The 72,089-nt window shown below is 35.6% G+C and overlaps 2 protein-coding genes across 2 annotated transcripts in view; both read right to left on the bottom strand.

Annotated features, from left to right (window-relative positions):
• The window catches only part of ASPN (asporin), an 11,148-nt gene extending 398 nt beyond the window's left edge, over positions 1-10,750 (bottom strand). The window contains exons 1-7 of the mRNA XM_010286192.1: positions 10,504-10,750; positions 8,389-8,501; positions 5,960-6,173; positions 5,509-5,619; positions 3,080-3,173; positions 1,306-1,444; positions 1-76 (exon numbers count right to left, since the gene is read on the bottom strand). The exon at positions 1-76 is cut by the window's left edge and continues 398 nt beyond it. Of these exons, the coding sequence (XP_010284494.1) occupies positions 1-76; positions 1,306-1,444; positions 3,080-3,173; positions 5,509-5,619; positions 5,960-6,173; positions 8,389-8,501; positions 10,504-10,750 (994 nt within the window). The remainder of the gene's footprint in view (positions 77-1,305; positions 1,445-3,079; positions 3,174-5,508; positions 5,620-5,959; positions 6,174-8,388; positions 8,502-10,503) is intronic.
• Positions 10,751-30,900: 20,150 nt separating this feature from the next.
• ECM2 (extracellular matrix protein 2, female organ and adipocyte specific) lies at positions 30,901-49,767 on the bottom strand. Its single transcript, XM_010286191.1, has 11 exons — positions 49,735-49,767; positions 48,909-48,988; positions 45,070-45,389; positions 39,870-40,058; positions 38,489-38,959; positions 38,051-38,166; positions 36,278-36,413; positions 34,860-35,017; positions 33,309-33,448; positions 31,846-32,172; positions 30,901-31,108 (listed from the first exon to the last, which is right to left on the bottom strand). The coding sequence occupies exons 3-11, from the start codon at positions 45,362-45,364 to the stop codon at positions 30,901-30,903; spliced, it is 2,040 nt and encodes a 679-aa protein (XP_010284493.1). The 5' UTR covers positions 45,365-45,389; positions 48,909-48,988; positions 49,735-49,767.
• Positions 49,768-72,089: the final 22,322 nt, after the last annotated feature.

Below are 72,089 nucleotides of genomic sequence, written 5' to 3'. Positions count from 1 at the left end.
TCTTCTTTCTTCCTCCTGTTGGACAGAAATCATTCACTCCCAGTTTTGCAATATGATTAGAATGAAGGAAGACTACCTGGAAAAATAAGAAAGAATAAAATACAATAGTTAGTATGTAGATGGCAAAAATATCTAAACATTCATTGGTGTAGAAATAATTGAGGTTTGCTATAGGAATAGTCGGATGCAGACCTTAATAGTAACAGGAATTAAAAAATTCTGTTAAATCTTTTAAAAATGTCTCCCTCCTGCCATAGTCTCTCCCACATAAAGATGTTATATGGTATTTTATCACTGTGTTGTCAGAACAATTTGACTCAATTCTCATGGAACATTCTCCTAAAATGCAATTTTATATTTTCTTATAGTACAGATTATAATAATACAGTGTTATATTCTCCCATAATGCAAATTTCAGTGATTTAATACTTTTTTAAAAGTAGTCTCTAGAAAAGTTGATATTAGGAGAGATTTGTTGGTATGCTTATAGGAACAGATCAGTCTAATGCTTATGTAGCTTAAATTAGTTTTTAAAAAAAGGGCTTGTGATAGTAGAGTTTAGAATTTGTTAAGTAAAATAATATACACTGATGAAAGAATTCTTTTGTTTGTATATCTAATTTTACATTATATTGTAAGTTGATGTTTGAATTTTAAAAAAACAACATCTCAGAAGATTTTCTTTCAACTGGAAGTTAAATGAGAAGTGGAAAGAAATGAAATTCAGAGATAAAAGCTTTTGCCCAATAGCATATCATGTGCTCTGTCATCTATGCATTTCTTTGTTTCCCCACGCTTTGTTCTGCTCTGTATCCTAAGGTATATGTCATCTTCTAAAACATATTTGATTTTAATTTCTATTTCAGAATTCAGGAAATGTGTTTTGAAAGCATTTTATTGCACAATTTATCTATTTCTAAATACAAATTTTTAAATCTTATCTCATCATTTCAGCTTGGTAAATAATTTTCTTTGGATTTAAGGCTTTTCAGCGTGGGAATGACAAAATTACTACTCTGGTTTACTAATACGGAAACGATAATAAATTTGTAACAAACTTCCTGAAAACATTTTCTGGGTATAGCATGTTGTTTTCCTTTTTTTTTCCTAGGAAGTAGTTCCTGCTGTTTAATCTTGTTTTATTTCTTTAAGTATATATATGATTTCAGGCTTTCCTAGTATGGCAGTCATGTTAAAATATGTGACAGTTAATTATGCTTTTTAATTATATCCTAATCACTGTGACAGTGTGAAACTCAACCAACTCGTAACTACCAGAGCTTTCTATTAAATTTATTATATGACCTGCAGATATTTCAGTTCGGGTAATCCAGGTGGAACTTTCTTGAGTTTATTTTTTTCAAGATGGATTTCACGTATACTTGGTATGTTGGCAAAGCTTCCGTTTTCCACATCTTTGATTTTATTATTCCCAAGGCCTAGCCTAGAAATAGTACAAGGAACATTTAATTAAATACTAATTGAGATTCACAACAGCATTGAAGAGCATGCTTTAATTTTTCAAGATTGAAATACAGAGGAGTAGACATAGGGGAAAAAAAGAACTGCGGAAAGGTGATGAAACCTTACCTCTGATAGAAAAAAAACACCATCAATCTAACAAATATTTTTTCTTCTTAAATTAATCTCCACTTAAAGGACAGCAGCTAGCCTCATGTAAGCAATTGTCCAGTTTTGCAAGCAGTTTTTCTACTTTCAGTGTCAAGATTTAAAATTATAATCATCAAACAATCTGCTTGTAAAATAAATTATGTGCTTTTATCAAGTATTATAGCTACTAAGTATACTCATAGTAATAAAAAGTCTTGGTCTAATAAATAGCCAAAGAGCAGCAAGTCTTGCAAAGAAACAGTCATATATATAGCTTAGTCAAAAACTTTAGATTTTAAAATTACTTCCACATTTTCCTTAATTTAAGCCTTAGATCTGTTGCTATAAGACTTCAGCCTGCGTTGCTAGGAAGATGATTCAGAATGTAGTGGCACAGGGCAGTTTGGAATTGCTCTTTCCACACATCCTGCAATCACCTTTTTCTCCTTTCTGTCCTAATTTCTTCAGAAAGTTGGTATCTACATGCAGTTCAAGTAGTTCCTCGTTGATAGTACTTTCTATTGCCAAATCAAAAATTCAGTGCTGCTTAGCCATATTTTCAGAGTACTTAACTGAGCTTTGCAGAAAGAACTTCCTTCTTTTGTCCTGCATTGGTGATCCATTCCTCAGAAACATGTGGGGTTTTTTGTTTTTCTTAAAACCCATCATGTTTGGAAACAGTTATCAAGTTGTTCCTTTTACCAGCTACTGTATTTCTCTCAGGCTAGTTTTCAGAAGGTGAGTTTATCTTCTCTTATAACTTACCAGGTTTCCCATGTGTTTGTATAAACAAGTTTCAAATTTCCCTTTTCATGCCATGCTTTTATATTTTTCTCTAGAGTTAAAAAGCTATTATGGGTCTTAAATCCTATAAATTTAGTTGCAAGAAAGGCATTCTGTTCCGAAAAGCAAAAATCAGTTGGTGTTGCTGTATACCTTGTTTTGGGGGATGATTTGTGAGATGAAAGACCAAGGACTTAAAGTGCCTGGGCCTGTTAGGGAACAGGCTAGAGAAAGATACTGAATACTGTTGATAAATAATGTGACCACAAAGGCTCATATATTGCAAGTGTGAGAAATACATGTAATGCTTAATTGAGGCATATAACTACTAGCACATTAAGAGATATTATATAAAAGCCACGCTATACTATACAACACCCAGGCGCCATGAGATAAGAATTTATGATGATTACATTTTGTAATCAGATGCTGTTCGTAACATACACTTCTATCATGAACTGTAGGCAAGACATGTAATAACCACGCTAATGCTTGGGAGGTTTTGGGGGGGGTTATTTTGTGGTGTTTGTTTTTTTTTAAAGTTTGGTCTTATTTACAGCAGTTCTTACTAAAATACTTGAAATTTTTAATTCCTTTTCTCCCATTAACAAGAGAAGTATCAAATAAGAGATTGTGCCAAGTCTGACTTCATATTGAATAAAAGCATTCAACATGGGAATTTTACCTTTGAAGATCTTTATACCGGTTAAAATCTTCGACTTCAATTGCTGTGATCTTATTGTCATCTAAATGAAGTTCTAGTAGACTGGAGGGCAATTCTGATGGAAAACAAATGCACAGTGTGAGAAAAACAAGCCAACTTATTTTGCTGGGGTGATTATTATGTTCCAAACAGCTTCTTTCCTTAATGTTTAGGATTGGGTGAAGAATCTTGGGGGGGGGGTTGTCTGCATCAAAGAAATCAGCATTAGATACAATTATGTTAATTTATAAAAAAAATCATCAACATAATTTGGTTTAAAATAGTAACTTTAAAAAAAAATTAAGACGTGAAAGTGCATATGCTAATGTTAAGATTTCAGAGTTCCAAAATGTTGTATAGCTTTCTTTGTAACGGCTTTCATGTACTTTTGGTTAACCTGTCAAAGGTGTAAATTGTATGTTATGTGTAATTACCTAACAGTTGGTAGTCAAAATCCTACTCCTTCCACATGATGTAACAGTTGCACTATTACAGCTCCTGAGATGTGATCTGGGAGGAAAGCTTTCAGAATTCTCTAAGCAAAATAAGATATTTGGTATGCTCTATCCCGTGCTGGTACACACAACGTTTTCTCATGTAGTACCAAATAGTCCCAATTCAGAACTATCAGAATTATCATCTCCACCAGGAGGTGGAGAATCTTTTTTCCTAAATCCTTTTAGTGAAGGCAGAGGAAGATAGTCACAAGTTTGAATTTCTATTTGCTGATCTTATGTTCAGTTTTACTAGCATCTGTCTAGATGGCAGCCTGACACAAGCAAGACAAACCACATGTTTCTGTTACTAAGATGGCTTAGGAGAGCACCGCTCCCATTGCCAGGGCTATTTGTTGTGGCATTTACAATACTGAAGAAAATTAGTATGCTTTATGGTCTGTCTTTATGCCAGTTGACATGCTTTGCTGTTTGTTTGAGCTTTTTTCCAGTTTACAATTCCACCAGGTGCTGCTTCTGTCTGAGTTACAATATTAAGAGGGAAGACTACCCATCTGTCCACTTTAGATTTTAAGTGCATTTTGTAAGTTACCTTTTCTTAATCCTTTTGTGTCCTTATAACATTCACAGATAGAGGGATCTACCTATAAACTTAGTTTCCATTTGTGTAGAATGTGTTCACTTTGAAATCCTATTTGTTGATGGGGTTTTTATCTATTTGACACCACATATTGGACCTCATGCTGTGTTTCCTTGTAGAAGATTTCTCTATAATAAAGACAGAATCGGAATCATTTTATGTATTTTTTTTCTGATAAGTGATATGAGATGGTATTATGATGATACTAGAAGAATGTCTTGTGTGTGTGTGTTGTGGAGTGTTACCGTAGGCAGCCAGATAGCTTCTTAAAATTACCTTAACAATTGGTGTGAGTTGGTTTTGTTTGTTGTTGGCAGGTTTTTTTAGTGTTCTCTTCTACAGGGATGCTTTTGCATATGTATTTGTCTACAGGAAGAGATTAATAAGGTGCAAGTTCTTTATCTGAATGATCCAGAAATAAATATCTTACGGGGCAACATTTAGTTTTCCTGTAAATTAATGAATGATGAAATATGGTATTATGCTTTGTTTCTTCCCTTTTTCTCTAAACTAATAGTTTTAAGCAGTTGAAACTCATGAGAATTTGGTTTAATACTATGGTGACCTACAAAAAATGCAGGTAGGCTGTTGTACCAAGTTCCTTCACGCTACTTTTTTGTGTGTGGAGGTTGGTGATTTGTAAAGTAGTGTTTTAATTTATTACTACCGTCAAATCACAAGTTAATTGTTTTATACGAAGGAGTGATTTAATATTGTAGTATGTTATGTTGAACTTAAGTGAAGTGTTAATATTAAATTTCACTTAGGAAAAGCCCATCAAAAGATGTATAAAATGCTGTATTGGGTTTTGCATCAAGGTGTTTATATTGCAGAGCATATTTGAGCTAGAGTTGCTTGAAACATTCAAAATTCAAGTTAGAAATTTTGGAGTTTCATCTTAAATGCATAAAGGAAGTGGGAATTCTGTATCCTTTATGACCCAGATCAAATATCAGGGGATTTATCCTTTCTTTGTAAGGATTTTTGAGAGGCTGATGTGAAAGATGAGAAGTGACATCTTGTTATCATTTCTTCACATTGTTTCTCCTGAGAAGAGTCTCTGGATGACTCTGAGAGAGGAGTGGACTACCTGATGGGGAGAAGGCAGGAAAGCGAGCGTGTGTCCACGCACATGCACACTTTTGAGATGTAGAATTGAGTACAAAGTGCAAAAAAAAAAAATAAGGTAGGAGGTGGTTTGGTAGTAATGAACAATACAAAACAGAATTTATGAACATTTTAATAATCATATAGATGTTAAAGCTTTTAATTTAAGAGTATAGTGGTATAGGTAAAATAGAAAAGATAAAGCATACCTTTAGGAATTGAAGTTAGTTTAGCTTCTGCAATTCTTATATGATAGATATTTACTCCTTCAAAAGCGCCTGGCTCTATTCCATCATTGTTAAGAGGATTTGCACTCATTTCTGTCCAAGGGGGGGAAAAAAAGTATTTATGGCCTAGGAATTTTGTGTATGTTAGACTGTTATACACAGCTGATTTAATTTTATTTATGATTTCTGATGTTCTAAGTATTTTAGCTTTGATTACATATTCTGAGGGGTGGAAGTCACAGCTTTTAGTGAATAAAGGCTGTCTAACCTGGCTTGCAGGCTTACTAGAAACTTGACCTATGTAGCAACTTCACATAGAAATTAAGTTGTGAAAGAGAGTTTCCACAGCATGGGTATCTCCCTAAGAAGAAATTGCTCATTGGGGAAATGTTTGAATGGAGATTGTTTATAGTATGTTGCATTTTGGACTTACCTAAAACATGTAGAGACTTCATTCCCTTAAATACATCCTTGTGGATTTTCTTAACCTTATTAGCATGAATTCTGAGCTCTGCTAAAGTTTTTGGTAGATTTGTTGGAATCTCAGTTAGCTGGTTATGGGACAAATACAGTCGTCGTAGCTTCTTTGTTGGTTGAAAGGCTTTTGGATGGATCTTGGATATTTTATTGTTGTTCAAAGCCAGTGCCTATGAGAGATGGGAAGAGCAATACAAAGAAAATTTCTTTACACAGGAGTGTTGCGATTATGAATTTGAAGTCATGAATTTGTTACATAATTTAACAATTAAGTATTTAAAATAGTTTATTTTTCCATCATACCAAACTTTAGCACTTTGTATGTACTCTGAGCATTTCAATTGATTGTGAAAAACAAAAAAGAACCTGGAAGCTGGAGCATCAACTAAAACGTAGAGAAAAACTACTCGGAGCTTGACAAGGTGCCAGTGGGTAATGAGAAGGATTGACAAAACTATATGTTTGTCTCATATATTTTGTGGGATTGTATGGGGGTTGTATTATTTTGTTCTTTATATTTCTTTATTGTGGGGGTTATATTGGTTTGTTCTTTAATGCAGACAAATTCTCAAAACTCAGAATTTCATCTTTTATTTCAGCATAATGCTGCAAAATAAAAGTCAGGGTTTTTTCTGGATTTTTTAAAAGTGAATGTTTCTCTATGACTGATAGACACACATGAATTTGTATCTTATTTGCCATAATTTTTCCATTCCTGTGAATTTAAGTCTCTTCTGTACAGTACACTAATCCTTTTTTGGGACAATTTTTTTGTTCTTGGTTGCTATGCATTATCAGGGAACTTGTAATGAGTTACTACAGAAAAAATATGAGTTATCTGAAATTATTTTGCATGTCAAATCACATATCTGCATTTCCGTATATAGACTATTCATTTTTGTTCTTCTTTTACTTTTTTTTAGCTGTTGGTAAGTCCTCTGCTGTCTGGAATTGTGGGGGGAAAAAAAAATATAGCAAAACAAAATTAATATTTATTTATTTATCTCCACCCCCACCCCGGGATAGTTTAAGGAATAAACAGGAAATGCTCCATCCTAATCCAAGTTGCCATCTATGCCTTTGCTAAGTAGACTAGTACTCAGCAAGCTGAACAAAGTAAACTTTGCTTTCAGTAAAAACTTAGTTAGGCCTTGCCACAAATTAACTGATGAGAAAAATCAAAACAGCTCAGAGTTTTCAGCTGTCACATAATTAAGTGACAACTCTAATATATAATGTGGTGATTGCTGATGTATTCCAGTGACTTTCTCAGTCACTGGAGGTTAGTTGCTATAGGATCTTTTACACTGAATATAAACCACAGTTAGTGTGTTTACCCCTAACTTGCTGGTAAGACCATTCTGTACCCAGACACGAGACACTTAAGGAGACCTGGAAGCACTTTGTTGCAAACAATGAATTTCCATGGTTCCTATTTTTCCTATATTAGCTTAACTCATAATAATTAACAAGCTCATTCATAAACACTTAGATATGGTAAATTTTCAGTTTTTGCTCAGAAACCAAATATGACTGAAAAGGTTTTGTTTTATGTTACTTTAATGTGTGTTTCATGTCTTTCTAATGTGGAATAAAATGTCATTAATTTGCTATAACTTGTGGAACAGATTTGTCATTTTTACAATGAAAATTTTAAAATTGTCAGTATTCTTCGGTATTGGCTCTAGAGTGACATCTTATGGAAACAAATACTCCAAAACAGATTTAATGTACCTTTCCAGGTCTCTGAGACTCTCTTATTTTCTTTCATTATAAAAAGGGTTTATTGTGTACTGTAAATATCTAGATTTATCGGTTGCCAGTGATATTTATTTTAAAGCCTGTCTCTTTGTGGATAGTTGAGTGTGTTAAAAAATAGTAATAAAGCACCTGACTTTTTCAGTAATTCAGTGTTGGTCTGTTTTCTGTTCAGATCAGCTGGATTTGTAACATTCGTTTCAGTGGTGTATGTGTGAGTTGTATGCTGTGTGCTTTTGAAAATACCCTCAGAAAATACCGTTCTAGTTCTCCTGTGAGCTTAAGTTCTTTCTGGTATTTTACAGCAAAGCAGATAAAAAGGAGCGCTTGTCTTGCAGCCTTCAAAATGTAGGGAGTGTTTCTGTGCATGCTAAGGACTGACTAAGTCCTCAGGATCTTTTTGGCGAGAGACATATGGTACAGTTTCTGGATGTTGTAGAAAGTAGCATAGTTCTTACAGTGCAAAGAAATTTGCTTTTTACTATGTGGGAGCAGTCAAGTATGCAGGTGTTAGTCTGTATTTTTATGGATACTATTGGAAAAGAAAAATGCCATTTGTATTTTAAAAGTATCAAAATATTTCAGATTGCTAAAGAAGATTTCAAACTTGGAAAATAGCAAGCTTACATAAAGTGACGTGAGTCCTTGGAGATCGTTTTCCTTGACCTCTTTAATTTTGTTGTTTTGAAGGTCAATCATACGAGTATCTGGTGGAATGTTGCGAGGTATTGATGTCAAACCTATTTAAGTATGTGAGATAAACAGAAGCATTACATGCCTGTATGTAAGTCCAAAGAAATTAACTGTTAAACAGCAAAACGCAGTAGGAGTGTTGATGATTATGAGGGGAAAGAATATATGGACAGCCATAAAAGCAAAGGATGGAAGGTAATATTCAATAATGAGAGGAGCTAGGCATGTAAGAATGTATGACAAAAATGTGTGGATTGTTTCAGGAGGAATTCCGTCTACCCTTGACCATGAAAAGCTTGAATGGGGTGCTCATTACAGACTCTTTGCATCTGTAAGACAAGCAGCCTCAGAGCACTGCTTGTTCTACGGGGAAACTGCTGAAGTCCCTGGAGAAAGCAGTCCTCGGAGGACCTGGGGCTGTGGTTCTGTATTTAGGAACAGGGCTGGTGCAGTGGCTTTAAGGGATTTCTGCTCAGCGCTTCAATGCTCCTTTCTACCTCTGCACTGCTCTATCCATTGTGCTGGCACGGGTGCTTATAAGCCATACAGTTAGTATGTATTCTTGGTAAAAGTGGACAAAAGATGGTCTTACAGCTGCCAGTACTTATTACCAGTTGCATAAATTCCCCAATCCAGTTAATTGCTCAGTTACAAAACCACTCAGTTCATGCTGTGTGAGGTCCTGGATCAGCAGAAGAGACTAGCAAGGGATGGTAACTTCCTTTTCAGTGGAAATGCTGATGCATCAAATGCGAAATGCTGGTCCAGTTTATAAACAATTATTCCATAATTGATAGGTTATGGGTATTTAAAGATGAAGTCTATTAATAGGGGTGTTTTTTCTATGTGAGAACTCAAACAAAATAATTTGCAATCTCTAAACCAGATGCAATAACCACAGCTTATTGCTGTCAGCATAAGTTTATTTTGATTCCTTAATAATGACACATTTATTAAAAACCAGCAATTTATGTATTGACTCAAATGTTTCTAAGATATGAAGAGTCTAGGATTAAGTTTAGGGTGGTGGCAGAGCTGTGATGAGAGCGAATGTAATTGTCCCTGTGCTAGCGACAGGCACATAACCTTCTGATTACCTAATTGGCACGATTAATAATGAATTAAAATTTAGGGACTAGGATGTATCTGCAACAGTGACAGTAGCAGATTTGCCTTTGGTTGAAACGTTAGTGGCATGGTGGTGTTGGGCTGATGGTTGGGCTCGATAATCTTCAAGGTCTTTTCCAACCTTAATGATTCTGTGTTACCAGTGATGTGCACTTTAATGGACGATAAGCCGAGCAATGGGTTTGTATCCCATTTATGTGCTGATGTTAAACTTCCTTGTGCTTTGTTTATGGGCTCTTTTTCCTTTGTTATGTTTTCTTGTCATTTCGCCTGTTTCTTTGTAGTTGTGACTGAAGTAATTCTTTAGCCATAGCCTTTTTTTGAGAGAGGGGACTAACAGCTTGCCTAATGCAAACAGAAGATACAGCAAATTTTTGTGCCTCTCTGTTTGGGTAGAACTTTATGAAAGTAAATGAAACAGGAGAGGGGGTAATCTAAAATGTAAATATAAGCATTTTCACATTCTGTGATTGTTCCTTTAGTGGATAAAAAGCTGTGATTAGATGTACTATTAACCCCAATAAGTTGTTGTTGTTGTTGTTATTATTATTATTATTATTATTCTGTTAAATAATTTTACAGTTGTTTGTTACATATTCTGAATGCCTTCCCATTCTGTGCTGTTATCAGTAGAACTCATTGCTAATGGAAGGTGGCTATAGCAGTTTATTAATTTTCTGAACTGATGCACAGAAGCTGGGAAAACATTTCTGTTGTAAAAAGTGCAGGACACAAATTAGTTGCTTGACATAATTAGATACGGTTTGCAAGCCAAACTGAAAAATTGCAAACTCCTTTTGAAAATGACTTGTAAAAGAATATGTGAATGTGTGCAACTTATGGAGCTGCAGAATTAATCTTTTAAAAGGCAAATCCTCCAAAGGAAAGGCCAGCGGAGAACAGACACAGATTCATTCTTACCTAGATCAGAGCAATGGACAACTCTCACATAGCACTGGCATCCAAAGGGACATATTGGGAAGAGATCAAAAGGAATTAGTGGCATAATTGGTTCAGTGGTTGGAAATAGAGAATTGTCATCGTCGTAGTCATCGTCATCTTCTTCCATATCTTGGAGCATCATATTCTTTAGGGTAAAATATGAAGGACTGATGGGAGGTTTGGCAGAGCACAAAGCCAAGAAGAGAAGGAGCATGTATTCTTTCATATCTTCTTAATCACGATAACCAATCTCGAAGAGGAAAGTAAACAAACAAAAAAACCCTCAAACACAAGAATCAGTGAATGTGAAACAGCAAATAAAGGTATTGAACTATTTACTTCGCTCACTGCTACAGTCTCTGGTCCTGAAAAATGGTCTGTTATGAATATTAAGGTTTAATTAGTACGTGAAGGATGAAGAATATTAAAAGCCTTATTTTAAACATAATGTTTATATTATTAAAATTATGTGGTTTAATATTTTAATAGTAATTATTATTTTATCAGACATTAATGCCATATCAAATTTTTTTTTAGTTGAGTTTAAAAAATAGTATCATTTGCTTCAAGTTTTGAAGTGTAATTTGTGTAGCAAATTTTACCAGAACTTGGAATTGTATTTATTTTATTGTTTCTTAATGAAAATATGGTTTTAATAGGATACATTGGCATAAGTGCATTGCTTGTATCTAGAAAATTGAGAAATACTCAATTAGCAATACATAAAATGCACGCATCGGGATACTCCCTAAACACTTTTTATTCTATTCCCTAAGCACTTAATTAAACAATTCTTACTTTAATCTGGAAAAACAGACAGAGTTTTCAGTCCTGACACAGCTTTTCCCAAATTCCAGTCATTCGTATATTATTGCTCTTGAGAGAAGTTCACCTCTGTATTTTAATGCAAGCACACTTGTATATGTCTTTTATTTGATGTCTTTTCTCTGACAAGGGCCTGCAGGTTATGTATCTGTATCACCTGAAATCAGTAACTGAAATTTCATCCAAAAAAAGAGCTGGAAACCAATACTTCTATGTGCATATTTTTTCAATAAACATTTTTTTTCCAACCTAGCTTTGTTGTCCTAGCGCCTGTACATGATAGCAAGGCAGCCAGCTGAAAGGAGCTCAGTATGGGCTGTGCTTGAACTTAATGCAATAAAACCCATCAGCTCTCTAGATTACCTGTAACTTGAAAGTGTCTTTCCTGTGTAATCAAAGGTCCTTCAGCCTGGAAGACAGAAAGATATTGGATCAGTTAGGATACCTTCAAAGCAGAAAACCCTGTGTCAGATAGTTACAATTATTTTTTTTCTGATGTTAGCGAGAAGAATACACAAGTTATGAAGGACTTCAAAAGTAGATTTGTCTTCAGAAAAATATGGCAGAGTCTCTCTCATTACAGCTGTTCATTCCATTTCGTTCTGCTTCTCAGAGTTCTGATTTTACCAGATTTTTTTTAGCCGCACCTGACTGGGAAAACCAGGAGTCCGGTCCTAGGGTATACTGCGTTACCTGAGTAATGATGATCCATAGGTCAAAACACTAAATATCTTCTCCATACTCTGGTTTTATTCTTAAGATTATTTTATTGACCAAGTACTTCTATAAAACTATACACAAGGGAAAACCGAGATAGCAAGAATTGCCACAGGGTGTTTTGCAACTCTGTGAGAAAAGACTGCAAATTCAGCACTCAGCGCGAGATTGTTCCCTTCTGAAACCCAACTCTGGAAGTCGTTTGGATCCTACAGCACACTGTGCAAACCAAGAGGGGCTGTTGTAAATTTTGTTATGCGTATCCTGTTTATAAAAATGTTTCTATTTAGACTATTATAGACCTCTTTAGGGAAGTACTAAACTGATGTCAGTTCTGGTTTGATCACCTAATTAAATGCTTGCTGATCTGTTTATAGCTGAAAAATGTCTTTATGTAGGCATTTTGTCACTGGGCTTCAGTCACAGGAAAAGAAGTGCTCTGGTTTGTACAAGGGTGTTGACTTGGCTTATTCAGAATTCTGAGGTTTTGTTTGTATTGCTTTTTTCTGTACAAGGTCATTTTTATGTTTCTTGTATATGGTTCTTAATGGCATTAAAATGCTGTGTATTGCATACATTGCCACTACTGTAACTGTATATGTTATATATAAGCTAACAGTATTTAGGTTATATAAAACTCACCCTTTCACAAAGAATGAGGTGACTTCTTCCCCCCACATATGTGTCTGAATACAGAAGCACAATATACTTTGTATCTTGCAGGTATGCAGCGTATAATTGTAAGTTTAATATTTATTGTAATCTTCCAGTTGCATACTCATTTGAGTAGCTTTTACCGATATACCAATCTCTTAAAAGAACCTTCACATATATTTTTCCCATGTATTTTCCTTTATATTCAAAATAATGTTCTCCTTCAGTGCTCCTAGAAAGAATTTTGTAGTTGTACTTGTAATCCTATACAATGTGTTTTCTTGAAAGAGTCTTTGAATATCAATAGTGCTGGGAACAACGTGTGGAACCTACAGTTGTTTGTTTAGAGAGAATTGAGGTCATGTCTGGCTGTACACCCTTGGAATGTTTGGCCCTTTCAATCTTGTATTTCAGCTTCAGCAAAACAGTAAAAATGTTCAATACCTAAGTCATACCATTAATCAGGATATGAGGAGTTTGAGGCCTTTCACATTTCTGAGTTCTCCTTGTTCTCGGACCAAGTGCTTTAATGGATGGGTTTTCACAGGCGGGAACTCAAGCTGATCTTCTTCCCCTGGCTGCTTAGGTATTAAGCAACACAATGCTCTGTGCTTTATTCAATGGTGTTGTACGATTTCTGCGTGTAGAATATCAAGCATCATAGCATGTGTCATGTCTTGGGATGTCTAGTTTCTAAGCCCCTGCTGACTTCTATTTGTGATAGGCACTGGATGTATAGTTTTACTGCATCTAAAAGATAAGCTTTCACGTACATTCCTGAAATGCTCTTCTGGATCTGGTGCTAGGAAGTTTTCCTAGGAAACAATATAAAAATATGTTTCGTTACTTGCACCTGTAGCAAATGGACCGCATACTTCCTTTCAGATATTTAAAAAACCCCAAAACTAATTATGATTTCAAACTGTGAAAAGGTTGAGACTGTGATTGAAGTTGTGGACAATTTGAACTCTAGAAAAAACATGTTTTCACAAACAGTTCTAGAAAAGTAGTGTGGAAATATGGTGTGTTTTTTATTTGGAAAGAGAAAAAGCCCTTGCTTCATCTTCCCATTTTGCCATCAGGAAATCCTTATTGCTAATTGGCTTTGTAGTTAGGGGTGGTAATCAGGTTTGACTCCAGATTTGCATTGGCTAAAGAACTGCCAAAGAATGGATTCCAAAGAACTGGATTTTATGGAGGTTTTAATTTTTTTTTTTTCCTGGCTGAGGTTTTGAGTTTCCCAGTATATAGATGTTGATATGTCTCTGTAGAAATGCTCTGACTGCAGCTCATCTCAAAGAACTTGTACAAACTTTCCCTGTGCTTAAACTTCAAAAGTGAGAGAACTGAAAGAAAACGAAAGCCTAAAATCCAAGATCCTAATGATCTTTCTGGAAATACTTCAATTATTTTGTAATGAGAATTTTATCAAATATTTAATTAGTTGTTTCAGAAAGTACAGTTCATGAATACAGATGTACTAACAGTCCACTGCTGCCACTTGAGGCTGGTTCTGCTCCCAGGTGCATACTTTCAGTTATCTCATACCAGTTCTTCCACTCAGGCTGTTCACTGAGCTGACTGAACTCACTAAACCAGCATGAAACGAATGTAAGCAAGAAAAAAAGCCCAGCGCATTTTTTCTGGGTGAACAAACTGAATCAGTCTGAGTATCAGAGCCAGCACAAAGGAATGGGTGGAATAGCCTGGTTTAGGGGGGTGGAACATTAAACGGAAGGAGAGGGAAGGAGAAGAGGTGGGACAACCATTCTTGACTTATGCAAGCTGTTAGACAGGCTCAGGTGTTCCCTTGAATGATACCCTGAACAGATGATTGTTGCTTGGACAAAGTCTGGCCTTGTCCATTCTCGTTTGTACAGACTGGAACATTGAAGATGAGTTTGAGAAAGAGTATAACAAATTCAAGGAGGGCTCATGGACTTCTTCATTACACATTCTTTATGGCAATCCTACTTTTCCTTCAGTACGAAAAGCTTCTGAATAGCACCTTTTCACTGGAACACTAGCCACCCCAAAGTGAGGTAACTGAATGTGGAGAGTACACGTTACATCTAGAGATGCTATAAGGCTGACTGACTTTCCTGAAGCATGTAACAATCCTAAAATCATGGTACTAATTGTTTGGGACATACTGACCCTCACTAATGTGGTGATCTTTACCAAAACTCATCTTGCTGAACAGCATGTGGAAGGTATGAACTTTTTATGTGATTAGGATAATATTTATCATTTATAACTAGCTAAATGCAGATGATGTAATAATATCTTAATATTGTTAAAACCTTTTAGAGACTGTGTGGGAAATTCCCACATAAGTGTACAATAGTTCTGTGACATGAAAATTCTGAACATGAATTATGGGAAAAAAAACACTTTCTGTGAGGATAGAACTGATATTGTTAGTATGGGATGTGTGCATTATTTAAAAGAAAAAAAAAAAAAAGTCTGGATTCCTTGGCAGTTGCATGCCAGTCCTGCAGCATGTGGTCTTTGTTGTCTTACCAGTTAGGACACTGAAGGAGTTAATAGGTAAAGTTTTAAGACTTAACAAGACTCTAAATTATCTTTAGAAATCACTTCTGTTACCGGTGTACAGAGGTGAATTTCCTATGGCATTGTTTCTGAAAAGGAAATGTTTAAATGACACAGTGGTGGTCTTTACAGAGGCAAAGAAAAATCCCTGTGTTGATTAGTAACACAAATCATTGCACTGTGCACAGATTTTGTCCAAAGAAAGGCAAGACCATAGCTGTTTTGAAAGCTATATTTAAAAATAGTTCTGGTTCTATTAGTCATTGTTCCATTCCAGAAATAAAAAGAATTTATGTTTAACTCTTTGCCTGCTCTACTGATTTACTTAAATTGCTTAAGAAAAACAGGAGGAAACGTTCTGGCCAGTAAGATTACTGAAGAAATTATTCTGCCTTGAGAAATAGTCCAATATTAAAGTTATACGGTATAATAATGAACAGCATGTTTACAAAATGTTACATATAGAGAGTATTTACTTTGTATGGAAAACACTGCTTGACTCTTGTGTGTTACTGAATATGATCTATCAACATTTTTAGGTTGTAGCTCATCTACAGTTCACTCTGTCATGTGTCATTTTTAATTACTTTGCTGATATGTACTTTAAAAAAACCTCAACTTCAATACCAAGTTACAGAAAGTTAACACTGAGTTGTAACTCTAAGAAGTGCTATAATTGTAGGATAGATTTTCATAGGTTGTAATAACTGAGGGAAAAAATGGTTTTGTCAGTTGTTAAGTCTTTCTTTAATAGTTAAATATTTCACTGTAGCTTTTTTTTTTGCTTTGCAGCTCAGATGTAGTAAATACAGAATTATTTCAGCTGTAATGTAGACTTTCAAATGTTCCATTAAAAAAAGTGGTACTTCTAACTCTAAAGTACCTGGCATGATTAGTCTGCACAGAGTAACTGACAACCTGTTGCTTAATTCTTTATTGTTATTTATATAGAATAGGTATTCAAACTGGACATACCTTGAAAGTTTGATAGTTCTTCCGGAAGCACTGTGATAATCCACCTGAGATGTTTATGTCCAGTTACTTCGTATTAAAAAACTCCTGCCGAGTCATGCCTGTGATCTGATTTAAAAAAAAAAAAAAAAGGAGAGAGAGAGAGAAAAAGGAAGTTAGGCTGAGTTCTGTGAAATGGAAAGTAAATATAAAGAAAAATTCCACTCCCAAACTTCTTGATCCTCCTGGCACCGTGGGTGATACCAGAGTAAAGTGCTGCTTCAGATTAGCCCATCTTAGTACTGAAGAATGATATTAAGATGACTTGTTACCACTCATATGTTTTTCATCACTGCCTGTATTACAGCCAAAACTTCTGGCTTAACTCTAGACGTCTAGTGGAAGACTCTGTAAAACCTGTCATTTAATAATAGCTCACATCAGGCCATTGGAAGTACAGTGAGGTCCATTCCTTTTTTTGCTATGGAAGCACTCTTATTTATGATTTCATTAGTCATTATTCTTTAAAAAGTGTGAATTGGTTAAAAGTATAAATCCTTAGCCAGTGGCAGAGTAAACCAATAGCCTATAGTGATCAGCATGTTGCCAAACCTTTCTGAAGTTAGAAAATTAGGACTTTGTTGTGTGGTTATATATAAATTCTACCTCTTGCTTTCAGTAGACAACCATATAGCTGGAGAAGATAATACAAGAATGTAAAATGTAGATCAGATTGTATTAGTCTATATAGCTAGTTTATATCTCTTGTGTATGAGAAATAAACCGTATTGTTTATTTAAAACAGAGACAATATTTGCAATATTCTGTGATAAGGATTGAAGTTGTGAGCTTAAAACAAAGTCTTTGAGAATTTGCCCTGTTAGATCGTTTGTATTAACATGCACATCACAATATTTAGAAACTGTGTTATTCTTTGTTTGCCTTTCGTAGACTGCCTGTTTATGTATACTTCAGAAATGTAGGACTAATTGACTTAAAGCGAGTTTCATAGTTGATGTAACAGATTGTGTCTTTACTTTTGCAATACATTATATCTATCCATTTCCATGCACATCTGACTTCATCTGTTTCTTTAATTAGCTTCTTTCCATGTTAAGAGGTCTTGCTGTGAAAAAATAGCCTGGAAATTATTATTTTTTTTTATATATACATGTGATGTGTTGCTGTTTGCAAAATGACAGTTTAGGTTGCATTAGTTACTTTGTCTACTGTTACTTTGTTAAGGAAGAAAAAGATACTATGCCAAAAACTAAAACTTTGGTGCTGTCATATCAAACGAGGTAAGGCTTGTGTTACCTGCTGCATTGTTTTTGCATGTGTTCCAGTAGCATAGATGAATGATGATAATATTCTCCCTATCACTTTTCCCAAGGAATGAAATTACAGTTTCAAAAGCAATCATATTCCCACATAAAAATCTGAAGGATGATCTTAAACTCTTTTGAAATCTCAAATTGCATATATCTGCATTCTCTTGCCTGCATTTAGAAACTGAAGCTTCCTAAACAAACACTCCCCTGCATTTTGAATAGCTTGGTTTGGACACGTTTACTTGAGCAAATTAGTATTAAAGCGCTGTTTAAAAAAACCCTCCAACACTTTCTTGGATCCTTAATAGAAGAGAGCAGGGCCTGAGGGTTGCGGTATAAATGTAGTAGTTTCTTCTTTTTCACCTCTTCCAATAGTTAAGTGTTGAATCAGCAATTTCAGCTGATCCTAGTTTTGCAGCAATGCTCCCTGTTCCTGATGTTTAGCAACATCTGAATTTTGGATAAATACTTCTTTTTAATTCTTATTTTCTCTCTTTTTTTTTTGTTTGGTTTGGTTTGGTTATTCTGGTGGTAGGAACATAGTCCTAAGTGTATAAAGTTTGTCACAGCCTTACTACATAATGAAGCTGACACATAGAGTGGCAGGTAGTATCTGGAAAAAATGTAACCATCTTACTTTATAATGAATTATCCATATATTTTGTACAGCGTATAGTATCAGTATGGTAGAAATAAATATTGCTAATGTTGACATGCCATTCTTGTAATGAAACTGTTTAACATCTCAAGACGCGAATTTAGTATTTTGATTGTGAATGTAATTGCATTCTAAAATAAAATACCCAGAAGTCACCTTTTTTAGGTCTCTTGACTATCAGATTCTGTACTTTAGATGTTAGCTGTTGATAGCAATACTAAAACCTAAAACAGGCCAGTGATTCTCAATCTAGTTTATAAACCTGTTCTTTTAAACATTTGCAGCATATTTCCAATTTACTAAAAACTAACTACTATTGCAGAATTCCTCTCCAGAATCACTGTTTCCAGTATACTTTAATTCTTGGACCCAAAGTCATTACATGAGCCAGCACAGTAGGGCAGCTGTGGAATTCTGAATGAAAGTTGGAGTGTGCAACCAAATGAATTGATGCTAGGCACTGGGGTCAGTGTTCCCCGCACTTTTTAGGGTAAGGCTATAGTAGCAGCCGTTCAAAGGCTGTAGCTGCAGCCTTCTGAGATAGCATCAAATGCTGCTTTCTTCGCTGTGTTGTAAAGCAGTTGATTTGTGGTGATATACTTGAAGACACTGTTAAAAGAAAAAAAGATGTCTTATTGCATCTGCTGTTTCATAAATAGTGAGATTTTGTTTTTAAATAGCCTGAGAGAAAAATGTGTCTGTCACAGTTGTTTAATCCATGATGTTGGGGTCTTAATGAAGAGACATACTCTCAAATAGAAAGTAGTCTAAGGGTATTTTCCTTGCAAGTAAATATACATATATATTTTCCTGTGAAATATTACATGTTTAAATAACTAAAAGATTATACGAGGTCAAACCATTTGCTCAGACCTTTTCAGTGATTTCTGTCTCCACCAACGAAAGAGTTGGTTGCAAATTAGAACTCTATCTTGCCTTATAATACATACATAACTTTATGAGTAGTGGAGATTAATTTCTGAGGCCAAGGATAGGAGTATATCCAGCATTTTGTGGTTCAGAATACTGTCTTTCACTGTGGTCACATATGCAAAGAAAAAGAAAAAAAAAATTGGATGGTGTTTTTATATTTAATATCACATCAGTGATACAAAATGCGATCTTGATTTCTTTATTGAAAATGACTATATTTGTATTGCCACATCTGCAGCTAACGCTTACATTGCAGTCTCTTTTAAGTTGATCTTGTGTATGTTTGTAAGGCAAACTAAGTACTTTTTCATTTTCTAGCACAGTTTATAAATGTGGTTTACATAAAGTGATGAATCTAACATCAACTGCATGAATCTGTCTTGGAGACTGCCCATCACATTTTAATAACATGACATACTCCTTTAGTGCTCACAACCACTCCATGTGGAGTGCAGTCACGTATTTTGGTTTTAGCTAAGTTTTAGCTCTTCTCAAGTTGAACTACACCATTTAAGCTGAGTATAGAAAAACTATTCTTCATGTTCTGTAGTCCGTTTTGATTCTTCGGTATTTATATATAAATACATAAAACAATCATTATTATTTATTATCATACATGAATCAACTTTAACTTGTTAACAGATGCATACTTTTTTGCATATTTTTGGCAGCTGATTTAGAAAATGCAACAAAATACACTGTTTCATTTTGCAGTCAAGGTCTTTAGTCCCTGGCGTTTTTTAGCAACATATCAATATTGAAAGACAATTCATAGCTCGCAGTATTAAGAGATCAGGTACAAAAGAGTCAACGTGTGACTATAAAGTCAAGTGTGCATGCACATACATCCATGTGATTGTCAGGCTTATCACATGTTTTATGCAAGCAAGAATGTGCTGATCTGGAATGACTGGAGAAGCCAAATACTAGCCTGAAGAGACAGATCTTATTTTTCACCCTTGCAGATAGTGTTGCCTTAGGCAGAGTAAATTAACTTTGTTCTACCCTAGGCTACAGATTAATACAAATTTCTGTGTATGGGAATGCCAATTTAAGAAGTACCCAGCTAGCATATTCACACCTTGATGCACCATCTCCATGGTCCTGTAAAAAGGTTTGTGCATGTAACTGGATCAGGAAACTGCTCTGCCTGAAAAATAACCTGCTTGATGAATGAAGGTCTTGAAATAGTTTTGGTTTCTGTACATGTCAATTGTTAGTCTTGCTTTTGATGCTACTTACAAGTTTGGATAGTGTTACATGGCATTTTTATGGAATATGGGTATTTATCTGCCTTACAGACATTGGAAACACCAGACATTCCTTCATGGAAAATCAAACAGTAGTTAAAATGAAGAGCTCTGCAACCAGTGCCAAACTACTGAATCACTCCGATAATAAGCTCTAAAGGAAAATTTTCTGTTTCAGAATACAAGCGGGACTGAGCATACCATTTCCTCATAGAGTATCAAGTATTTACTCTGCCAAAGTTTAACAATTAAAAAAACCCCAAATCACCTGCAAATGCTGTTTTTTTTTTTCCTCCAATTTTCCCCCTGTGTTCTAACAAACAATATGAATAATATGGAAGTGTTTTTGCTAGATTCCTATTGTTCAGAACATAAAGGCAACATTTAAAATGGTAGCTGTCATAAATTTCCATTGAGTTGGTAGTTTTAAGAAAAAAGAAATATGGCCATCCAGTCCTTTATATTCCCGGAAAAATGAAATAAAATATTCAAAGCATGTCAGACTGCAAAGATAATTTTATCTAATATAATTTGGTATTATGGCTTTTCCTGACTTTTCTTATCAACAGAGTAATTTATATTCCATTAGAAATTCGAAGGTCCAAAAGAAGATGACTTAGACTCAGTTTGTGATAGAGTGTTAGAAATGGAAGCAGTAAAGATCACATTTATAACATAGTAATTGACTACAGTTTGCACTTCTATTTTTAATGAAGAAAACACGAGTCCATAAATATTTGCAAGTACTTTGAACATATACTGTTATGTACGTGGAAAAAGTAATAATATTTCCAGGAAGATCTCCAGACTAAATTTGTTTGCAAGTTGTAAAACACACAATTTGTTAATTCAGAATAGTAAAAATGAAAGTTTTCAGAAACATTTCTAATAAAAAGAACAATATTATCTCAGTAAAGAAGTGATTTCCCTACCATATTGATTAACCTAGCCTCTGTTCTCAGATGCGTGTTTTTTTTCCTGGGAATTTTATAGGAGGGTCACATTTGTGTCTCATCAACACAGTAGCAGTAACTCTGTCACGCAAGGTTGGGTCTCACACTAAATACATTGGGAGACTTCTAGGTAAGTCTGCTTAACCACTGCTGTTATGGTTTTAATATTATTTTCTCATAATTATGCTATTATTAAATAATAAGTATTATGTAATCTATTTTTTTTCAAGTTGGCACTTTAAAAAAAGACAATTAAATTTGCTTTAATTATGTATGTATCATAAAGTGTTTTGCTGATTTTTAACATTCATTCTTTTCCCATTTCACCAGTAGGGGAAAACCACAAGCGAGCATAAGAAGAAAAGGAACAAATATAGAAATTAAATGTAAACTAGGGAAAACCTGCAATATTTTATATACCATAACAGATCTAATAACTATGCTGTTAAGTCTATTTTTTCACCGGTGAAAATATGAGGTTCTGCAACTGTTCATACTAGTTCTGCTGACTAGTTCTTAAAACTTGTGTGTATAAAGTAGCAAACACATGCTTGGCATTATTCCCTCTGTGGGTATGCGGTTATTCAGAAAGTTGAACCTGCTCCAGCCTTGAACAAACATGGTTACTCTGATGTAGGCAGCAAAGGCCTGAGGCTGGTTGAAGCTAGGTGTGAGCTCAGTCCCACTTGCCATTGCACACCCAGTGATGTGGTGTGGTAGGTCTTACAGCAGAGTTGACAAAAAAAAAAAAAAAAGAAGAAATTGGAAGACAAAAACTTCTAAGCTAAGCTAAAAGACCACTTAGAAACTAGCAGAAATTACTTTTACCGCTCAATGGAAATAGTTATGTAAATTGAAAGAAAACATATGTCATAATTGCATATTAACTTGCAGTGTGGAAAATGAGATCTCTTTTGTAGAACAATTTGTCAAGCAGAGGCTATTATTTTTTTCCTTGAATGCTTATATTCCACAAAGGGTGATTTCCATTTGGTTTGCCCACAGCAGTACAAAGTAGCTTTGACTTTAGAAAGTAAGCTTACTTACCAATTTATTACTTTGTTACACAAGCAAACTACATCTTTGGTAATTTGTCAGCATATGATTCATACTGTGACTATACTTTTCTTTCATGGCTATTATAATTCTATGTGTTTCACAATTGATGCAAAAGATGTATGTCTCCTCACATAAAACCATGGGCTGTTCTTTGCTCAGAAGATGGTAAAGAAAGTTAATTCACCTAAAATGGAAAATTAATCAATGTTTCTTTCATTTAAGGTTTTACCAGAGGCTTTCAAAATAGCCTTCAAAATAAATACAGGATATAGGTAATACAAATCTATTTGAACCCATACATCATCAAGAAAGACAGAGAAAAATTATTTTGCCTTTTCCAATGCAAAAACTAGGTTAACACGAAAGAAATGAGTGGGTGGCAGGTTCAAACCAAAAGGAAATTCTTCATGAAACATTTATAGTTCATCTGTGGAAATGTGCAAGGAAGTGTAGTAGATTTTAATGTTTCATATAGACCCAAAAAGTAATTGGTCTAACTGAAAGAGGAAAGGTCTTGCTTCCTGAGTTCTCTGTTACAAGAGCCAAACTCTGCTGGGGAAAAATGGAAAAAGAGTTCTTCTTGGAAGGCTAGTAGTGAATAAGTTTTACTGAAGAAGTTCAGAACCTTCTTCCATTAGAAGAAAATAAGCCATATATATTTATAAAGAATAGTCATTCAAAAGGGGGTATGAATCATGAAATATTCACGAGGGCAGTTGTTCCCTAACTATGAAGGTTTTTAAGCAACAGAATGTATGAGGCCAAAGGATAAAATGTAATGGTGTAGCCAACTCTCAGGATTTTGGAGAAATTGCTGTGAAAATATGAAGTCAATTTTAATCTTTTTCCTAATTTTAATCCTTTGAGAATACCATTACATAATTCACTTAGAAGATTCTTGTCTTGGTTGATGGTGTTGTTGAATATCTAATATTTCCACAGCTGTGTTCAGTATTACTCCTTTGAGAAAAATATCTGTCTTGTGGAAAAAATAAGTCAGCTTTTGTATATTTTGCCTAGGAATTGCTATCATATGAAAAGTTCCCACAGAGAAACAGATTTACTTTAGAACTACTGCATGCAAAACCTACGGTTTTCTCTATATATACTCATAATGCTGCACACTTGGAATGAAAGTTCTTTTCTCTGAAATAACTGAACTGCTTCAAAGTACTTTGTAGAAAAAAAAGTGCATTATTAGCTGGTCTTAATAACTAGGTTTATCAAAGCTATGTTAATATAAAAGCCTAAATCGGAAGCTATGAATTAAGCAAATGTTTGTATTCAATAACTTTGTGGATATCTGTATCCTGTACAAAGAATTAAACACAAAAGAAATGGAAATTCTACCAAACTACAGTAATTGTTTACTCAGTGGCTGTAGGAAATTCCTTACATAACAGACAGATCAAACTTTACTTCTAGTTTTAGTGAGCAACTGAAGTAGAATGATTCACGTAAGCTGCATGGGCTCAAGTAATAGTACCCAGCTCCTGGGCAATGGCAAGAGGTAAAGTTGTCATCAGCTCTCTAGCCCACATCACTGTTCAAATGAGATTTGTATCTGTAGTATCTTGGGAAACTTGATTCATTGTTGGGAGTTTTTAATAGACATGACTGCGGAGAAGAGGCAGTCGTGTGTTGCTCCAAGAAACTTCATAGCAATGACCAGATTGTATATTGGGAAACTTTATTAACTGTGTTCACAGGCTGATAAAGTCAGTAAGTGCTTAATGGAAACGTGTGAAATTATGTTCAGCAGCAACCAGGCAGGGCTATGTGTAAAGTACGTAAGAGCATAAGAACAGCTGTACTGGATCTGATCAGAGCCCAGCTAGTCCGGTCCCCTGTCTTTGACAGTCACCAAAAACAGTTCCACAGAGAACGGGTATTGCAGTTTATGGTGTTCCTTTGCTTTTAGTTGCCTTGAAGCAAAACAAAGTTGTGTTTTTAAGACAACTGTTTCATTTAGTGTTGAGATTCACCCTGAGGTAGTTTGGCTTTTTAAATGCCATTCCTTTTAAGACTGATCAAACATTATCCCGTTTAGATAAGGCCATTTATTGTATGCAAAAGTTGTCACCATAATGCTGGCAAATCTGTTGGTTTAGTTTTGCTTTACTAACTGGGGTACTTCAGTACATTAAGATGGATGATAATTTATCATGAATTGTTTTACGTTGTGATCAAAAATGTTTTATGCAGTGCTCGACTACCTAAGTTCTTTCAGGGATGCTCAATGGTATGTGGATATTTTCTCAAATATACTTTAATGACATAGTAACTGTTGCAACTTGTTAATTTTGTATCATGTAATGGAAGATGTTTATGAAAAGTAATCGTTTATATTCTCTATTCACTTCTTAAACTGAAAAGAAAAAAACAACTGCTAAGTCTTTATGTGTCTGTCCTGATGGAATTTTAATGTGGAACAGGGTGTCTGTTAGCGAGGAACATTACATGTGTAATGAGACTTTGTAACTTGGGTATTGGGCACTTTAAAGCAGTATATTTCCATTGAATTTCACCATGGCAGTTGTAAAAAAATTGTTAAAATTATGCTTGCTAGCATTTGAGTATAACTGCTTGATGCCTGAATTGGTATAAAACTTTTGAGTAATATGTTAATTTATTAGGAAAATAAAAAGCTAAATTCATTTTGATCATATGATAATTTCTTAATGTGGAAAGGGAGATCTGTTTAATACATTTTAGAGTTTAAATGATGCCTTCACTACTTGAGATGGAAAAAGTGTTCCAACATTTTTCCACAATATTCTGGGCCTTGCAATTGTACAGAAGTTGTTGACATCATTAAATCAGATCTCTTATTTCACGTCTGCTGTTTTTTCCCCATTTATAGTGGTTTTCAGTGTGCCAAGAGAAGTAAAATTAAAGACTTTCCCCTTGAAATAGAGAGTTTGGGATTTAATGGCAACTAACTGTAATAGAAGGGTAATGTTACTAAATAAGCAATAGCAGCAGGGATCTCTCTCTTTTGTTCATTAGAAGAAAGGAATGTATGTCTACTGAGTAAGTCAAACCTATTATTATGAACTAGTCTTTTTGGATGGATGCTTCTACCTTTTTCACTTTTCAAGAAGACAGTAAGTCTGTTATGCAAGATTTTCTCAAAATGGGTGTAGGTTATATGGTTGACTGCTCTTTTGGGTCCACTAAATCTTTAAGTGCTTCCTGCATGCAAAACCAGCTTTAAAAGTAAGTCTCTTAAAAAACATGCACTCTTCCCCAAAGTAGTCTTCACCTCTACAGTTGGAACATTCTACAAGATGGTCATAGTTTGATTCTGCTCCCTTTTAAGCAGTTGATTTGACCTGAATTTTGGTCTTCCAAAACTTGATAGATAGCTTTAGCAAGGAGTGATTGTATAAAAGTTGTAACACATGTTGATACCGCATGTTCATTGTTGCTTTCTGCATTTAAACAGAAGGGGTGACCCGTTGTTGGTTGTTTCAGGCTGTAAATCCAAAGAGGATACAGGCAGGTCCCTGTGGTTACATTTTCAAGTGCCTACACTTCCAAATGAGTAGAGATTTTGAAGCTTACTTCAGCAAGCTTCAGACTTCCAGAGCACCAGATACTGTATTGGTCTACAGACTGCTTTGTATAGAAGGTCATCAGGATTATCGTGTAAAATTATTTTGGTAGTATTTTCTCATATTTCTAGTATTTTACTGTCTGTAATCTTCTGTTCTCTGAAAATTGTATACACTAGAATATAAACATAGTACTTAAATGAGAAAATGTTTTCTCATGAGATTTTCAACTAGTTAACATTTGTATTACTGTACAACAGAAATGATAAACTGTTTATTTTGTTGTGAGATAAGTCACAATTTTATAAACAGTTGAGAGAGATGTTAAAAGTTCATTGATTTCTTTCAGTAAGAGAGTAACCCAGTTGTTGGTAGAGACATGATAAAATCATGCTTTCCAATTCTGATTTTTTTTTTTTTGTTATGATTGCTAAGGGTTTTTTGCAGTAAGTGCAAGCATGATGCATGTTTCAGAATTGAAATTCAGCAATGGTATCAACGACTCTCTACAGTGTTATGGAAAAGAGAACTTGTTGGGTAAAATTCACTTTGTTATCTTGTGCCACTAGAAAGCTAGTGATCAGGTCTCACACTCTGTTTTGGAGCAAAGGTGAGCAACTTGTAGCTTTGGCATGAGGGGATCTCTTCATTAAATTGAAATGGAAAATGGAGAAGGGTGTGTACCGAGAGCTCTACATTTTTGGGGTGTCAGAGGTTCTAACTGCCTCAACGCACGGGAATCAATAATAACAATTTCACTTTGGGAGGTGTTTGATGCCTTTATTTTTCTGAGGGTATTTTTTTAAAGAAAGATCTGCTGCCTTATCACAGAGGAGAATCTGCCTCTAATCATTGCTTCAAATTCAGAAAGCTACCCAAGCTTCCATGGTAACAACCTTATTTTGTCAGACACCTTTGCAGTTATCTTACCAAAATTGTATGTCCCGGTGCACAAAACAATAGTTCAGGCAACGTTCAGTCATCATTTCACCAGTAGAAATATCCTACTCAATAAAAATGTCAACATCAATACCTTTTCTATTAATATGCTGATAACCACAGGATGTCTTCTCTTATGTTTGAATTTATAATGGGACCTACCTGAAGGATTTACCAGGTCTTGTCCAACTTCTTATGTATGAATGCCAACAATGCAAATCAGAACTGAGAAATAGAGAGTCTAAAGCCCCAACATTCCTCTTATGCCACAAAGCATTGTGGTTCTGGAATTGCTATGTCTATTGAATCCTAACCTTTGCTATTCTGGGTCTCTTGCTGACTTTAAAATATTTTACCCTCTCATTTACATTACATCCTTGTATTCAGATATATTTACCGTACATTTATCTCTGGCTCGATTACTAAAAAAATTTTATTCTGGTTTTTGCCCTACTGTGTGTATTTTCCTCTCTGAAATGGTAAAAAAAATTCTAACGGGACATCTCTGCAGTCTTAGCAACTTGCAGCTTGTTCTTTCTTGAATTTATCTGTGAATACAAATTGCAGCTACATCTGCGTGTGGAGAACAGGAGAAACAAGAGTACTTCTGTGCATCTACCCAAATCTGATTGTTTGTCAGGTTGTTACTTGATTGGCTTAACAGTTTTCTTCCTCAAACCACATTCTCATCAGGGACTTGCTGATTTGCCCACAGTGACTTTCTGTGGGCAGTCATTAATTCCACCTATCTAGGAATAATGTGAAGTCTCTCCCAGTACCTCTCGATTGAGCTGCTTGTCAGACTAAAAGATGAAATGGTGCCTACTTCCCTAAGACGTAGGAAATTTTCAAAGGACCAACATGACAAAGGTTCAAGCAAGTTATTTCAATTCCACAAGAATATCTAACGGCTATTACAGGGTTTGGTCCATTCTATTTTATAAGACTTCTGAGTCTGATAATACTTTAACAGAACTTTATTCCATTCTCAATCTAATTGCCTTCTTTGAAGTATATTAATATCCGATGTGAGCTTGCAAAAATTAATTATTTGCTCAAATATATTTTAGGGAAGAAAGTAGCTGTAAGGGTTTGTGTTGAGCTGTCCTTTCATATTTTTATCCTACTGGCAGCCAAAGATTCTGAATTTGTTCCCATATTTTTCTTGACCAAGAATGGTCAGGTCACTTCTTTATGTCTTACTGTCACAAGCTGTAAAATGGTGATAATCCCATTTACTTTTTTTATAAAATCCTTTGAGGTTCACTGATAAAAAGTCGTGGGACTTTTTATAAAAAAGCCCATTTCACTTCCAATGTAGTTGGTAATTTTGAAGAGTAAACAGACTTAAACTGCTTACATTTGACATACGGAAATGTTATCCAAGTTTAATTGCCCGTGTATTTCTTAAGTGAGTAAGCATACATTTGTTGCATACCCTTCATCCCTTGGCTTCTTTCGCCTTCTTGGTCTTTTGCCTCTGCTACTGTTGTATTCCAGTTCCAAAATGTTTTTCCTTAAGTCTCTCTGTTTCACTACTGTGGCATTATATTTGCATTATTATTTTAGGTCATGTCATGTTATTGAGTGCTTCTTGTAGGAACAACTTATCACCGCATACTTTCAGGCAAGCTTGATACTCATTGTGTTAAATGGCAAAATGAAAAATCTTAGACATAAAATTCATTGCATAAAATTCGCTTTTATGTTCTCTTAAAAGTGAAAAAGTGCATATTGGAGAAAAAGTATGTTAATAGTCACAATAAATCTTTAGTCATCTGTATTTTAGCACTGTTATCCCATGCGAATTCAGTGGAGATTTTCTAGTGGGTTTTATAAAATCAATCTGAATGTTTTGATAGGAAAAATATTCTGTTTGAATGAAAAGAATTGCAACGATACATGTCTTTTTGCTTAGATTTATTATAAGAATGCATAAAATGGTGTAATACAGCAGCTTGCTTATCTGGAAATCCCTCCTTGGGTCAATCTGTGTACTCAAAATGCTCAGTAAAGCTTCTGACAGCACTGCTCAGCAGTGTTGCAAAATAAGTTTTTATTTTAATAATTTAGGTTTTTTAGTCTCTCGAAACTGTAGTTTGGGAACTTAATGGTGCTTGCAAAGAAAAATTAGCCAAAGTCTTAGCCAAAGTCAAAAGGAAGGAAAGAAGGAATCAAATGTTGAAAGTGCACAAGCAATGAAATCAAATCACCCAAAACAGAACATTGTATATAAAACTCAGCCTGTTGATTTCGCTATTCTTTACCAAACTTAGCAAATTACTATGGACTTCTGACCATATTTTACCAAACAAAATATCCAAAGCAATCTTTTTACAAAAAAACACATATCTTAGGATTGTTTCTTACAAAAAATGCATTGCATTTTGACTCGCTGCAGATGAAGTACCATTGTGCCTTGCAGGTAATGGTTTATTTGGGTAAGAGAGGACTTTGGGATAGAACAATGTGATTTTGTTTTTATCCTGATTGTATAGCTTCAGAGAAAACTAAACTCACGTGTTCATATATGCTGTCTATAACAAGTTTGGAGATCCTTCACCGTTAAATGCTGTGTAAACAGTATGCTTATGCTGATTATATGTCTGTTGGCAGTAGTTTGGGATGTGTGGGAAATGCATAGTGAAACCTTCACTTCCAGAGTGAGGGCAATAAAGTTATAGTTCAGTATAATATATGTGTCCTTAAAAGGTTTTATGATGTGCAGTAGCTTACAACTTTTATATGCCTTTAAAAAAGCCAATCCCTGTTTTAAGCCATTTCATCCTTTGTTCTGATCCATTCTGAAGAAGAAATGATTAGGCAGCATACATAGAGTACTGAAGAAAACGGAGTACTTCCTCCCCCCCCCCCCCCCCTTTCTTGTTTTATGCCTCAGAATAACCCAGGAGAAAGTGGAGAAAGAATATAATATTAAAATTTGGAGTGGAATATTAAAAATGCTTCTTTTCTTTAAACTTAGACATTAAAAAAAATCTTCAAGAGACTGAACTCCTTTCTAGGGAAACAGCAATCTATTTGTAAACGCTTACTGTTGTATACCAAAGCAGACACTCATATCAAACGTATTACTGAAACTGCTTTATCGACATTGTCTCTGAAGTGCTGATTTATGACTATCTAGAAGCTTTCAAATAACCACTAGCTGAATATTTAACAGTTTCAACAAAGTTTAATTAGTCCCCTAAATGGGCAACATGATCCTGCTCCTATACAGTATAAAAAGCTAGCAAACTATTGTACAAACAAATGGGACCTATCACTCTCTGACTTAAAAATAACAATTAAAAATTTCGAGTAAACTTTGCTTTAAAAAAAAAAAAGCATCCACATTAGAAATCAATGGCTCATTCCTCTAGCTCCTCATATTCAAACACAGAATCTGATGAGTTTTCAGGGTCATGTCTCTAAAACAAACAATTTAACATTTTTTTCTGTGAAATTTCACTTGGAAGGGAATTTATCACTGCTAAATATTTGGTAGAAAATCCAGTACCATGTTTGTTTTAAGAAATTTTATTCTTGCACTGCTAGAATATTCATAGCTCAAGGACTTTTATTTGTATCATTTTAAAAGCTGATGGTACCATTTAAAATGTTTTAAATTCAGTTAATCAAATAAGACAGGACACAGTTGAGGGTTTAGTTTATATTCTTTTCTAAAATCTGATCTTGCAGAACTGTATCTGGAGGCACGGCAGTGCTTAAGTGTTTAAGTAGTGTTTGAGTAGAATTGCTGTCAATAAAAATAAAAATTTATGACATAAATCTTGAGCTTCTATTTTTACATTTAATGTTTTTATAATGAAATGATATTAAGAAATATACTACTACCTCACTTCAGTATATAATATACTGTATCTTATTTATAGTAGTAAGAAGGGTTTAAATCAGAAATAAGCAGACCTGTGAGTAGCAGAGAATAAATAACTCTGTGTTTCTAGAGATAGCGGTTGCAATGCAAAAGTTGGGTGTTTATTTGATCTTCTGTGGTTTAAGAACAACACTGCAATAGGATCTTATGCATGAAAATGCATGTGGTGATAGCTGTCTTGTATTGATATAGTTGTTTTCAAGATGAACGTGTTCCAAACGTGACTCTTCATTTTCCTCCTCTTCACTGTTCTCATGAGCATCATCATCATTGACATGAGTCCTGCAGATACGTTCCGGAGGGACCGTCCTATGACATTGTGGGGGGAATGATATTTTAATTATTCAAGATAACTCGTAACTTCAGAATTTATTTTAGAGATGCTGTTTATTTAGAGATTTTAAAATGTTAACTGAATCAGTGTATTAAATTTTCTCAGCAATATATTTATTGAGGGCTTTTACAAGTCATTCTCTTTAAAATTCTCTCCTTGCACTGTTTTCTCATTTATATGATACTTAGTTTTCCTGAGGAAAGTATTGCCAAGTGTTGCTGAATGAAAACTTCCTGCCTAATACACATAAGATCCCCTGTCTGACATTTCTTTGCTTTGTAGCACAACTGGGGCTGCCTGAAACCTGCCGAAAGGCCACTTTCTGTGGTCAGCAGCAGCTGATGACTCCTCTCAGTTATTTTCTAATCAGTTTGGGCTCTGGTCCAAGGGCAGAAGAAGCTGGTACTTTGCTGTGCCTATCAAATTGTGCCTGCCCCGGCGGGCGTGTGGCCCCAGCAGGATTACGGCTTGATTTCCTGGAGAGAAGTGGTGCTCAGCATCTTTGTGAGCACTTGCGAGAACTATGAGGAAGGGTGAGATCTCACTTTACTCTTATCATATGAGAAACACTGCAGTAGAAAACTCAGGATTGACCTCCTCCTTCAGAATTTTTTAAAAAGCTTTACTTAAAAGTAAAAAGTTCTTAAAACAAAGCATGTCTTGTGACATTTATTTTAATGCCATTAATGTAACAAAAGAGCTTGGACATTACCTTATTTTGTTATTGTTCAGTCTTAGAAAACGTAATTTTCTCATTTCATCAATGCCAAATGGTACAGACTTTAATTCATTGTGATCCAAAAACAACTCTCTCAGAGAGTGGTATGCTCCAAAAAATGATACTGGATCTATTCCATCATCAGTAAGTTTGTTAAAGGACAGGTAGAGATACTCCAGCCCTGGCTTCATGTGACCAAACACATATCCTGGAATTCTTTCAATCTGATTTCCTATAAGTATCAGATGTAGTAAAGATTTTGGCAGATAGGAGGGAACATGATATAACTTATTATAAGAGAGATCAATGGATTCCAAGTTCCTGCATTAAAACGGGGAAAAAAAAAAAAGGGGATGAGAACATTATGGCCTACTGCATTGTTAACACTACATTCTGTACAAAATAGTGCGTAATATGATTACAAGGAAACTAAATTTCCAAGGGAAATTTGTTTCTGTTAATGGAACAGAATGCATTTAATGGAACATGGTCATGCATAATTACTCTGGGAATAGAAAGAATTGAAGTCATTAATTATCAATCAAGCATAATGATTCTGTTGATGGGAAGAAATCTACAGTAACGAGTAGAGAGAGAAGATTGAATAGAAGAAACCCAAGGGACTAATCTGTGACTGGATCAGCATTGCTAAATTGCAATAATGACTTACCCTGGAAAATGCGTAATAACGTTGGGACTTCAGTGGTTATCCCACTGACGTGGTTTTTCAAAAATCTTATTCTAAGGCCCATGTGAAATGGAATTGTTTTGTTAATGGCTGCTTTTGGATCATTCTGGTGTACTGTACATCCAGAGATGAGAGACGCGGTTGGTAACAGTCTGATGGTTTTCAGATTAAGCCATTTACAAATCCATAAATCAACTGGTAGGACTGCAGCTGATAGGTTATGGCAAGGTACTCTACCTAGCTTAGCAAATCATTTACCAGAAAAATCAAAAGCAGCATGCTTTTGCTTCTTTCATTCTCGTTGTCTGCTCTGCTTATAGTCTACTCTAACACAATGCAGCTGCATAGTCTTCCCTTCATCTTATTACTTCTGTAATTTTTAATCTAATAGGAAATAAGGCTAGGACAATATTAAATTGTTTTTACATTACCTGTGAGATAATGGTCTATTAATACCAAATTATCATATAATTTTATTGCTAGTTAATGTTCTTTTTTTGATTGGATGGTCAGAAAAATATTTACATTTTCATGTTAATATGGTACAGATTCGAATTATAAGATCTTTTTGTTTTAAAACCAGTGGAATACTTTCTAGATTACACAATTTAAGCAAAGTAAATTAAGACACATTAGCTAAGGAAAACTAGCAAATCAAGAGAAAATCACAATTTCAAGGTAAAAATAATAAAGTGCAAATATTTCTTTCTCTGACTCACTAAAAACAGAGGAAAAGAGAATAATTATATATTAAATGATTGATACTTACTCTTGATTTATCCAAGCCAATGGTGCTATTCTGTGCTCTTCTAATTTGTTATGCTTTAGCACAATGACATTTATGTTTCTTGTATGGTTAAAGCAAATTTCTGACACTTCTTCAATTTGATTATTTTCAAGATATAGCTCCTATAAGTGCATTTGGAAAGAAAATTTGTGAAAACAAAATATGCTGTTCTTCCCCATTGCACGTTCAAAATGTAGCTGTTACCCATCCTCCACATTACCTAGTATATCTGCTAATTTCTGGATAAAGAAATAATAATTTGAATCGGAATCAGTTTGTAGCTGTACTGTGACTTTCAGAAACACAGTTTTTCAAATCCATTGTTTTGTTTTCTCATTTGTGAGAATACAGATTGCTTTGAAAGATCATATAGAAAAACAATTGTATTTTTTACCTTGCCTGAAGTTGTACAGTGTCAGAGTATATAATGTGAGAGTGATGAGATTGACAAGAAGTTGTTACCTTTTTTTGTCTTGGAAAGCTATTAGTGAGAAAAATATTAAGAATTTTGCTTTCTTGATATTTTTGCTGGGCACTTGTTGAGCTTTGAAACTTTCAAATTTGTAGGAATATAAAATGTTAACGTTTTACAAAACTTAATGCTATGAGTCTGCAACGTATCAAAACTGGATGTTTTACACAGCTTAAGCTCCTGATAATGACTTGTAATGTAGGAGAAATATGATGTAAAATAAAAATGGAGTAATGACTAAAATATATGTAGGACCCAAAATAGAATTTAGGGCCTGTAGAGGAAGGCTTTGGGAAAAAAGAAAAGAGAGAAGCAACTTTGTAGCCTGCAAATAATTGTTTGTATGTTTATTAGGTGTTGGTTTAAAGTTAAATGTTCCCAAAGCATATGAAGTATAGAAAAAAACTTGCCTGTTTCAGAAAAACCGTTCATCAAGGATGAAATGAAAAAAACCCAAAAATGTAAAAAGAAAAATTCCCCCCTACATGAGGTGGAATTCAGCAAAGGTTTGGAAAACCAGGGAAATTAAGACTCAGACCAGCCAAAAAAGGGAGAGGATGGTTAGACATAGGCATCAAAAGAGCATTTCTCTTTCTGTCTTTCAGACAGTCTTGGTTCATTTAGTCTTTCCTTATGAAACAGGTTTTCTAGATCTCTGGTTATTCTTGCTACTGTCTTGTGAACTTTACTCTGTGTGGCAACCCAAAGTTTGCAATGCTTTTGCACTAAGACATTATCTGTATTAGGAATGTTATGTGAATGTGTAACTGAACAGACAGAAGTTGTAGGCTATAATATTTTGTGAGACAGTACTAGATAAATTCAGACTTCAAAGATAACTCTTGGGACAGAGTTGGTATATAAGTAAATTTGTGGGAGTAATGATTTAGGAATAAAAATTACTAGTATATCTAGAAACAAATTTATAAAATTTAACTTTATCTGTACCTGATGATAGTAAGTCATTAAGTAGGGAAAAAAAATATTATGAAAATGTCTGGAAAAATGAAGCTTTCTTGTTCTCCTGGAGTTTTTTTGCTTTTTCATTGTTTTGTTTTTACCTCAAGAGTGGCAGGAAGACCTTGTGGGATAATTCTAAATTTATTTCTTCCCAATCGCAAATAAGAGAGACTTTTCAAAGGATAGAAGGCCAAAGGGCTGACATTTGCTTCACTAAGTTTATTTCCTTCTAATTCCAGGGTGACCAAGTTCTTCAAATCTGGTAAGAAAAAGTTGGAATTTCTGTTAGCTAATGCCATCTCATATCTTGTTGAAATGCATGTTTAAAATTTAACCATCTTAAACATTACTCAGGTTCACAGCAATGAAGAAATGTAGTGAAAAGATTTTCATTTATTATTTCATAAGCATTAATTATACTGTTTATTAGTTTGGAGAACTTTAGAGATTGACTAGAGCTTTATTTATGGCTTTCTTTCCCACTTAGAATGGACAGGAAGGCAGCTGTGAGACTTGTGGATAGTGCTACCCTTTAGGCCTTGGTACTTTATGGTTACATGCAGATGTTGTTTCAAATACTCCATGGGTGCTGACCTTTGTGCAGTTGCCCAGTGATCTCCACGGGTCTCCAGTCACTTACGTGATAATGGGAATGTTACTCTTTCTTTGGGCTCATACCTTCCCCTCCCTGCTTTACTCCTTTCAGTCACTTACTGTACTGTGTAGAGAACCCTTCACAGATGATGCTGTTCCTCTTCCTCAGCCGTCCAAATGGAGGCCACAGAGGAAACCAGTGTTGATCAATGTATGTAAGCAAGAAATACTATTTCATAATAACAAGTTCCTCATTTACAAATAATCCAAATAACTTTTTTTTCAGAAGCTTTGTATAGCTCCTTTAACAGTGCAGCTTGATCATTGTAAACTGAAAGGCTCTTGTAGCCCTTCGCCTACATTTCCTTTGTCTTAGCTCAAGCAATTATATTGCTCCATAGTGAGCTGTATCTCTAAACTGATCCAGTTTCCATGGGGACCCTTTTGGCAGGAGGGGAAAAGGAGCAAAAATGTCAGTCAAATTATGACATGAATCAGCCCACATTTAGCTTGGCTTAAAATGATGGTGGTTGACTCTATATTCTGCCTTATTTTTCATGCACACCAAATTCTGTTCACTTTCACGCAATTTCAAAAACAGTGAATATAGTTTCACCACACATAAAGCAGTCAGGTTATGGGTCAGGAGAGTAGGTATCTTCAGCATACTTCAAATCGATGTCTACTTAATAACCTTAAATATAAGCTGCTTTGGGAGAGTAGCAGTTGCATAAGAAGGGAAAATATAATTTTAAAAAACTTTGTCATGCAAATCTTTCAGCTTTTGTTGCCGTTTGAAAACATGGCGCTTAAAAGCTAGCAGTTATCCTTCTGGTTTTATCACACCAGATGCATTTGGTTAAACATTCAGCTTTTGAAATTTATTTTAATCTTTTCATATGATTGATATTAGTTTTCTAAGTACCTTGTAAGCTGTCTTCATCAATGGCATGAAGGTGGTTGTCATTTATTTTTATTTCTTCTAAAGTTGATGGCAATTCAGAGGGAATATGTACCAGCATATTTCCATCCAAATACAAACGTTTTAGCTTTTTCAGGATCTTAATCATAGGGATGCAGAAAGGAGATTATCAAAGTGCAAACTATATGGTTAAACATATAGTGTAATCATAGGTAACATTTTCTTAAACACACACATTTTGAAGATTTTCAGCAGCAGTGCACTAGTATCCAATGTTTTGAATAAAAAAAGGTTTTTCTCCTACTGGTGTAATTAATTGGTTTCTTTATGCTAACTATTAACGAAGGTACCCGTTAACTTAATGTGTAACCAGAAGAGCTTGACTGAGCACATCAACTTCCCATATGGCCATCCTGCAGCTATCCAGTCATAACTATTTGTATTATTACTGCTGTCTTTAAGTCATGTAGGTATTAGCTTACTACACTACTGCAGTATTTAGGAGTTCAAAGTGCATGCATTTAGAGATTATGCACTTATACTTTTCAAATGAAAAATATAAGTGAGCAAATTCATGGTTTTCTGCAGGTCAGCAAATTTACTTTACTCAAGCATAACAGCAACTTTTTCAGTGACCTAGGACTTTTATGACTTGAGCCAGTTTAAAAAATTGGTATGAAAAATTATCATAGCTTAATTTTGATAAATGCAGATCAGTAATCATGCAGTGAGCATTTCTTGAAAAGATGGAGTTGTTTTAGCAGTAGATCCACTGACACCTGCTTGCCTCCAGTTTTGTCTTAACTGCCTGGTGCGATGTAAGCCTCACTAAAATTTATTGCGTGATTGAGACACCTTCCTGGTCTGTCTTTTCCATCCACTTGGATTTCACAGGAGTTGTAGGAACTGAAGTCCTTTGAAATCAGCCAAAGCTGTTCATGTTACGGAGGGTAGTGGTATACAGAGTCCTAAAAGAAGACTGCATATGGCAGGAAACAAAAACATACTGTGATAATTCGATTTGTTGTTCATATGCTTTTTTGTATTCATCTTATGTGAAAAAGCAAGACCTTAATGCCTTACTTGGGCACTTGAATTACTACCTGTACATATTTGCTTGCATGAGAAATTATTATGGGACTATTCTGTCTTCAAGTGAGGAATATGTAGATACACTTGAATAGCCTGTCACCATGTAAATCGCCCTTGCAAGAAAACGACTGAATACAGAAGGATTCTTGGACTATTTTATGAGAAAGCTGTTCTTTTAGTAAGCAGCTATGCTTGAAAGCTGCTCATTACAGGTAGTCAACAACAAGCATACAGCTGATTACATGAACTGCTACTGGGTGGATTTTTATAGCAAGACCTGGCATTAGCAGATCTTTTGGGGAATCCAGGAGCATAAGCTTTACAGAGCTAATGTCGTGAGAAAGATGGTACATAAATTTACAAATGTTGGGCCCGAGTATCCCAGGTGTTGTTGATAGAACACGAGCCCTTCAATTCTGAAATCTCTCAGCTGCAACTGATAAAATATCAGAAAATTGTTTCTCTCTTATTGTTTAACATTTAATACTTAGTGAATGTAATTAAAAAATCTCTTGATTATGGTGCGAGATTTCTTGAAATAGCCAGGTTTGTCTGTATTGTAATTATACAATGGTTACTCATACTCGGTGCAAACTTGTTTATATACATAGACTGAAAAGCAGGAAAAACTTTCCTTTAAGCAATAATTAGTCGTAGGATAGTAGAAAAATTAGGCTTTCTTACTTTGAATGCTTGTGGACCTATGCCAGGAGAAGTAATATTATTTTTACTCAGATCAATCCATTCCAAATTAGGTATCCCGTTGAATGCTTCATCTGAGATAGTAGTGATACTATTTCCTAGGACAGAATTAAAGAAAAGAGTTTGAGTTATGAGTTACGCTATGCATCCGAGTTGTGTAGTGTTGTACATGAAAAAAATTGCGAAAATAGTTGTATTACCTACAATAATTGTGTGTAAATATATTCATTAGTATTTAAACACTAGTAAGCAAACATAGTATTTTTAATTTATTGTTTTAGAGCCTTAGCTGTAAAAATCATTCTAATACATTTCTATGATAAGGAATGACAAAGTATTAATACTACTGTTGACTGCATTTGAGAATGGATAACGTTACTTAATAAGAAAAAAATTGTGCAAAGTAGACCCATTATTTACCTGTAAGGTCTAGACTTGTTAGATCTGGATCTGAGATTGGTGGTATTTGTGTAAGTTTGGCATTAATACAGCTTACTGTTGTGTCTGAGGTGGAACATCCAGATGGCAAAGGAGGAGCTTCTATGGGTGGAACTGGAATTGGGAAATGAGATGGCATTCTGAAAGTACCATCATCTTCATCACTTTCATATTGTATTTCTTCTTCTGCAGCTCCTTTTCTTGTGATAGGCTGCTTCTCTCTGTGATAGGCTTTATACTTCTGTCGATTTTTTTTCCCTTTCCTTCTTCTTTTTTTTCCATCCTTTTTATGAACCTCTTTTTCTTTAAACTCCACCGCTTCTGTTCTAAGCAGTTCATCTTTTTCAGCTGATGACAATACATTGGCACTGTCAAGGTCATTGGGTTCTGGAGAATCACCAGACAACTCACTCACGTCATCCAGTGAAATAATATTTGAATCCAAAGAGGAGGCTAACCAGAGGCAAAGAGAACAAAAAAAAAAGTTGTCTGATAAGAGGATGTGAAACTAAAGCTTTAGTAAACGTTGTTCTCCTCATATAGTAAAAACATGCCAACTATAGAAGAACAATATTCCCCTTAGAATATGATTTGAAAGAATGAACTTATGGTCTTCTATTGTATGTGCACACACATACAAGGCTCAATAATATTTTTATGGTAAGAGGAGGTTAAGTTCAGTACTTTGCAGACTGTAAGCTATTGGAAGTGGAGGAAGGAAATGACATTTCATCTTTATCTTCTCCATTTCTTTCCTTTCAAAGATACTGACTTTTAAAAAAATTTTTATGAAGAACAAGCAAGATTGTAGTTCTGTTGTTCCTCTTGTGAGTTGACTTTCTTTCTTGATTTATATCATAGCTGTATGTTTTTACACTCCTAACAAAGATTTACCAGTCTGTAATCTGTATTATGTTTATTATGTATGTCTAATACATTAATAATATCTAGTAGTTATTGATTGATCCTTTGTAAATGGAAGTGGGATATAAAATGTAACCAGCTGTTCTTTCTTTGTACATTTACTAAATTTTTGTGAAGGTAGGAGAGAAGAAGCAGAAAGGGGAAAATAAAAAAAGAAATATAATTCTCTTTACTGTTGCATACTTAACATCATCTTTTCACACCATCTTTTTTTTTAATACTATATCAAACGCATGTAACAGATAGTGTACTGTAAGAAACTGAAGTCAACTTCAGTAGAAATTATGAAGACCTGCTCTTATCACGTAATTCAGGACTTGTTTTCTCTATAAAAGGATAATGTGTACCTTGTAATCCTTGATATCATTAAAGGTAGTGTTTATGTTAGGTTTTGCATGAGGAATTTTTAACATGGTAAAAATATTGTGGTGTACTGTACCAGTATCAGAACAAACTGGGCAGCATTCTCCTGCAGGTATAATAGTTTGGGGACATTTCAGAGGGTGGCACATGGTTGTATCACATATCACTTCTCCTTTTGAACAGAGACAGGTAATGCAGGGCTTGGGAGACCAGACAGCTTTATCGTACATAATCATCCCATTAGCTGTGCAGTGCCCCTTCTTTCCTAAGAAAATAAAATAGCAAATTGGAGTTAAAATAGCTTAAACTGAAATAAAACCAACAGTGTTTATTTAAAACCTTGGAAAGAACCGCTACTATTTTGTTCTCAGTTTCAAAATATGTTAAGTACACCCTATTCTAAGTATGTTATCCTTATTTTTCATAGCTGTATTTTCTTCAGCTTATTAGTAGTTTCCAGTCCCTGTTTGGCTTTTGGCCTCTCAGTTGTGAGGGCAATCAAGGGGGAGGCACACCACTGATGTGTATGTAGCTGTTACCTGCTTACAGCTTCACAGTGAAAACTGAGTGCCGCTTCGGTGTCCCTCTAATTGTCTGCTCCCTCTATTTCAGGCCGTTGTCATAATAGTTCATTTCTCCCCCTTTCTAGCCAGCTAATGAGGACCCTTACCAGCTTTGTCTTCTGGAAAAACTCTTGAATTATTCAAATTCAGAGATACTCCTAAAATATGAAAATTAAATCTAGATGGAGAGTTTCTGAGGGTCATTTCCACTGGCAGCTCCTCATTCCTCTCCATCCTTAGAAATGGAAAGCAGAAATCACAGATCTCAATGAAAGCTGTGCATAGATACAGTTGAGAAAGAAGCAAAAGTTTTCTTCATCACAATGAAGTTAAAATAAATAATGCAGAACTTGAGAATATTCTTTTACAGACCCCCTTCTGTTTCTCTGTTGTGCACTAGACATCTTTTCTAATATCTTGCACGTGAAATGAGAAAGTTCTGTTAAGGATCTGTGGAACCGAGAGGGTAACAGTACTCACTTTATAGTGACTGTTCATAGGCTTAGTGGAAGTAAAGTCCATTCTGTAATGATTGGTAAGATGGCAAATATCTTGTCTTCCTTGTAATTTGCTTTATCTGAAAAAACCTCTTTGCTAGGAAAGGAGCAAGCTTGAACAACTTGTGCTAATAAATACTTTGTCTCCAAAGTTTCTGGACATGAATCTACAAAAAATTTTAGATTTTCCCAGGGTACCAGTTGAAATTTTCAGAAAAAAATGTAGAAGAGATTTATTTTGTAAGCTATACTCAGATATTCAGTAGGCAAGTTGTTTGGAGAGCATAAAAGCTTGGAAAGGAAACCATTCCAAGTCTCTCTTTCCTTCCACTGGTGGAGTCTACCTCAGCAAAAGTTTCCCTGTACAGTTCTCATCCAGACTCCAGGATAAACATTGCACTTTAGCTTGACGCTTTTTTTGTTTTTTTGAGAGAAGGAGAGCCGAGGTTGACATTCTTCATCCTATGCAAATCTTTTCCTATTTTTGAGCGTACCTCTGAATCTAGTGCAAATCTGTACTCCCTGCACACCTTCCTTTTCCCCTTTCTAATTAATGTAGGAATGCATTGCTGAAGCGTTCATTTCAAGCTGAAAACCCATTTCTAAGTTACTTTGTACTTTCTGGTATATAAATAAAAATTCTCCTCTTTTCCTATTTGGTTTGACTTCCTCCTTCAGACGAAGATTGTCTAATACAGTGGAAAAATCTTCTCAACTGAATTTACATACAAGAGACTTTCATTTGCAATAGGCAAATTGTCTTTGGAAGGATTGTTTGCAGGGTTTCTTTTCCCCTGGTCCATGCTTGGTTGTTCAGTTTTGAAGGGAAAAGTTTTCAGGGTAGTTTCTGAATATCCTGACAAGACTATGGTAAATATTTGTTTTGAAATGTCTCTGGAATTACTATTTGACTCAGAATCAGGCATTTTGCAAAGTCCTTCAACGCAGTCCTACTCTCAGCTTCATAACAAGAGTATTCCTTTGCCCTTCTATGTAAAGACCATTGGATACAAACCTGTTTTCTAGCATAAAAATTAACTGTCAGAATCATCTTGTTTGGATGCTCCTGTATATTCCTTATATTTTAAAAGTTATTCTTTTGATTTAAGTTACTGTCAGGATGGAAAGGGGGAGAAATTAAGTTTTTGAACAGTTGCATCTTGTTTTTTCAAAGATCCAGGGTATGTATGCATAATTTCAGCCGGATAAAGTTGTGCTTTAGTCAGCTCAAGCCATGTTGACTGAAGGAGGAGATGAGTTAGCACAAGCCAAATGTTAGTTGGCTGTAAGTCCCTTGTCATTCTACCCAGGTATCTATAATCCAGCTGTTTGCTGGATCCTAACTTCTGGTTTTTATGTGCTTGCCAGGAAGCCACAATATTTCTTTTAAATAATCTCCAAAGGAAACACAAAAAGAACACTACACTTTCTCATGTTAAACAATAAAATGTCAGCTGTTCCAGAGGAACATAACTGGCTTGAGATGAAAATTCTTCTGTGCTTCCTTAAATTCTTTATTTTCTTTTAGCTACTAGACTGTATCTGCAGTTGGTGCAAATCTTGTGTGAATAAGCATAAAGATATGGGTTATCAGGCCTTGCCCTCTGCAGACTTCTCTAACAAATTATCATGTTTTCTGTGTACATGAGAGTTACTTAAAAAGACAGGACAAGCGTGTGTGATCAAAGGCAAAGAGGTACCCTTTTATTGCATTGCGGAACTGCTGTCTGGCATTCTGTTGGAATTCACATTTCCCCTATGGGAGAGAGTAAAGACTGCATTGAGATGCTCCTTAAACTTCCTATCCATTGGATAACTTCAGTATGGTGGTATGAGCAGGGAGGAGAGAGGTTTAAGAGATATTAGAAATATTCCAACAGTGTACATCCTATTCTGCACCGCTTAATGGGCAGGGTGTAGTCTATAAAGGGCAAAAAACTGCAAATTCTCTTATGTTGTGGTGAACTGTTTAATTTAATTTAAATGGTTCACATGATTTTTATATGGGGGAAGGAGATATGTCTGGTTACTGTTAAATTTCTATTTAAACTGTTGATTTTCATCCTGCATATGATATCTGTAAATTGTTTTTTAGGCTTCTAAGAGAAAAATAAGTAGCTAGGAGAATTAAAATTAAATTTTGGATTGTATTTTTTTCTGTTCTGAAGCATGATTAATAATAGTGTTCTATTATTTAATAGGCTCTGTTTTTTCCAAATCTGACATTGACTTGAAAAAATTTTGAACTTTAAAAGCTAGACTAAAAAATACCTTGTGGCTGAAGCCTTTGGCAGAGGAGCACAGGACTTTTAACCTTTGGAAACATGGTGTAAATTCAGCATGAAGTTCCAAGTAAAATGAGTTCAGTGGTTTTAGCTCAGCTTTTGGATGCAAGTCCAGATAGAAAGAAACAAACGGGGCGGGGAGGGGGGAAGAACCATGCATTATTTCGGCATGACTGATGGTCTCTGACAGAGAGACTGGAATATCTTACATGAAGTGTATGCTATTTATGTGGTACTTTCCTCTGTTTAATTTAAAAATTATTTTTAAATTAAAGGTTTGACATCAGTAGTGTATATTATGAGTAATACTGTAGTACACACTAGAAATGCTATAGTCAAGAGCTTTGCTAGTTTTCCCATTCAAACTTCTTACTTAAAATTATTTGATTTGAAATGGTTCAACCTTTTTGAAAGTAAGGACTCACAACAAATAATTGTTAAGAAAATGTAACAGAAATGTTTTGCCATTTAAGTTGAGGTCTATTAACCTAGTGGTCATGCCTCTTGTGTGACACGCAAAAAGGCTTAACTTTTTGCTTATGAAAATAGATTATAATTTTACATAGAACAGTGGTAATCACGGCATTCTTATATTTTCATAAAATTCATTAAATTGCATATGATGATTTTACTCAGTGTGTGATCTCTTGGTGCTGGAATGGAAGTATCTATGTCTTTATTAGCTATAGCGTGGACACAATCCTGTTTTGGTTCTTCACAATATCCCAGTGTCTTTTCTTCAAGCTTTGAACCTCTTTCTATGAAAAGAAATGAAGTGTTATAACATCTTAATAATTTTGAATTGGTTAGTAACTGGGGTTTCAAAATTGAAAAATACTGATAGTGGTATTCAGAAGTTCTTATTTTTAGAATGAATGTCTGATTTTTAGACTCCTCTGAATCTTAATTTCCTATTTTGTGAGTCATAATTTCCCATTTGTGACACTGAGCCCAAAATCACAAGCATCCTAGAGCAAGAGTTCTCTCTTCCTTTACTGCACTAAGGACCAGAGAGACAGATAACTATCAGTTCTCAATCCGTGTCTAGTCTTGCATCCTTTGAGGAGACTGTAGAGAGGCCTGTTACGATTACCAAGACAGCTTTCACTAAAAATCAATGAAGTTATGCTTTTTTGTTTGTCCCTTAAGACATCAAATCGTCTTCCCTACATCTCCTTCAAAAAACATAAAATACGTATTAGTACAGCAACGTGCAAACCTCTAGATCACCAAGAAGGCAAGTTTTATATAAATCATACTATTGAGCTTCTTTAAAATAAATCCAGGTTCTCAATATAAATGGGGAATAGAGTGATCTTCTGTTGAATGTGGGTTTTTTCTCTCTGTTACTTTAGTTTTCAATCTTAAGCGTCTTGTTTTTAATGTAAGTTTCATATTGCAACTATTACAGTGTGTTACTGGTTTATTTACAAAATAAAGAACTATTCCCAAAGTATTGCATGCACACATAGTAAGAATGTTGGTTTTCATAAATCTACAGAATATAAAAAAATAAGAAATCCATTTTAAATAACACTGGTGTTATTGGTGTTAGGGCCTCAGTGAAAGGTTAATTGACTTGGGAGATGTATTGAGCAAGAATATATCTTGCTCATGTTTGAAGTTATGAAAATATCCCCAAAAATTTTGTATTAGATATACTGAAATGAGAATGCAGAAAATATTAGTGTTACATGGCAAAGAAGGATTCTCCATAAGGTTTAAGCATAGACAATTAAAAAGTTTCATATGCTAACCATAAAACTATTGTAAAAGGCGACAAAAGTAGGTTAGCAAAAAGGTAATTGGGTTTTATTTCCGTATCTGTTGCAAGTAGAGCTAAAATAAAGCTTTCTTGAGTTTATACGTTTCATGAGAAATCAAGAGAAAAAATGGGCCCACTCTAAGTAGTAGAGGGGCTTTATTCTTACCTGGTAAGACACTGTAACTAGATTCCTGTCCACCCAAACCAATGAAAGAGTCAAACACTCCCATAACACCGTCATCAATATTAATAAGGGGTATGCTGGGTACTACAGCAACTGGAGCTGGCAGCTTTGTCCTTGGCTGTCTTGGGAACCTGCGCCCTGCTGAGGAGCTCTTTCTCAATCCTCTGTAGCGCATTCTTCTCCTTTGCCTCCTGACAAGTGCACCGGTTTCATTTTGGGAAAAATCAATGCACAGAGACACAAGCAGGAAATAATAGACTAATGATGTAGCTTGCATGTTTTTGTGTGCCTCAGAAAGTATCCTGGAATGGGAAAAAAGAGGAAAATGAGATACCTAGAGAGCTTTTAGGATTGTGGCAGTCATATGGTGCACTTTTCAAAGCAGGTGGACCAATACACGGTAGGTCAATATAACCAAGCTTCCTCTTGGAAATAAATTGCCCTATGAGAGCTCAAGGAGGCATTTTTATTTTTGTGGTTCTTTGTCCTTAAGGGGCAGTATTGAAATTCAAATATACTGCTGGATAGAAGGATATTTTATTTTATTTGTCAGCTGACCACTGAATGAGTCGAACTGTGTTTAGAAGTATCTTTTTCAGTCAAAATTAACCATGCATCTAAAGAGGTGCTAGCCTTGCCTTTGGCATTGAATTAAACAGGTAGTTACATTTGCAGTGCCACCAGGCATTTGTAGTTTAGCAATTGTTACTGCTTCCAGCACGGGAGTCCCTGAGAGCTGTAAAGTGTTTCTTCAGTTTTTTGATTTCTTCCAGGTTGATGTAACTTCTGAACATTGGAGTGGCAAAGTAACAGGAAAATGCCCAATTAATTTCTGATATTCTACGCCAAATGCAAGGTTTGTCATTTCTGTGCAAGGTATTTTTCACCATAGATGAAAACAGATGTTGGTTTTGCTTCCATTTCTAGCCATGCTCCTCTTTAACAGAGTCTTATTAGTTCTGCAGTAGAGGAGACGTTTTGATCACAATAGCTCCATTTGTGACATACCACACCTGCTTTACTAGTCGACATTTTTATTAAGCAGAGGTCATCTAAAAATGTTGCTTTATAATGGGTTGTGTTCTGCATTTACTTCCTAAGAAATTCAAAATTACTGTATATCTTGAGCCTTCTTATGCTTCTGACAGGAAAATTACATTTACTGTCACCAATAGGTGGCATTCCAAAACAGAGCAGTCAAGATTCAGGAGTATGCATAGAAAGCGTATCAAGCAATAGCTATACCGGTGTGGAAATATGTCTATGCATGTCTAAAGTTGTTAATGATTTGTCATAGCTCTCGTGGTGTAATCCTTTCAAAAAAGGAAACACTCTTGTCCTGTGGCCTATCTTAACGGAGACGGTAAAGTCTGAAGGCACTAGTATTCTTGTGATGTTAAGAATTAGTGAAGAACTTGAGACTTAGAGCACTTAGCCTCTGTGTCCAAGACAAGGCTTAGAGTACGTCCGTGGTTTTTCTCAAAGGAAGGCTTGAGGGGATTAAAAAATGCTTTTTCTTGATGTTCATCAGTCTGACTTTACATGTAGTCTTTCACTTTGGAGTTAGTCTTCCTATAGTTACTTATATTGTATAAATACAAGATAGGATCCTTTCAGGAAATTGAACTGTGTTTTTGCCCGAATCAGATGTTTGTAAAAGGCTTGTGCATCTTGGTATTTTCTGATTTCTATAATAGCTCAGGTTTTTGGTACCAGCTGCCTAACTTTAACCTAAGGCATGTGATTGATTGCATGTTTTTCATGCTTTTCACAGCATAATTCTCATATTCTGTTTTTAAATGGGAAGTTGGTAGTAAATAAGCTTAAAACAGTATGCTTTTACTTCTTTCTAATATTGTCATTTCTGTGTTCAACTATTTCAATTTTAAAATGTTATAGCAAGTTTATATATTAATTTGCAGTATTTTGTTAAGATAATCTAATTTTTTATTCCCATGTAACGAGAATTTGAGATGCAATTGTCTCACAAATCCACATAATGTCTCATGTAATAGCAGGGTTCTGAAACTAATCCAGACATTAGTTTACTGCTTTCTACCCATTAGAAAATCAGTTATTCCAAAATGCTATATAGATTTTATAGTGGCCTTTTATTTACAGAAATTGCTGTTAGTTAACATATCAAATAGATGCAGAAGCTTGTACTCTGCACTGATGATGTCTGTTCTTTCTCAGAAAGTGTTTGTTTCCTAGTACCTCAGCTTGCAGGACCTAATGTTTTTGGTTTCTAACTTACTTGCATGGTAATGACTGGCTATAAAATTACACAGTCAGCTTCTGTTCCACAAGTTTGAATGAAACACACAAAGAGCCCGTAGGGAAAACTGAATATACAAAGAAAAGTCTTGAATATGCGTATGCATTCTGTTGAGTTAGTGACATCTTAATTATGGTCACATTTTTATAGTATACTTTATAATAGTGCCATAGCTATGTCATTACAGTACTGCTATATTACATTTGTGCTTTTTTTAACATTTAACCCTTTCTTCCAGAGGGCGTATAATGACATGACTTAAACGAAATAAGTTTCCATTCTCTATGCATGTATTTTTCACAGGAATAATATAGGGTGTGTTACCTTACATGTACTGTGCAAACGATGTCTCAGAGTTTTGCTGTTAACTTCAATATAGAGTAAAACTCCATAGTAAATCAAATTATTATAAAGTGAAACTTGCCGTCGTAAAATACATTATAATTACAAATTTATAAAACAGCAGAAAACAACCCCACAAAAAAAGTCTTTATAAACCAATCCTGTTCATATATGTGAGTTTATATGCTGTATTTTCACACCAAGTTTACTTTTCAGTACTGAAAGCTTAATACTGCTACTTTCTACCAAGCGGTGTTCCTTGCATGCAGAAATCTGAGCTGCATTTCTAAGTTTCTTTTCTTGGCTTTTTTAATAAGCACCGTCTCACATTTTAAGGTCCAAATAGTAACTGTCATACAAGAAAAAGGCCTTAAATGCATTGGGCCTTTACTGCTTGTGGCTGGAATCCTCAGATTATCTATCAGGACGTTATGTTTAGTATAGTGCCAGACAACTTTTAATTTGGGGAAAATTCAACCTATTCAGCTTATACAACTTTTGTAATAAATGATTACATATCAAAATTAAATTATAAATAGCTAACATAATTAAATTATCTTTGTTTTGACAGATACTCTCAACATGGCTGCATTGCTATACCTTTTTTTAATTTTACCCATAAATGTTTGTATCATGCATAGTATGTGTAAGCATTTTTATTACCTTTACTTTTATCATGTAACGTGTTCAGTAGTTTGTAGCTTTCAAAACATTTATCTTCAGCAAGTTCAGTATCTGTCATTTTGCTATTGTGTTAGTGGAAATAGTTAATTTTTAAAATAGTGACCCATCAGAAATACCGGAGTATCAGAATTTATTAAATAATCTATCTTTATCTAGTCAGTCTAAATTCAAACTTGTTTCTAAGATGTCCGTGTTCTTTCTCATGATACACAGGGGTTAAAGTGATTTACCAAGACCTTTCGCATACTCTTCTTTAAATTTATTGCATAGAAATGAGTTATTAGGCATACCAGCAAAACTAATTGCACTTTCAGTTAGTTTAAGCTCGAAGTGCATGGCAAACATTCATACCAAACAAAAAACACAGATCAACTGGTATTGCATACTTTATCTAGAAAAGCATTTATGTTCAGTATTGCTAAGTATAGCTAATATTATTTCATACATATTTGCAAAGTTAACATGTAGTTTAAGCCATTCAACACCATGCAGTAATTTAAAATTTAAAACATTTTACCTTGTAATCTAACCTAACAGCAGATTCTGCTTGGTGTCATTTAGTCTCCAGTTGCAAATGAAACAAAATCACAGTGATATCTTTAAAACAAACAGAGAAACGGTAGGGATTGTTGAAACATGTTAGATGATTCCTTAGTTAAGTCTGAAATAGCTTCTCTCCCTGGGGACAAAGCGCTGCTCTGTTCTGTGTGCAGAGAATCAGCTAATACTGTTACTCGGAGAACTAAAAAGCTCACTTAAGGAAAATGAAAAGCAGCACAATATGTTCGGTCCGTAGGCTGACAAGGCACAGCTGGAAATTCTCTTTCAGTACTTACTGTTGCATAAGGAGCAGTAAAATGGAGTGTTTTCAAAGACACAAAAAATGTGTATTTTATTCAGTTCTGGTTTATGTATTTAGAAATTTAGTCTCCAGGTGGCATGATTTTAATGTTGATTTATTATTTTACAGAGATAAAACATTTTGGCAAGCGCAACCTTAACATAAAAACGTTTAGTAAAGTTAGAACATTTTTCTTCAATTTATATTTCCTTAGTCCACTCTTGCTCGTATAGCCTATAATCTATACGCAGCAAAGCTTTTTGTTGACGTTTTAGCATGGAACATTTTTCTCTCATCCATTTACAGCAATGATTTCACCATAAGTTGTAACTTATGCATGGAAAAATAAAACGATGGAAGCATTTTCCCTTCATTTTTTTGTAAGGCTAATTACATCCTGAAACATGATCCTGAAGCGCAGCTATGCAGAAGCTGCAGCGCAGTTAGTAACCCAAACAGGAGAGCTGGGGGGGGGGGAAGGGAGGGAATAATGGTACCTTACCACAAGTCCTTTGTATGCCAGCAGAGCCTTTCCTTCAGCCCCAGGCAGAGCTTCTGCAGAGTGCCAGTGTTTGATGAGATGGTGAGTCTGCTAAGCTTCAGAAATGACACATTTACCTGGTAGACGGAGTTGTCCGAGTTCTTCTGACATTAAAAATTTGTTGTTTGCTTGAATTCATACTCTGAGGAATGTTTAGACAGATAGTCGTGGAATGGTATAACCATTGAGTTAACCATAATTGTTAGCCGGTATGTGGTGGAAAGACACTGGGAAAACACATTGTCTCTTAAAATAGTCATTCCGTTTCTACTGTGCTTAGCTTTGCAAAGTCAGAAGAAGAAATATTAAACTTTTGCAGTTTATCTGGAACTGTTTAAAAAGAATGGAGATAGTTATAGTTAAACAAAGCATCTGAAAATGAGATAGCACGGTTCAGTACCTGTGCTAAAAGCATTGATTTGTAAAGGGTGAGTCAAACAATAGGACAGCAGTTCTTCTAGCACAAGTGCGGAGAAGAACAGCATATTAGATCCTTTTCTCATGGTTATGCATGTCAGCTAAAAGACTTTACATATTTAAATGATGTATTTATCAGAGACAAAAGTGCCAGCATTCACCTTACTATATATTTAAGCGTGGCTTCTTACACTTCTGATGGCTGTCTCAGGATCATTTGCTGACACAGTGTTCAGGCACACATCTCCAGATGCCTGCCTAGCTTGGACACAGGATTGCCCACTAATAAGCCAATAAGGTGGATCTGGCCAGCCTTCGCTCATATGAAGCTCTGGTTTAATGCATCTGCTTTCGATGGGGCATCTCCGGTTGCTGAATTCTACTAACTCCTCAAAGCTGGACAACTTAAGTTATGTCACCGCTATGTTTTTTGAAAGGTCAATAGCTTCCAGCAGCTTTCCAGGACTGAGCAGGACACCATCTTGTCTCCTCTGCTAGATCATATAGTGAAAATCCTGCATCCTCTAACCAGACTGAAGGATCCCTTACGCTGTTATTGAATCAGTACATAGACTTTTCTAAAACAGATACTTTAGCATGAACAGTGAAGCACAAAGGATTGCTGATTTTAAGGATCTGAGATGATCTATTCATCTGCTATATGTGTATTCCATAGTCTGGGTTTTGCACAGAAAGCAATTGCTGGTAAGCAAACACTTCCTCTGATAACATTACTGCTTCTAATATGCGAGTCAAAGTCCTGGAGCCATTATAGCTATAGTTCTGGTGTATCTGTGTTTAGCCTTTCTTGCAATCACCTTTAAATCACTGGCAAATTCTCCTTTAATATGCATGCCAAAATAGTTTCTTCTGTATGTATCTGGTGCCATCTGGTATTTCTGTTCCACACACTGAAGTTAAAATATCCAAACAAAAGCCTGTTGTACTAAATAAATAAATAATCTAGTTTGTTCTTCTCCTTCATCCCTTTAGTTACCTACCATAAGAGTGTGGCTTTGTGATCTTAGTAGTGCCTGCCATTAGTATGAAACAGAATGTCTGTAAAGCCCTTGCTTATCTTTTTTTCAACTTTTGTTAAAGAAGAAATAGACAATCTGAGGGATCTGCAAAGACAAAGCTCCCTCTTCATGAAAATGACATTACACTTTCCTACAGTGAACAATAAAGCTTGAAAATTGTAGGAGCTGTTAAAGAGAGTGTCCCATGGTTACCTGATATCTGGAGGGTTTGGATTTTTTTTAACTTGTAGAAGTATGGCCTCAAGTTGCGCCAGGGGAGGTTTAGACTAGATATTAGGAAAACTTTCTTTACTGAGAGAGTGGTCAAACATTGGAACAGGCTGCCCAAGTAGGTGGTGGAGTCACCATCACTGGAAGTGTTAAAAAAACGCGTGGATGTGGCACTTCAGGACATGGCTTAGTGGGCTTGGTGGTGTTGGGTTGATGGTTGGACTTGATGATCTTAAAGGTCTTTTCCAACCTTAATGGTTCTGTGAAGTGGATCTGAAAAGGGACATCATCTGCTGCTTTCCAATAAGATTTAAATGTATGTAAGATTAATTAACTGTTGTTTTAATATTGTTATTTACATTAAAATCTCCCATGCAAACTTTCCTGTCATACTAACTAAAAAAATATTGTATATTCAGCTAAAACCTCGGACTAGGATGGCCTTGCAAATGATTTCAGACATGTGCAGTTCAGGTAATTGCTGTTTGAGTGAAAAACACTGCAGTATCCTCAGGGATCTAATATTTACTGTGTTTATGTGAATAATTCACTCTGAGAGCAGAGCAAGTTGCCAATATCTGCTTTGCCAGTAAGTACTGTTACGCCTAGGTATCCCATACACATGGCTAGGCATTTGAATGAGCGGTGCCCTATGAATATTATTGTCTGTCAAGATGCCTTAATGTGGAATGGTCTCCTTTGAGGAGAGAAGAGACAAAGAGTAAACAGCAGTGAGTAATAATGAAAAGAACTTTTTATTATTTTATATCTTATGGCAAACTGCCACAAGAGCACTGTTTCTTAGTGTCTTGAGTAAGAGCCACAGGATATGTGAAATGAATGTGGAAGCCTGGAGCCTCTGGCATGGATTCTTTGTAAAATCTAGGCTTATCTCTTTTCCTTATAGCTTGTTACTTGTAGAGGGACAGGGCTTTCCCTCTTACTTTGCTGCAATTTGCCAATGGAAATTATTCAAGGAAATCTTCTTCAGTAAAAAAGAGTGCTTAGAATTTAGATTGGCATCAGGCTTGTTTATAGTGGTTACAACAGATTTGTATAACATCTCTAACTGTACCTATTAGATGACAACCAATAGTGGAAACAGGCTTTTAAGCAATTTGATACAGTTGAAATAAATTTGTTTTCTATTTCTTCCTCAAAAGACCTCCTTTTCAAACACTGATCTAAATCTCACTTCTGTGAATGTAAAGGATCCTATGAGTTAAGGCAGCAACACTCCTGGTCCCCTATACTGGTCTGAAGTATTTTTTGAAATTTCAGGTATTTCTAGTAATTGTAATTGGTTCACTATTTCTACTTGAATTTTCTGATCTGTTGCCACATTAAATAGAAATGAAATAAAGAATTAGAATCTTTTAAAAACTATACTACGGAAGTGTGTAAGAGCAAGTCTGCTTTTGAAGGTAGCCATATCATATGAATATACCTTATCTCCACATAGTGAAGCGGCCTAGTTGGGCCAATACGGAGCAACAGTGGGATACATCCTTCTGCTCTCCCAGCAGAACTTGTTCACCTCAGCGGGTGGTGTAACTATAGCTGTTTGTACCAAAAAGTTGGATTCTGTAAGTATCGGTGTTCTTGGCACAGGATGAATTGAAGCACAAGCTTTAGGTGATGTATATATTCAACAGCTTCCTACGCAGATTTAGTTTTGGAACTACATATAATATCAATAACGTATTGCTCTCTTCTGCATCTGCATGTCTGCAGTCATTTCCTCAGACAGCATTAACAGATAAAACTTGTGTTCTTGTGACATCTACTCCTATACCATGAGGGAATACAGCAATATCTATGAACTAGAGAATAATATTTTGTGATCTTATTGCTTACAAAATGTGAGTGGGAAATGCACTCTCTTCTCCCCGCTGATTTTTCTTTATCCTCTTTATCCATACCTTTCTACATTGTTTCTCCACAACATCAAATTCTAATTTTTCTGAATTTCCTGAGGGCATCAGTAGCCTGTTCTCCTTTCACAGCAAGGAGGAGTATTAGTCAGTGTACAATAGTACTGTTCCTTTACTTTTTATTGGTTTTGCTTCTTCCTGCAAGAATGAATGGTGGGCGGAAGAACTTATGTTCACTACTGTAGCTCTGTTCTAAATCTCAGAGAGGGGGTGAAATTAATGTATGAGTTACTATAATAGAATCTGTAGTGTTGAAAGTGGCTTGCACTTTTTCAAATTCTGTCTGAAAGGCCACGTAAATATATGGAGCATGCTGAAACTGAAGGGACAACATTTGTTTCTTAATTGTCTTGAAAATGCCTGAAGTGTAATACCGTGGTCATCAAAGAAAGCCAGCAGGCTGAAAGAATATAAGGTGGACATCTTAAAGAAATAAAAGAAAATAAAAATTCTTAAGCAAAGTTAAGAAGTCAAGCATCTGGGATTGGTCAATTTAAGAGTGGAAATTTGAGAGATGATATATGAGTATAGAAAGAAGAATTGAAGTAACTTTTTATGATCACAGCTTAGAGACCATGAAACCTCAGTTCTGCATCATACCTTTTAAAAATGTAATCTTTTATCTGCCTAATGGCCAAACAAAACCCATGAATAGAATATGACTAGCCTTCACAGAGCCCATTTAATGCCAGGTGTAACGTAGCTTACCATGCCAGAGGAAAGAATGCCGCTGATAACCTACAGTATTGATTAAATTGCCATCTTAACTTACTGCATGAGTGTACTCAGGCAGTCATGTAGGTCATGTAGTCCAACCAGCTGCTCAAAGCAGGGTGAAGATTGAATTCAGACTAGGTTTTTGATCAGTATGTTTTGAATGACATCAAGGAGAGAGTTTACACAACTTCTCTTGGCTCCCAGTTCAATGCCTGACTGCCGTTGAGAAGAAGTTTTTCTTTATCTCTCATCCTTCTGAGGATGCACCTCTATAAAGAGCTGTGCTTTGTATTCTCTTTGATATTGCAAGACTGCTCTTAGAATTTCCCTAAGCCATCTTTTCTCCAGGCAGAACCAGTCTCTTATTTCTATTAATAGTTAGCAAACCCTAAGGAATTTGGAAGTGGTTCAAAAGGGTATTATAAGCATGCTCGGTTATAAAATGTGATTGAAGATGACATTAAAATATGCTTTAAAAAAAAAAAAATCAATGCTACTTCAAACGGTTGAATAGTTGAATATAATTTTTTTATTCTCTTATTCCATGTGTTCTGAACAAGATTAGAGAAAGGGCAGTGTGTTTTTATGCCGACTTTGTTGGTTCTTTGAGTGCTCTTGGCTCTGAGATATCGCTAAGTAGAACTTAGAGTCGGCAATATTTGCACGGCTGAGTCCTAGCTAGGGATGAGTTGCCAAGTTGTGATGGTTTAGAGATCATATGCGGCAGCCATGCAGTACAAGTTTTGGAGAGATCTTTTTTTTTCTTGCTGTGAGTTGGAGTGAAACAGAGAAAATTTTTACTAAAGGGATGGTAATTGTCTAAGTGGACAGCATCAGAATTTTCTTATTTTTGAAGCAAGTCATGATAGACTGTTTCTGTAATTTGTACAAAAAAGCCCAAAATTATAGACCTGTGGTGTTACGGATTCTGAGCACTTCAGCATGTGGTGTACATTTAAAGATTTTCAATTTTCTTTACATTCTCCCCTCCCCACCCCAAAAAAAAAGTTGTCTGGATATCTTCCCCCAAAACATAAAAAAATACTATTATCTGTAACATGTCTCCTTTTTTTTTTTTTTTTTAATTTTAAACTTATTTCAGAACTGTCTGAGTATTTTGCATATGGCTGTATTTAGGTAATGATTTATGTGTATCTTACTTTACGTGTTGATGATGTCTTGTTGAATGGTTTTAAAGGAACAACATGATGTTCCTTGCAAGACATCAAGCTGTGAAATGTTCTGCTTTCTGCAATTATAAATTGTGAGAAATATCATATACAAATGTTGGAAAGTCCACATCTTCTGTATGGCTATGCATATCCATTACTGGATGAAAGTGAAGGTTTTTTCTTACCATATCTCCACAGAGTGTGACCTATCCTTCCTTGCTCACTATGTCATGCTACAGGTAGCATGTCTGTCTCTGTTTCAGTTCTTCTTAATCACCTTATTTTGTTAGGACACTTTGCTGCTTTGTGTTTCTTTTTACAGGCAATCTTTTCTTGTCTTCCAGATTGCAGCACCTTTACTGAAGGCATCCTTTAGTCACCTCTTAGTCATATCTTCAGCTCCTGAGCATCCTTCTTCAAATCATAATGGATGTGCCAGTTATTCTAGGTAACTGCAATAGACTCGGGGAGGTTTTATCTTGCAGGGCATGCATCTTCTCCCTACTGTCACTGGCTAAACCTTAGGTGAGGCACATCCAAAGGTGACATGACAGTCTTGATATTATTGTCTTCCACCTTGGTCTTTAAACAAGGGCTTGCAAATGAAAATAGTCAGCTCAATGCTCAGTACCAGCCAAAGCAACATATACGACATTAGTAATTATTAGGAGAAGATTAGAAAACAAAACTGAAAGCATTATTATGGCACTGTTAGGCACTTGAATCTAGAATGATACTCATGCCATGTTTCATCTCTAGGCCCTCCACTTTTATACAGTGTTAGGATTTTAGGATATCCAGTCCATCCATTCTGGTAGTTCTTCATCAGTGCCAGAGGGAGCACCCCATGTCCTTCTGACCACAGAAAGCAGTGAGGCACAAATGTGATCGGAACACGAAGATTTACTCTTCTTCTCCAGGCTTTATGATCAGGTACAGGGCTATGTCCTAGGGTGCCCCTGAACAGCCCTGATCATGTTATTTGCTTTACCTTATATTCTTTTATTCCCTTTCCCTCCCCTTTCCCCCTCAACAAGTTCTTTTCTCTGTCACTTCAAAATATATAGCCTGCCAAGGTTTCATTGACACAGTTTTGCAGACTTTCTACCTTTATTTAGTAATTATACTATGGTTGTCCTGTCACTTTTCCCTTGAGCATCAAGGGAAAACTTGATATTACCCCTAGCCCCTTTTTAATTCTGCAATGTTCTGCTTTTTCATGTCGCAGTCTGATTAGTAGCACAACAGGTCAGGGTGGGCCACCTGCATATACAGAACTCTCCTTTTGTTATCTCTACTGTCCTGAAATCCTTCACGGCATCTTCCTGCGGTGCCACAGGTGAGCAGCAGCCCATGTGGGCACTCCTTAGCGGTTTATCAATTTTCTTATCTGGGAGGGGGGAAAAAAAAAACTCTGTACACTATCACTTGTTACCATGTCTCACCTGGTACCAAGAAAAGCGTACATTATGTAGCTTGAAGTCTTCCACAGTCATCCTTATTTTTAATAGATTTCTCTCACATTATCTCACATTTCCTTATGCCGTCTGTTTTAATACGTTATTTAGAGAAGGACTATGTTGAAGTTGGATCCGTTATTTAATTTATTCCTAAAACACCGATGAAAGTATTATTTCTGAGTCAAAAAACACATCCCCATTCAGGAATTTAAAGACATTTCTGTTTTGTTCAGGAATTTGCAAGGAAAGAGAAAATACTGAGAATTACAGCAGCATTTTTTTAACCTTTCAATTAAATAAAAGAATGTAATGAATTTTTTAAATTGCTTTACTCTTAGTTGTCATGATGAATCTTTGTAGTTGCTGGCTGGTTTTGATCAGAGACAACAATAGAATCCTAAAATTTGAAATTGCTGATGTGGGGTTTTTTTTAATATATAACACACAAGTTTATAGTTGGAAAAAAATAAATTTGTAACTGTTAAAGTCAGCACAAAACATGAGATGGGGAATTTGGGATTGGCAGCACACTGCATTTCTAAAACCTATAGCAGTTACTGCATTCCTTTTTGTAATCAGCGGTCACCAATATCCTTAAGGAAAGAATCACAGGAGAAGGAAAAAATGTTGCTGGGAAACCTAAAGAGATTAAAAACAGATTTTCCTCACATATTAAAAAAATTTAACAACACATTGCAAAGAAGTATTGACTACTTCTTTAGGTAGGCATAAACCTAAATTTGCAATATGAGATGTATGTAGCTAGGGTCTATTTACATAAAAAAGCTTGCTTTTCAACTGTAACTTTCAACTGAAGAACTCCCGTTCTTCACTGAAGTGAATGGAACGTATAAAATACTAATATTTATTAGTATTAACTTTCTCAAGAGACTAATTATTGCCACAACTTAATGCCTCTTGGTTATGTTTCCGTTCAATCCCACAGCACCATTTTCAGTTTGAGATATGTTTTCCTCACTTTATATCTAAAATGCCAATGAACAGACAGATGGAAGAAATTTGTAAACCCTTCCTGCAGCAGCTACCTGAAACTTGAGGGTGGTGTTTCACCTACTGCCACTAAGTATGGGCATCAGTGAAGAAATTTAGTAGAATTTTTATTATTTCCTTGTCTAGACCCTGTTCTCTTTGGTATTCCAAAGCAAGTTGTCCACCTAGTTTGAACAAATACGACTTTAAGACCCTGGCCGTTTTAAGTAAATGTGTAAGATTTTCACTGTCGTCCTGTCTTTCCTTTCAAATAGTATCATTTCTTTTTTCAGGTTCAGATGTTGACGCTTCCCTGTATTTGGGCAGTGATATTTCAGCTGTTTGCTGACTTGTATTTTTCCAAAATATTCATCTTAGCAACTGAGCATGTCTTCTGTGTGTCTAAAATAGCACAATGAGCTTAGTTTGGGGTTTGGTTTTTCTCGTGTGCCAGTATTGAGTATTGTTACTCATCAAGATAATTTTGAGGTTTGTAACTTTTCTAAGATAATCATATTTTGCAGCATAAATATAAAAGATAGAGTAACTTAATTTTTTTTGTCCGTGTCATAGTTCACATGATATTATCTCTAATTTCTGCTGTACTCAAACTTTGTATAAACTGAAGGCTATTTATACAAATATTTTTGCATGCCTGTAAGTTTGTAGTCTTGGATCCTAATTTTGCTAAGTGCCCATTTAATTATGGGAATATAAATCTGTATCAAAGACATTGCTCTAATATTTTCAGACACTGTAAGCTTTTCCATTCTGGGGAAGCCCCATCACATGACTCGTATCATTCTGATAAATTTAAAGTTTTCTTCTCAGTTCTTGTTGCTCAGAAGTAGCCCCTAAAAGATTTTCTCTGTTTATTCTTTCATTAAGATCATTTTCTCCTGTAAATGATGAAGAATGGTTCAAAAGAGGATTTTGAAGGTCATAGCTACTTAAACAGCTGTTCAGGTTCTAGGAGATGGACGTAAGCCTCCTATAGGCTTTTATTAGTGTCCTGCCATGGCTTCTTATATACAGCTCCATTTTCTTCAAAAAGCATGCACATCATACCCAGACCAAAGAGACAGTGTTTCTCTTAAACCATTTAAATAAAGAGTGGACTAAAATGAACATATAGAAAAAGTTTTTATTATAAATATAGAAAATTAGTATGACTTTGTGTGTAAATACTGAAAATAGATTGTTTAGAATTCATTAAAAATAAGAATATATAATTATTCTAATGGTCTTTCCGTAGCCCTTTTCAAAGCAGTGATTTGCTTTCCATTTATTTGGTTGTGCTTGGTTGCATTTTCAATTTGTAGGCAAAATGGCAAAACAAAGTGTCCATATAGAACACGGTATACTTCTCTAAAAAGTAATGCAGTTTATAAAAAACTGCTGTTGTATACTGTTGCCGTCGTAAATTGTATCAGAAGTGAAATAAGAAAATTAATACTTGATCTTACAGATTAAAATGTTGGTTTGAGATTTCATCTGGTAGACATTGTTGGGTTCCTGTGGCTTGCTTCTTATATCACTTTTGTCTGTTCCCTGAGATGTTTTCGCATTGGTTTTAATATTAAGTAGAAATTAGTAACAGGATGCCTCTCCACTGAGAGACTGTCTCAGGAAGGAGATGTAATCCGAGGACACAAATATTTTGAAGCTTTTGAGTCAAAAAGAAGGATTTGTTGGCAGCTGGTACAAGAAGACACTTTGAGGAAAATAACAAAGTTTGCTTGTGGTTTCCTTTTAAATCTAAAAATTAGTTGTCTTGGCCTGTTGATTCATGTTTTCCCCATTACAAACAGTGGCATGAAATGGTTTGTTTGGGTGAATTAGTGGACAATGGCAAAAACTATTTGTACAGCAATTCTGCAGTGCACTACCAGTGAGAATTTGTAGGGGGAAAATGGCAGGGATATATATGTATGTGGGTGTACGTACACATAGCTGATTTTTAAATTTAATTTTTAATACCATGTTGGTATTTTTATGTTTATGACAATCCTAGAGATTTATATTTCCACAGTGCATAAAATTCAGAGTTGAGTACAAGCTGAAAAGACCTGATGAAGTGATTATTTTTGTTTGCTTCATATTCTGACCAGCATTTGTGGCCAAACTTGTGCAAAATGGGAGTTGCATAGTTCCTGAAACACCAGCACAATTCCCCCTGTGTCATCTTGATGCGGGAAATGCTAAAAACAACAACAACAAAAATCTGTTTCAACAGGATATGTTAATCTGGATGACTGTGTTGTATATAAACACATCTTGCTGAAGGAGAACACTAGGGTTTGGGTTTTTTCCAGAGCTCAGAAAGACTTTGCCAGTTGACCTTTTTATTGTAATTTCTACCTGTTCTTCACAGTAAATCCTTTGCATTCCCTTTCCTTTGTTGATTGGAGGACTCGTCAAATGACTGAAGAACAAGTAGGGTTATTTCTGAAACACTGAGTTTTCTTTTCATGATAGAGGATAATGAGGAGAAGCTTGCAGCTGAGAAGGGGACTGGTGAGACGGCGTGAAGGAGTTCCCTCATAATTGATAATTACTGTTGTGTCAACCCGTCCTATCTACTGCGTTTCCAAACCTAGTTTAGGTCTTGCACAATGCTGTGTCTAAATGCTTGCACAGCATTGGGCTTTTTGTTTCAAAACCAACAGTTACGTCTTTTGGAATAATGGCAATCTGGCTAAAAATCAACCACTTTGGAACTGAAATATTGTTTAATTGCAGTAGCAGCAACATCAAAAGTTTTCTGTTAATTGTCGTATCCAAAAACTCACCGTGTCTGGATGGTGGCTCGGACAAGCCTAACTTTCATAGCGATATCTGTCACTGTTCTTACCCAGAGCTCCTTCCTTCAAAAAGGTATTTTGTCTTTTGGCACTCTCGCTTGGAGAGCAATTCGGTATGGATGTTGAGCAGATTTTTGACCTAAGAGTATTTGTCATTAGCCAGTTGCAATGCTCAAGTGTTTTGAGAAGCACTTAAGCTATTCTTTCATCCTGCTTGCTCACTCTACAGCAGCTGTTTAAATGAAATGGCCATGTGCGGAGATGAAACCTTCAGTGGCAGTATTATGCATTCCTGTCTGAGTGCTGGGGTGTGCTGTCTCCAGATTGTTATCCTGCTACTGGTTTTGTGGCCGTGCTATTAGTCATATGGAGACAACTAATGCCGGTTTTTAATACGTTTTGCTTTCTGCTCTGACACGCAGCACAGCCACCCAAGCATTTCTGCTGGCAGAGGTGAGGGGGCAGTAGCTAGCTGGTGGAGAGGAAAGGGAGGAGAGCAGGTTGGATGGGAATAGCTTCAGCTGTCCCTGCGTACTTTTTTTTTTAGGAAACCATACTTTAAGACAACGCATCTCCATACAGAAATAACCTGAGAGGTAACTCTCACTTCTGCCAGAAACGGACTGAAACAAGGTACTTCTTTTTACCCCAAACAAGAAATAAGATCCCGTCTCCCAGTGAAGTTGAAAGGAATTTGGTGTGAATCGTCCTATATGCTCTTAAATAGCATTTAATGACCCAGCAGTTTTATTGTATTTATCCTCACTTCTTTCCTGGAATGATCTGTACTCTGTACAAAACTGTGCCTCTAGTCCAGCTTCCTCTCAGACCTGGGAGGATTGGATGACCTGTAGTGGTTTGCATTTGGAGAACATTTAAAGGTCCCAGTTGACACGGGGACGCTATATACTAAACTTACACACTGAGACATGACTTGCTCAGGAGCTTTTTAGAGGGGGTTTTTGTTCATATTCTACCTAGCCACAACCTGTATAACTAGTTAGTTCCAATCTATGTTACTGTGATGGATAAGTACTTTTTGCTTTTTCAAAAACTGTTAAATTTTATAAAAGTCTTTGAGGTTGGTTTACTTGAAGTTTTGCTTCAAGTAGAATACTTTTGTTGATACAATTTTTCTCTGTGTATGAGGAATTTAACTTAACTGGTGTTTTCCTCACTAGAGACTACTTCTGAAAATCACAGAAACATATTCCACACATAGTAGACCAATTTGAAGTGAAGTTATCCTGCTTCATTATTTTATTACTTGTAATTTTAATATGCTATGGATATCCATATGTCATGAATATGGGAGTAAGAGAGTTTTTGCACATAATTTGTCTCAAAGAATAATGATTGCCTGATTATGATGTACCACATGTGGAACAATGTTACATTATTTACATTATTTACTGGGATGAAGCATGATTTTACTCCATCACCTACAGGTTTAAATTATAAATAATTTTGATTATATTAATGCAATTACTGTAGAGTAAAACTAATGAGTGTGGAAGGAACCAGTTAATGGATATTCTATATGTGAAGAGCCCTTTATTTTAGCTGAAAGTGTGGAGTGTCAAAATATGTACAATAAGTTTAAGAGAACAGTTGAGAGTAATGCTCTGAAATTGTATGCTGGGTTTTTTTTCAGTGAAATTAGTGATTTTTCTGGCACCCCTTTTTTTATATGTATTTTAACCTGGCAAGTGTATTTTCAGATTGGGTTTGCGTTTTGGCAGTTTGTTGGTTTTTTTAAAAAAACAAGATGTAGAAGTAGCGAGTGTGTGGCATTCTTACTTTTCATCAGTACTTTGGGATATTTCAATGAAAGAAAAAATTATTTTATAGTTTCTTATGAGAATACTTCTGTTGTATGGGCTTCACTTAAACGATACCAGATTGAGTTTACGGAATCGGGCTATGCATAACTTGCAGACATGTCGTTGCAGAGTGTGTTGACATGTCCATATCAGCTTTAACTGGCTTAGCTGAAGTATCAACAGTGACATGACAGCACAGGCAGTTTCAACCCGTCCGAGCTACTCGGGTAGGCAGCCCACCAAGGGATGTGCTGTTGTGGCATCACTATCGCTCCACTAAGTCTAATTCATATATATCAGACCTATTGCTATAAAGGCAAACATTTTGAGCAAAAAAAACAAGCCAGTTACTGAGGCAGTGTTTTATCAGCTGGTTTTGATCTGACAATTTTAACGCAGAGCCGCTTCGAGACAGTAGCTACTTAATCTTGTGGCTGAGCATCCGTAAACCCGGATGAAGGGGGTGGAAAGAATGGATGATCAGAAATGAGCCGGTGAAGTGACACACTGATAAATGTCGTACTCCAGCAGAAGTTACAATGAAAGCTGTGTGGAATAATGCTCTAGTTTCTTAATTGTCAAGTAAGAAAATACTGGGATGTAGAATGTGACATAATGTATGTATGCATAATGTTTGTTTGTATAACATTTATTATTTCAGTGGCAGAGTCTGAGTATACTCAAAAATGTTTGCAGCGGCTCTGAGTGTGATTAATTTGTGTATTTCCTCTTTATTAGCTGCTCATTTTGTACTTTAAAACATTTTGGGCCGCTTTATTCATAATCCATTTACAAGCATATAGGTGCAAGGTAACTGTGTTCTTTTAACTGCTTACGTGTCTGAAGTGCTTTAATTGCCCTTTTTCCTTTTATGAGTGAATTTTAAAAAGATTGAGTTCACTAAAGCTACATCAAAGCTGTGCCAGAAAACAAGCCAGCAACTTGCAATGGAGTATGTTATTTTTTTTAATTAACAAGTATTAAAAAGCTTTGATTAAAACAAACCGTATTTTAGCACAAGAGTCATCAGCATAGCAGCTCTTTGAATAATGTCATAATTTAAAATTTTAAGTTTTTTTAACCACATCTTCAGAGAGTTTAGGAGGAGTTGGACTTGCAGGCTGCTTAATTTTTATTTTCTTTTTTTTTTCAGTTACACTGCAAAGTGTAAATTTCTTCAGCCACTGTGTCCTACAAAGTACTGTTAACCTAAGATAAGTATTTAGTATTTTAAAAATAATTTTAAACCATCTAAGATTTTGAAAAGGTTTGTTTTGTTATTTTGGTTCTTTTTAATTCCTATTTCAGTGAGAGGGAGACAGAGCAGAGCTACCTCTGTGTAGTAGTTAGAGCAGCAACTCTCAGGCAAGACAAAACCTGTTTTTCTTAGGAAATTACATTAAATAATAAAATGATTTTTCTGTCTGTCTATCTTCTGGGCTGTAAAATGAAATGATTGTCATTAACATCTGTACTTTGTTCTTATGGGATGAAAAACAACTAATAAATGGAGTAAGTATTCACCTGCATCAAAGAACTGGTGCTTTTAACACTAATTTAATGCATCCATCTATTATAATGCCCCAGTATATTCTAGATGATAATGCATCCTAAGCTGGTTCCCAGCAGTACACTTCTACAAAGTATTCTAATAAGGGTAGTATTTGTTTTGTTCTGCAAACATGCATGAACTTAAATTTTCAATAATCAAGACAGACAAATAGGAAGAAATGGTAATTGCTGTCACCAAAGTATATCTACATAACAGAAGATGTAATTGCATCCAGTACTGAATTTTTACCACTAGCTTAAAGAAAAGTAGCATGACTAACAGTAGTGGTGAAAATAAATTAAAAGATACAATATTTTAACTGTGTGACTGGCTCATTGGAACAGGCTTTTTTCCCCCCCTACAGACTACCCTAGTTATTAAAGCAGTTGAGAAGCAGAACAACTATTTGTGTGTGATTTTTATACTATATTTTGGAGAAAGCATTGATATCTAAATCTTCATTCACTACTTTTTCTATATTTCATGGCCTTTACTTGTATTGCACAATGTGTGTTGCACAAGGCAGAGTAAACTGATTGTGTCAGAAGCATTTGCTGATTTTGTTTCAGCGAGCTGGGAGATTTTATAAGGTACGTTCACAGCGAGTACTTTGGTAATTGAATGTCACGACATTTTTGTTTCATGGAAATTAGCAGGAAAGATCCTATGAATTAATAAGGATTGCATTGTTAGAGAGACAATAATTCTGAATTCATAGGGCAACAGAATACGTTACAGATGAGAAATATGATTCTGGAGTTCTAAGAGCTGTAGAGCAAGTGATACTTGGATTATTTTTGAGAGGAATAAATATGTATGTAGTCTAGACAGTGCTACTTTTGCACTGGCAGGGGCAGCTGCAAGTAAATGCTAACAGAAGAGCTGAGTCCAAAACAGAGAGGGGAAAAAAAAGAAAAAGCCAAAGATGAAGTGTATGCTGGAGGCCCCAAATGTTAGTTTGCAGTGTGTTTTGGAAGAGTCATCCAGAGGTCTTTCTACAGGGGAAAAAATGAATATTGAAGTAATCCAGAACTACTTTTTAAATAACATTCTAGTGCTTGCCTTTCTTCTCAGATTTTTCCTACCTAACAATCAGATTGCTTGTGTACACCTTCCAGTTCTGCTATGAGACTTTGCATGGGTTTGGAAAGGTAGCCTGTGTTTGAGTGTTAATACACCTCAAATAATTATAGATTCATGAATTGCTGCCTGAATCAGAATGCTGGAAATGTCTGCGCCGTTGCTTATACTCAAATAGCATGATAAAATGTAATCTTTTTAAATATTGCTCTTACTTTGTGTGGAAACTTGAAATTTTTAGTACCTCGTTAGTTCATGTAATTTATTAATAGAATTAATAATTAGTCATACGCTTATGCAATTAGCAGCTTACCTGTGTAGGCCATCAGGTCAAAGCCTGAAGGGCATGCCCCTTTCACTCAGCTGCTAATAGTAGTTATAGAAAAAGGAGAAATACTCCTGACATCAGTTACACCTTCCTAAACTGACTTTATTAATGACCCAAACAATTGTGGAATTGCTGAATATGCCGTTTTGAATCAATGCAACGCGTTGCTATCTGCCGTGCATTACTAACTTAGTCCTTTTGCGAAGCCCGCTGAATTCCAACGGTCCTGAAGTCATTCTGCAACCTAGATCCATGATCGTTCCATCTGGAGTCGCCAGTAGCTCAGGCCAATCGGTGGCATTTTGCCATTAGTTTGGGTGGAAAACAGTTGGCAGCTGCGGGGAGAGTTTGCGGAGGAATTTGCGATGAGTGCAGACAGGGACTAGAGGACTTGAAGGCTTCTTCTGCGTCCTCAAATCCAACAGTGTAAAAGCACAGTCTGGCAAAGGCTGGTGCTCCAGTATCCACCCTGCAAACGTGCGTTATTCTACAGCTTTATGGTGTTGAGTTAGGACTATGAAAGTTGTTGTTGCGTTAGTGTACAACTGCGAAAAGGAAAGCTTTAAACATACACTAGGTTTATATGCACGAATGTTTCTGTTATTTTACTTCCTTAGAGCTTTAAAATCACAAGATATTTAAACTGAAGAAGAAGAAAAGAGAAAGTTAAGCTGTAATATTAGCTAATTTTCTTTCAACTGGACTTCTACAAGAACAAAATTTATTCTTACCACCAGTTGTTTGAAATGCGGTGCCAGCCATTTAAATTAAAATAAAAGCATGCCTTGGGGTTGCATTGAAAGTGAATTAATTACACTGGCAGCTAGTATTAGTGATACTATTACTTCTTTGTATCGTGGCAGTACCTAGCAATAAAACAAATATTTATACACATACATCACAGTACATTCTTGGTGACGGCAGCTTTGGCATTTAAAAACCAAATAAGGGGGAGCATAAGAATATGTTTTTGCCTGGCAGCTGCATGTGATTTCTCCTAGTGGATACACTGAAGTATCACTGCCCTAAATTCTTTTGTACTTGGCAAATATTTACGTCAGTCATCCTTGTCCTGAGAGATTTACTCTAAGGTATGCTACAGAGATGAATAGCATTGGAATTCTTTGGTGTTCCTTAATTTTTTCTTCTCTTTTGTTATTTGCGTTTTTGCTGCTTTCTTAATAAAGTCATTTAGTAGAGCAAAATTTGAGGATAGTTGACCATTTTTGTGAGCCTATTATTTCTCAGTGGATTGACAACTTTACACCCTTACACGTACAATAATTATAAACTGTTGTGGTTTTGTGTACTGTAAGTCTCTTGTAGATGCTTGGGTCTTCTCAAGAATATTTCCTGTGTCACTCTTGTTTATGTTAAGAATGTGTTTGATAAACTGAAATGTCATGCTTTTGACAGCCAGATTTAAAGAACTATATTTGGGCAGAACATGTAAGGAATTCAGTGGGTTTAAAGCTTTTGGGATCTTTTCAACTGGACTGCCTCCTTTTGTTGCTGATAGCAACAGGCTCGTTAGGATTTCATGTTAATATTTATTTTCTTGTAAGCTGAATATTTGTGGCAACTGATAATTGTTAATAACCAGACAAATGAAAGGTACTAAGTGGCAAATTTTTGTTGAGACTGTCCTAAATCATATAATCCTAGGATCTTTGGGTTGGAAGGGACCATTTAAGGTTGTCTCGTCCAACCCCCCTGCAATGAGCAGGGGCATCTTCAATTAGACCAGCTTGCTCAGAGCCCCGTCCAGCCTGACCTAATTGTAACGCTTTGTAGAACCATTAAAAGAAGATGTTTCGTGGCAAAGATTTTAACCTATCTACAGCATATGTTTCTAGAGACAGCTTCGCTTTTCACCTAATGCAGGTGTTAAACCTTTTTATGATGCTCAGCAATAATAGTAATTATTAATAATACAATGTTATTTGTGAAAATAAGCACTGATTTATGTGAGAATTCATTTTACTCTGCATATGTTTAAGGAAAAATCTGGATCTTATGGTGGCTAGATAAATTAGTATTATTGTACTACGTGCAGTAGGGAATTATGCTGTGCACATTGTCATTCACGCACTGATATCAAATCTAGGTGGAGCTAAAAAAGGAGCATATCTTTGTTCCTGAGTGCAAGTCATGGAAGAAGTTTTTTGTTTGTTTTTATGCAAACGCATTTTTATGCACCTTTGTCACTGGTGTCTGGTAAAGATTACAGTACAGCTACTGTTTTCTTAAGATATCAAGGTGATAGTACAAGCAGATTTGACAGCTACTAATTGACCAAAACCCTCTCTGCTGTTGGACAGTTTGCTCTAAGTGACAGGAGATTGACCTCTTAACCATTTTGTATCTCTTGGTGAGAAATGAAAACTGGTATTTTAGATGTTCTAGGTGGGTCTATGGACATACGTGTCCTTACCAGGTAAGATGTTTGCCCACATAGAAGCAAATAACTCCTCCGACTCTTTCAGAAAGGCAGTTGTCTGAGCTTTGTTTGAACAAGACTCCAAATACCTGATCTATTAATTGGCAATCAGTGTTAATAAGTAAGTAATAATAACTCAAGTTTATTAGATTATTTTATTCTGTCCTCTACTGTGTGCCATCCTTCTTGCTTTGAGTTTCTCTCTGCAGAGTCTGTAGTACAAAAAAAACTTGGGGGAGGGATGAAAGTGGTGATGCCACACAACAATACATATTTTGGCTATATTGTGTTTATGATAATTACTGTCTGGTTACACGAACTGACTCGCTGGCTAATGAAGTCAAGGGGGAATTTCTCTCATCTGAGGCAGGTACACTATCTTTATCGGGATAACACAGCTCAAAGAACTCCAGCTACTCTACCAATGGGCAGCTGTTCTTCTAATTGTAGAAATTAATGGAGTTTTATTGATTTAACAATAGCTGACTGACTCTTGTCCTTAACTGTGCACTTTTATCTTCCACCTGATCCACAGTCAAGATGAAATAACCACAACAGTAAATGACTAACATAAGCTGAATAACTTGTCTAAAAACTTTTTAAAATCATGCTTTTAAAAAAATAAATTCTTAACATTGAGCTTATTTAGATGAACTAGATGTTCTTTGCTGTATCCTATGATTTTTTTTTTTTTTAATTAATCAGGCTACTTGGAAAAAACCTCACACAGCTTCAGAGCCAAGCCATTAACTAATTTCAGATGGTTTTCTTTATACTATGTTTAAAATCTGCTGTCTGGACAAGCTTGATAATGTAAACTGTACAAAAGCAAGTTGGGTCACTGTTGATAATCAACTTTTCTGTGGCATTTCAAATCCAAGTTGCTTTATGCAATCCTGGGCCCTTTTACTAAGCCATTAAAAAGGCTTAGAGAGAATCTTGCAGCATCTTCTATACAAAAAAATATTTAAAGATCTGTAAAATATCTTGCTTCTGTTGTAATGGAAGAAAACACAAACTTAGCTTAATTACTGTCCTAAAAATGCCTTTCCTGCAGTCTACGTCCTTCAGATTATTGAAGAATTGGCTCACGATTATTTCTTCCCAAACTGTCGATTCTTCATGCTGTTTTGTAATATGGCATCTTTTTTCCTTTCAAAATCCTTTTGTCTCTGTACTGTCCTTGACTGCTTAATATCTCTTTTAGATACTTTGTTAGACGTATCTGCTGATTTCCTTGTATTAAGTTCATCATCAAGATGTGTTCAATTGTACTTAACTGCAGAGGTAGGGTGGGGTTTCAAAATACAATATAATGAAAATTAGCATGTCGGTAAACTTGTGGCGGGAGAACAGAAGTACTGAGATCTACTGCTTTACTGCGGATTTCCGCCAAAAGAAATGCCCAGGTGAAATCTTAATGCTCTCCAGCAAAAAAAACCAGATCAGTTAGTGTGCCCTGGACTTGGAACTGTGCAGATACCGGTGCAGAGGCTGGCTCTGCAGCCATCTTAGTATTAAGACAGTGTATTTTAAAAGTTAAATAAAATAACAAATAAACCTTAAAACTTTAATCTAGAAAACTGGAGTTATTTAAACTTAAAAAGGAAAAGAGAAAAAGCCAGAACTAACTCAAGAGGATGTGATTCTTCAATTTAAGTGGATAGTCAAGAGTATCTGATACAGGAGTAAATGGTGGGGAATGTGCTGTCCCCGAGTAGCAGATGGCAAGTTTGTTTTGTGTCTATTCTTACACTGATCAGTAGGTCCTGTAGTCTCGTTTCCAGGAGGAGGACAGGCTTTCATAAGCCATGCAGCATCCAGGCAATCAGTTTTCCAGGTGAGGTGCCGAAGTTGATCTCATAGCAGCAGAAGCATTCTTGGTTTCTGGACTCCTTTCTAGCCTCTTGCCCATGGCCCACTGTAATCTTCAGGTTCGCAGTGTCTGCGTCCAAGAGGGCAGCGTTAATAGGTGCAGATCATTTTGGAACTTAGGGGTAGTGCAGGACGTCCGGTGGGGAAATACGAAGTCTCTGAAGGCAGAGCGAGCAAGCCTCCAAGTCTTTTCAGCTGTTCTGGAGAAGTGTCTTCTAATTTCCAGTATGCCTATTTACTGTAGAAACAAACAGGGAATAAAGTACCATGTGCTTTTGTTTGTAGAGACATTGCTTTGTAAATGTGCACACATCATTGGTCTGGAGTGAGTATCATTAATTTTTCATAAACTAGTGGGAATCTTTTGCCTCGACAATTTTAAAGAGAAATAATGGAGAGAAGACTCATCTCTTCCCCAGAAAGAAAAAAAAGTCAAGAAAAAATATGTGCAGCTTCTGTGTTCACTACATGCTTATTATGTACCCCTTTCCAGTTCTTTCTGAGGTTTCCTTTTCACTTAATTCTATTTTTCCTCACATTTTAAAAATAAGCCTCTAGTATGTATTTAATTTATTCCCAGTCTGCTGTAATTAAGTTGCAGATAAACATATGGTTACCATATGACAAAATGATACTGAAAGGAAATGCTTTATAAGAGACACTATAATATGTCCTTGGGCATAGGTAATGCTGGTTTAGCTCTTCTGTAGCCATACAGCCTAGATCCAATTATGAAAATACAAATAGTATGGTAAATTAATAGTCACATAGTGAATACTGCCAAACTGAATCATGTACTGCAGAATCATGGTTGAATCAAGCATGAAAAACAAAGTTACGGAAATGTGAAAGAAGGAAAATAAATGGCAATGGAAATTGAATTGAGTAGGGGCCAAAAAAGAGAAGCTGTAATCAACTGAAGAGAAAAATTAAAAAAGAACAAAGCAAAGGAACTTAATTGGCAATTTGCTAATGCTACATGGAGTTTGGGCTGGCGATGAGTAAGACTTCCTCCCAGTTGGTTTCAGATACTAGTGTAAAGCATTGACTTAACCTTAAGAGGTAGTTGTAAGATTGAATCTTAGCAATTCTGTTGGTCTGCTAAAACATACAGGTCTGAAACTAGGTGGATCCAGAGCAATTTTCGTTCAAGTAACCAGCTGTACATATATTACTGGAGGAAACCAGGCATATCTTGAGCTTGTGAGGAAATTTTGGTAAACTTTTTCTGCAAAGATTTCCCCTGTCCAGGGTGGCATTTATAGTGTTACTCCTCAAGTCTGCCCCCAAAATTCTCCTTTCCTTTACTTTCCCCTACTAAAAAGGAAACATGCACATTGGTAGTGTCACTTGTGATTTTAGTTTTAAAAGAAGGGAACCGAGCAATAAGATGTAGTATGACTGCCACGTAAACAAAACGACTTCTTCATCGCCCAGTTCTTTTTGTAAACTTCTTCTTTGGTTCTAATCACACTTGTAGTTTTGTGTAATCTGCGTAACATGGATCACCAGCAGGACCGTTTTACTTGAGTAAAATGTTTACTTAGCTGGGAGGATGGGAGATGTAATTATGTCTCAGAATAAACACGAGTGGTGACGTTTCATAAATCCATTTTGCAAGTACAGTGTTTTTATGCCATGGAATTTAGTTGAAGGGGGAAAGTGCATTATCTTTTCTTGGTTTCAGTTCCTTTAATTGCACAAAATGAGAAGCTTCACGGTGACTTTTGAGATCCTTTATGCTTTGAACATTCAATGTGCCATTCTTTGAATACTTGAAGATATTATAACTCTAGTCCTTGCAAATCATTTTAGGCAGTTTTCAGTGTAGACGTTAAAAAAAAATACATAGCATGCAAGAAGACGTTTATAAAATGTTTCTTTTTTATAATGCTATAATTCATATTTTATTGTTTAAAAACAGATTTTTGTCAAAGTTTTTTCCTGCAGTAGTAGACAAAACTTATTTTCATAGCTATAATTTATTATGTATCCAGTTGCTTCGAGTTGATATTTGTGCTTATCCAAAAAGTGTGCTGCCATCTTCCTAAGCATATAATGATCTGATGAAAGCTGACCTCTGATGTGCTAATAATGTTTGTAGTTTTATGCTTTCACTGAGATTTAGCTAAACACATTGATGTTTCCTGAAAAGATTGCCGTATTTTGCTCTAATTTAAATCATTGACCTTAGGTTACAACACAGTTGTAATCAGGCACAGACCAAACTGCCTTTGTCTTCACAAAGCCACATGAATTGGTGATGCAGAAGCTGATAGTGTGCCCCACTTGAGCATCTTGCCGTTAGAACATGTTTTGGACACAGAACTTCGTTTGGTGCTTGAAGCTTCAGCAATACCTGTTTCCTAGCATGGATATTTGGGTTTAGTTCTGGGAAAAAAGAAATCTGGTCAAGTGAGGCTGTGTTGATGCTGGGTTTCCTCATGTTTCTATGTCTGTTACTCAAGTCTGAA

This window comes from Phaethon lepturus, unplaced genomic scaffold (genome assembly GCF_000687285.1).
Source record: "Phaethon lepturus isolate BGI_N335 unplaced genomic scaffold, ASM68728v1 scaffold52044, whole genome shotgun sequence".
Lineage (NCBI taxonomy): Eukaryota > Metazoa > Chordata > Aves > Phaethontiformes > Phaethontidae > Phaethon > Phaethon lepturus.
Note: the sequence above shows the minus strand (reverse complement) of the source record. Positions and strands in the feature narration are given on the sequence as shown.

Coding starts and splice junctions, on each gene's coding strand:
- ECM2 (XM_010286191.1), bottom strand. CDS start 45,364: ATGCAAGCTACATCATTAGTCTATTATTTCCTGCTTGTGTCTCTGTGC. Junction 38,167..38,488: donor AACAAGTCTAGACCTTACAG/GTAAATAATGGG, acceptor ATTCTGTCCTAG/GAAATAGTATCACTACTATC. Junction 35,018..36,277: donor TGATGAAGACAGCTTACAAG/GTACTTAGAAAA, acceptor TTTTCTTACCAG/ATTTGAAGAACTTGGTCACC.